The sequence below is a fragment of the Muscardinus avellanarius genome (genome assembly GCF_963383645.1).
Source record: "Muscardinus avellanarius genome assembly, chromosome: 7".
NCBI classification, from domain to species: domain Eukaryota; kingdom Metazoa; phylum Chordata; class Mammalia; order Rodentia; family Gliridae; genus Muscardinus; species Muscardinus avellanarius.
The window spans coordinates 77,731,624-77,803,712 of NC_137793.1; the positions used below are offsets into that span (position 1 = coordinate 77,731,624).

Below are 72,089 nucleotides of genomic sequence, written 5' to 3' on the forward strand. Positions count from 1 at the left end.
AGAGGGGAATGTGTAACAGCAAAGTAAGAAGAGGCTGTAACAGGAAGGCCAAGGGCCAGCAGCAAAGTGAGAACGTGAGCTTTCAGTTGTCTAGTAATCAAAGAAAAGAGCATAAAGTTGTCTTCCTCCTGCCTCAGGTCAGCAAAGCTGTCTGGGCCATAGGAATAGGGAATGTGCTACATGATATGGTAGTGGGAGGCCCAGGGGCGTGCCCTCAAAGGGAACTGTGGGACCCTAGTAGCACTGTCTCATGTCCTCGCCACAGGTGGATCCTGCTCCAGCACACATTCCACCATAATGTGCGGCCCACAAACAATGGGAACAACCCATGATGGACTGAAACCTCTAAAACTGTGAACCCAAACTAACTTCATGAGTTGATGCTCAGGTAGTTTGTCATAGTAACAGAAAGCTGACTAACACTAAAGTGCCTTATTGTTTCTCAGCTAATCAGCTTTGGTTTGGACAATCTGCCCTAGCACTAGTTTTGATCTTCCACAAGTTAATTTATTTCAAAATACCTACTGAAGATCTATAGGAGATCATTTTGTTTTTCAGGCTGGCTTCGAAGCTGTGCGATCCTCCTGTCTCCGCCTCCCAAGCTCGGGGATTACAAGCGTGTGCCACCACGCCCGGCAGGTGTTTTGATTTGCAGTTGTAATTTAAAAATATAAAACTTATATGCTGCTTTCCACATATTGTGATCCATACCAAAACCTGAGAATTTAATTTTGTTAAATTTTATAAATAGCAAATTCTAGGGAAAGTATTTGTCATAGAAAAAAAAAATCAACTTCTATGACAAACAGAAGGTCTCAGCCTCCCAAATGCTGGGATTACAAGTGTGTGCCACCATACCCGGCTCAGATACATTTTTAATAAATCAATTTCCATTTTATTTTATTTTTGTGGTACTGGGGATTGAATCCAGGGCCATTCTACCTCCAAGCCACACCCCAGCCCTATTTTTTATTCTTTATTTTGAAATAGGGTCTAAGTTGCAGAGTGTCTCACTAAGTAGCTGAGGCTGGCTGTGAACCTGAGATCTTCCTGTCTCAGCCTCCCAAGTACCAGGATTCCAAGCATGCATCACCATGCCTGGCTCCTGAGCCTTATTTCTTCTTATCTTAAAACAGGTTCTCATTAAATTGCAAAGGGCTTAAGTAGCTGAAGCTGACCGCAAACCTGTGATTCTCCTGTCTCAGCTTCCCAAGTATTGGGATTACAAGTGTGCATCATCATGCACATCTTATTTCCATTTTATTTTTTATTTTTTAGTTTTTTGGTGGTACTGGGGCTCCTGGAAACCCTTCTACCTCCAGGTTACACTCTCAGACCTATTTTTATATTTTTTATTTGGAAACAGGGTCTCTTAAGCCAGCGTGGCTGGCTTCGAACCTGCGCGATCCTCCCGTCTTCGCCTCCTAAGCGCGGGGATTACAAGTGTGCGCCACCACACCCGGCTTCCATTTTAAATATTTGATAAATTCAGACTGGAACTTAAAATTAGATTATTAAATAAAATTTTAGGCTTGGTATTTAATAGTGAATGTGTAAAAAATTAGCCTTGTAAGTCAAAATCTAAGATCAGTGCAAAAACCACGTACATTTTTCTAATAAAGAGAAACAATTTAAAGTATTATAAGTTCGATATTTCAAACTCAGAAATTTATTTTATTTTAGAGGTATTTGGGATGGAACTCAGGGCATTTTACCTCTGAGCTACATGCACAGCCCTATTTTTTATTATTTTATTTTACTTTGGTGATACTGAGGGTGGAACCCAGGGGCTTTTCTACCTCCAGGTTTCACTCCCAGACCTATTTTATACTTTATTGGAAATGGGTCTCACTAAATTTGCTGAGAGCCTCACTAAGTAGTTGAGGCTGGCTTCGAACCTGTGCGATCCTCCTGTCTCAACCTCCAAAGTGCTGGGATTACAAGCATGAGCCACTGGGCTCGGCTTCTTTTATTTTTTGAAACAAGGTCTCACTAAGTTGTCGAGGGCCTCACTAAATAGCTGAGGCTGGCCGAGAACCTGTAATCCTCCTGTCTTAGCCTCCCAAGTACTGGGATTACAAGCGTGCGCTACCACACCCAGCTAATTTATTTTATTTTTACAATTTTTACTACTTCGGTACATTTTATTCTATTTTTTTTTTTTTGGAGTACTGGGGATGGAACCCAGGGTCATTCTACCTCCGAGCTACATCCCCAGCCTATTTTTTATTTAATTTAATTTATTTATTTATTGCAGTACTAGGAATGGAACCCAGGGGCATTCTACCTCCAAGCTACACCCCCAGCCCTATTTTTTATTCTTTATTTTGAAACAAGGTCTCACTGAGTTGCAAAGGGCCTAAGTAGCTGAGGCTGTCACGAACCATGATCCTCCTGTCTCAGCCTCCCAAATGCTAGGATTAGAAGCATGTGCCACCACACCCGGCTTTTATTCTTTATTTTTAAACAAGGGCTCACTGAGTTGCAAAGGGCCTAAGTAGCTGAGGCTGGCTGTGAACCGTGATCCTGGGATTATAGGTGTGTACCACCACACCAGACCAAAAAATGGGGTTTCTGCTGGTATAAAAAACTACACTCTCTCTCTTTAGTTGGAAGAGAAACAAGTGGCAAAAGGTCAAACTCAGCCACTTCCTCGGCATCGCAGGAGTCTTGCCTGTGGGAGAACCTCTTCCTACAAGCCCTGGTGTCGGTTCAGATGGTGGTTCTATTTAGTGGGTCAAGGAAAGAAGCGTGCAGTATTTTCCCAATCTTTTGCCAGAACTTGGCTAATTGAAAAACAGAATAAGAGCCAGGCATGGTGGCGCACGCTTGTAATCCCAGTACTTGGGAGGCTGCCACGGGAGAATCCAGGTTTGTGGCCAGCCTCAGCTACTTAGTGAGGCCCTCTGCAACTCAGTGAGACCCTGTTTCAAAATAAAGAATAAAAAAATTGGGGGAGAGCCGGGTGTGGTGGCGCACGCTTACTTGGGAGGCTGAGGCAGGAGGATCGCACAGGTTCAAAGCCAGCCTCATACTTAGTGAGGCTCTCAGCAACTCAGTGAGACCCTGTTTCCAAATAAAAAATAAAATAGCTGCGAGTATAGCCCAGAGGTAGAAAGCCTCTGGGTTTCATCCCCAGCACCACACACACACACATAAAAAAATTGGGGGTGTCACTCAGAGGTAGAATGCCCCTGGGTTCCATCCCCAGTACCACACACACACACATCCCATAACCCTATGAAATGGCCTTTTCTGTTCAGATTCTGAATTTGAATATTTCTTTTCCTACAGTGCTGCCCCTGCAGTTGATTTGGCTTTGCAATGGATGGTTTTGAAGCTATTTCTGAAGCAGGTCTTGAAGTTTGGGAAACAGTTTCAGTGCGTTCTGTGTTGTAATTTCTGTAACTTCTTCCACTGAGATCCCTTTCACCTGGGCAATGTATTCTGCGGAGATGGAAACGTTGCAAGGCTCATTTCGGACCTGAAACAACAAAGCAGACACTGCTTTAAGACACTTAAGGGAAGCAGAGCCTTGGAGACTGCAGCTAAAACACAAGAAAAAGTGTGGGTAAAAACAGCAGATTAGCCAGGTATTGTGGCGCACACTTGTAATCCTGGTACTTGAGAGGCTGAGACAGGAGGATCGCAGACTCAAAGCCAGCCTCAGCTATTTTAGTGCAGCCTCTGCAACTTAGTGAGAACCTGTCTCAAAATAAAGAATTAAAAAAAATAGGGCTAGGGATGTAGCTCGGAGGTAGAATGCCCTTGGGTTCAATCCCCAGTACCACACACACACAAAAAAACCTTCCCTCAAAAAATCAGGTGATGAGCTGCTTTTTGCCCCCCCCCCCTTTTTTTGGTGGTAGTGGGGGTGGAACCCAGGGGCTTTTCTACCTCCAGGCTACACTCCCAGACCTATTTTATACTTTATTTGGAAACAGGGTCTCACTAAGTTGCTGAGAGCCTCACTAAGTAGCTGAGGCTGGCTTCAAACCTGTGTGATCTTCCTGTCTCAGCCTCCCAAGCATGGGGATTACAAGTGCGCCCCACCACGCCTGGCTTAATTTACTTTTTTATTAGCACTTTTTTTTTAGCACTTTTTTTTTAAATAAGGGGATGACAGCTAGGGAGATGGTATGGTGGCACAATTGAATCTAAGTCTATGTTGCTCCTGAAAAGAACATTGGGGTATTAATATTTGAAGTCCCGAGCTCAATACGTGGAGGCTAGCTTGTCTGATGGAATAACTCTTTAGAAGAAACTTCTAAGTTCTTTTTTTTCCATTTTATATTAATCACCACAGTAATTCTATAACATTCAGTCCTTTACCCGATAGAAAAATTCTCTGCTTTCTCATTCCTGTTTTCTACATTCTTATAAAAGTTGATTTATTGCCAGGTGTGGTAGTGCACACTTGTAACCTTAGTGTTTGGGAGGCTGAGACAGGAGGATCGCAGGATCAGCCAGCCTTAGCTACTTAGTGAGGCACTCCTCAACTTAGTGAGACCCTGTTTCAAAATAAAGAATAAAAATAGGACTAGGTGTATAGCTTGGTGGTAGAATGCCCTGGGCTTAACCCCTAGTACTGCAAAACAAAAAAACAAAAAAAACAAAAAAACCCAGATTTATAAAAAGTATAATTAATTAGCAAAATTTATATTGTAATCACAAATAATCATCACTTGCTAATAATTACATAATACTCTCCACTGTTTTCAAACCTCTGAATTTTGAGTGTCATTTTTCTGAATTTGGTAGACATGAAAACACAGATCTGATGGGCAGTCACTGGCACTTATCAAATTGTCTAGTAAGAGGTAATTGCAAACCAGGTGTGATAGCACATGACTGCAATTCCAGTTCTTGGGAGGCTGACACAAGAGGATCGCAGGTTCAAAGCCAGCCTCAGCAACTTAGCCTCTGTTTCCAAATAAAAAATAAAAGGGCTGGGGGCATAGCTTGGAGGTATAACATTCCTGAATTCAATCCCTAGTAATAAACAAACAAACAAGAGGTAATTGTAACAGGCACTGTCTAAAACAAATAAATCAGACACTATGGCTCCCTTCCAGAAAATTAAAATATAAAACAGTAGCACAAAGTCGGGCATGGTGGCACATATTGGTAATCCCAGTACTTCGGGAGCTGAGAAAGGAGGTCTGAGGACAGGCTTTTAGTGAGACTAAGTGGGACTCTCATCAGCCTCATGAGACCCTGATTCTAAATAAAAATAAAATAGGTCTGGGGATATAACTTCCAGGAAGAATGTCTCTGGGTTCAATCCTTGGTATCCCCCCTCCACAAAATAAAGTTAAAAAAAAAAAATCCAGTAGCATAACTGGGCCTGGTGGTGTATACTTGTAATCCCAGTACTTGGGACGCTGAGACAGAAGGCTCACAGGTTTGCAGCCAGCCTCAGCAACTTAGGCCCTCCACAACTTAGTAAGACTCTGTTTCCAAACAAATAAAATAGGGTTGGAGGTGTAGCTCAAAGATAGACTGTCCCTGGGTTTAATCCCCATCACTGAACAAACAAACAAACAAACAAACAAATAAATACAGCATAGCCATGCGTGGTAGGGCACATTTATCATCCCAGTACTTGGAAAGCTGAGACAGGAATATCTCAGGTTCTCAGTCAATCTCAGCAATTTAGTGAGACCCTCTAAAACTTAGTGAAACTTTTGTTTTGTTTTGTTTTGTTTTTTAAAGCTGGGTGTGGTGGTACACACACAGTACTTGGGAGGCTAAGACAGGAGGATTGCAGTTTCTTGGCCAGTTTCAGCTACAATTTGGCCATCTGCAATTTAGTGAGACCCTGTTCCAAAATAAAGGATAAAAAATAGGGCTGCAGGTATAGCTGAGAGGTAGAATGCCCCTGGGTTCAACCCCTGGTGCCACAAAAATAAATAAATAAATAAAGCATTATAAAATTTAAAATGATTTTTTGTTGTGGTCTACAATAACAAAATGAGATACTACAGCAAAGTTCATATAAGTAAATCTTTGATTATATCACTACTTGTGCTATAAAAAAAATCACAGCATGCTAATTAAAAGAAGAAAAATGGGCGGGGCATGGTGGTGCATGTTTGTAATCCTAGTTCCTAGTACTTGGGAGGCTGAGACAGGGGGATCTCAGGCTTGAAGCCAGCCTTAGCTACTTAGTAAGGTACTCCACAACTTTGTGAGATCTCTTTTGAAAATAAAGAATAAAAAAATAGGGGGTGTAGCTCAGAGGTAGAATACCCCTGGGTTCAATCCCCAGTGCCACAAAAATAAACAAACAAACAAATAAATAAAAATAAAAGAGATAGTTGTGGTGGTGCACGCTTGTAATCCCAGTACTTGGGAGGCTGAGACAGGAGGATCACAGGTTCAAAGCCAGCCTCAGTTACTTACTGAGTCACTCAGTAACTTGGTGAGACCCTGTTTCAAAATAAAGAATAAAAAAAAAGATAGGGCTGGGCTGGGAGTATAACTTGGAGGTAGAATGCCCCTGGGTTTAATCTCCAATACTGCAATAAATAAATAAATAAATAAATAAATAAACAAACAAACAAACAAATAATAGAGCCAGGGGTGGTAGTGCATGCTTGTAATCTTAGTACTTGGGAGGCTGAGACAGAAGGATCTGGGTTCCTCAACAGCCTCAGCCACTTAGTGAGGCTCTCTGCAACTTAGTGAGATTCTGTTTCAAAATAAAGAATAAAAGGCTGGGCGTGGTGGCGCACGCTTGTAATCCCCGCGCTTGGGAGGCGGAGACAGGAGGATCGCGCAGGTTCGAAGCCAGCCGCGCTGGCGTAAGAGACCCTGTTTCAAAAATATAAAATAGGTCTGGGAGTGTAGCCCGGAGGTAGAAGGGCTTCCAGGAACCCCAGTACCACCAAAAAAATAAAAAATAAAAATAAATAAATAAAGAATAAAAAACCAGGCTGGGGTGTGGCTTAAGGGTAGAATGGCCCTGGGTTCCCTCCCAGCACCACAAAAATAAATAAGTAAATAAATAAATAAAAGAAGAAAAGTGCATGGCATGGTGGGTGGTGCACACTTGTACTTGGGAGGCTGAGACAGGAGGATCACAAGATCATGGCCAGCCCCAGCAACTTAGTGAGACCCTGTTTCAAAATAAGAAGTAAAACTGGGCTAGCTAAGGGGTATGGCTCAGAGGTAGAATGCCCCTGGGTTCACTCCCCAGTAGCCCCCAAAAAAAGAAGAAGAAAAATGAACATTTATTGATTACCTACTATATACCAGGTGCTGCTAAACACTTTCATATACATGACTTAATTTAATCCTTACCATAATTCTTAATTTATTATTTTACATCTGTGTGTGTGTGTGTGTGTGTGTGTGTGTGTGTGTGTGTGATTAGGAATTGAACCTAGGGGCATTCTACCTCTGAGTTACACCCCCAGCCCTATTTTACTTCTCATTTGGAAACAGGGTCTCACTAAGTTGTTGATGCTGTTTTCGAACTTGCAATCCTTCTGTCTCTGCCTCCCAAGTACTGGGACTACAAGCGTGATTCACCATGCCAGGCCATTTTATAAATTAAAAAACAGTTTCAGTGAGATTAAGTAGCTTGGCCAAAGTCAGCTAGTGGGTAACAAAGACAGGACTTGAAGTCTTTCCGGCTCCAGACACTGCTGTTATTACACTCTCATGTCTACATAAACTAGCACATGCTCCCTATCCAGTAATATTCTTTGGAGCACAACAGCTATATTTATAGAAAAGAACTCAAAGCTGCTCTGAAACCTCAACCTACCATTAGGATTCCACTGTTTTCACTCCATAGTGAGAAACACAGCTAATCTGAAAGTAGCTCAGATGAAAGATACAATAATCTGAGGTTCACAGCCAGCCACAGCTACTTAATGAGGCCCTCTGCAACTTTTTGAGACCTTGCTTCGAAGATAAATAATAAAAAATAGGGCTGGGGGTAGAGGTTGGAGGTCAAATACCTCTGTGTTCCATCCCCAGTACCACAAAATAAAGAAAAGAAAAAAGAAAAATACAATCTAAATAATGTAGAAATAAGAAAATCATTTACCTGTTTTTCCGGTCCTAGCACAGGTGAATCTGTTTCTAAGCAGATAGAAGTCAAAGGTAATTGCTTCACAAGTTTCTGTTTCTTAGAGAAGAAAGAAAGCTAGTAAGTTTAAAATGTAAAAACTGAAGATACAGAGAGGAATCTTAGATCTACATGTGAATGCATCATAGTTATATTTTATTTATTTATTTTTGTGTGTGGGGGTTTGGGGATGGAACCCAGGGGCATTCGACCTCTGGGCTACACCCCCTGTCCTATTTTTTATTCTTTATTTTGAAACCGGGTCTCACTGAGTTGCGGAGGACCTCACTAAGTAGCTGAGGATGTCCGCTAACCTTGATCCTCTGGTCTCAGCCTCCCGAATGCTGGGATTACAAGCGTGCACCACCACTCCTGGCTTCTTAGTTATATTTTAAATTGTATATCATGAAGTGTTAGATAAGTTTAAAGAATTTACCTCTTTACTTCTTATGATTGAAGGAGGAATTGAGAAGAAGTAGCCAGCTTTTACTCCTTCCATGGCCACCGACGGCCGGCCATCAAAGGCATGAAGCAGCACCTTGTCAGCACCTCCCCAAAGGAAAGACAAGTCAGAGCTGCATTTTATTTACTTAACAAAAGGGTTTCTCATTAATCAAATTGAACAACAGAGATCTGAAATTTTAAGTAAATGTTGGTCATTATTATATAAAGATGAGATTCTATGGCTTCTAAAGGGTAAATACAGTGTTCAAAGAGTAGAATAAAAATAAGGTAAATTCTTACTCTGCAGAATTTCAATCTTCAGAAATGAAATACAAATTTAAAACTATTATTTAAATGTCCAGTACCATCAGATCTTTTCTATAAATCTGTCTGTCAAATTAGTATTCCTAGCTGGGCGTGGTGGCGCATGCTTATAATCCCAGCATTTGGGAGGCTGAGACAGGAGGATCATGGTTAATGGACAGCCTCAGCTACTTAGTGAGGACCTTCGCAACTCAGTGAAACCCTGTTTCAAAATAAAGAATAAAAAAATAGGGCTGTGGGTGTAGCTTGGAGGTAAAATGCCCCTGGGTTCCATCCCCAGTACCTCAATAAATAAATAAATAAATAAATATGAATAAAAATTAGTATTCCTAACAGGAGGTTTGGGGGCAGTCAAGTTGATTTTCCTAGCAAAAATACTAGTGAAAGAAGAAATGAAAAGCTAAATGACTCACAAAGAGTTGGCTTCATAACACCAACTCTAGTGCTTAAAGGATTGTTGCTCAGTCTGCATAAAAATCATGCATTCAGTGATTCAAGAAGGTTTTAGTGTTCATCATTAAAAAATACAATGTTGAAGCTGGGCATGGTGTCACACGCTTGTAATCCCAGTATTTGGGAGGCTGAGATGGGAGGATCAAGGTTTGTGGACAGCCTCAGCTACTTAGTGAGGCCCCTTGCAATTCAGTGAGACTGTTTCAAAATAAAGAATTAAAAAAAAAAAAAAGGGCTATGGGTGTAGCTTGGAGGGAGAATGCCCCTAGGTTCCATCCCCAGTATCGAGAGAGAGTGAAATACAGTCTTCCAGCTACAGGCGCCTCTAGGTTCCACCCCCAGTATATAGAGAGGAGGGGGCGAGGGAGATGGAGGAGAGGGAGAGGGTGAGGGAGGGAGGGGAGGAGAGAGGGAGAGGGAGAGAGAAATACAATGTTTTCCAGCTACAGGCAATTTCAATTCATTATTTGACAGTGTTTTTTTTCAAATGGCAGTTGTGGCTATTTGTGAGTTATTGAAATCAGGTAACAATCAACTACTGTAGTCTTTTACACACACACACATAAACACATACACACACATAAATATACTTCTTGTTAAGCATGTCAGTTTTCTTTCTGTTTCTATAAGTCTCAAAGAATATTTCTTACTGCGATGACATTTAAAAAAATTTTTTAAATGTGGATGGGATTTTTAAAAATTTGAAAAATAATGCTGTTTTTTTTTTTTAACTTTAGGAAAAACTGGTGAAGGTGACAGTGCATTTTACACAGGATGGCCACAAGCAGTGCAATGCCATTCTCTGAAGCAAGAGCCAAAAACCATGCAAAGCACTGACCCAATGTGATTGTGGTCGTTGCCCTTCTGTTTTTTATTTCTGTCTGTGTGTGTGTGTGTGTGGTACTGGGGATGGAACCTCGGGGCATTTAACCTCCGAACTACACCCCTAGCCCTATTTTTTATTCTTTATTTTGAAACAGAGTCTCACTGTTGCAGAGGGACTCACTAAGTAGTAGCTGAGGCTGTCCACAAACCATGATCCTCTGTCTCAGCTTCCCAAATGCTGGGATTACAAGCATGCACCACCACACCCAGCTTGTTTTTTATTTCTTGTTAAACAAGGTGATTTAGAAATTGAAGCTGACACTTTTAGAATTAAGAAATATAAATTATTTAATTCAATTTTTCATTTGCACGATCCTGCCTTGATAAATATAATTGTGCTGAAAACATTGTAAATAGCAGTCTGACTTGCAAAATTATCTTAATTTCCTTCTCTGTTCTTTCCCTATTCCTTTTCTTTATGAAAGCAAGTTGAAACACTGCTTGTGCTGTGAGAATAGGAATTGGCATTGTCAAACTTGAACATCAGGCACATTTAAGTCTCAGGAACCTAAGTACCTTGTTCTTGTAAGAGTCTGATGGTAGGTCTTCCAGCTGAGCGTGAGTGAACATTTCTGTTTAATAACAAAATTCTTTTAGTACTTTTAAATCTGAAAGTAGTACTTTTGTTCTCTTAAATAATTCAAAGAAAAAGAGAGGTAGAGCTTATTTCTGAAAGATTCGTTGATTATTTAATTTGCTCTATAGCTATTAACATAGAAAGATAATTAATGAACCTACAAAGGCAAATTTAGTCTCTTGGCTAATTGGGCCTGTTTGATTAGGACTTGTCTTTGCGCTTCCTTCTGTTCATCAGTGGCAGCAAATTTGGGGGAGAAATCTAATCCAACCTGTCACAGAAAAAGGAAACAGAATTACATATTTATGGTTTAATGAATCCCAGAAGAGATACTATGAATTGGTTTTTAAGAGGCAGATCCTTTAGGTCAGGCGACCTGAATAGACTTGATCAATTACTTCTTCTCAGTCATGGGTAGGTCCCCCTTTTCCTATGAGTAAGTGCATAGCAGGGTTTATGGTGCTTAGTTTACATAACGTGGGTTTTCACACAGGAGACTTGGTCACCTAAACAAATGTCCTCTAGCATTCATGAGGGTGAGGACCAAATGGGGCACATGGATACAAGAGCATTGTCTGAGTAACAATTTGTCAGCCTCCTGGGAAAGCCACTCTGTTATGCCACAGCTTGTAAACATGGCGGCCATCAAGCTGCAGCTCCATCCAACTGGTTTGAGAGGTAGGTAACAGGACAATCTCATGATCCTAGCTTTTGCACCAGGACTTGACCAGACATTCTCATGACCCTAACTTTTGTACCAGGAGTCTGACTGCCATTTTTTGTTTGTTTGTTTGTTTCTTTTGAGATGTATAGAGTAGACAGTTTATCTAGTTCCAGTGTTCCCAGTGCTGGAGCTTCTTGTAGCTTCAGTAGTTTGAATGCTGTCTGTTGGTCCTCTCTCCAGATTAGAGGTTCTCTTTGTCCCCCCTTATGGCTTTAGGTAGAGGCTAAGTAGTCACAGTGAAGTCAGGGATCCAGAGTCAGCAGAATCCCACGGCTTCTAAGAATTTTCTTAAAGCCTCCAGGAATCTGGAACTGGAATGGCTCAGATTACCTCTTTTCTCCTGGTCCCTAAAAGTTGCTCTCCTTGTTTGAAATGAAACTCAAGGTATCTGAAGACCTTCCTCTGACATATTTAGGCCTTTTCCTGGAGACTTTGTATCTGCACTAAATGGCAAAGCAGGGCATCAGTGCTTTTTGTGTATTCTTTTAAAGTCTTGTGTGCCAATACAGGGTCATCTACATCCTGGAGGAACATGTACTCTAGCTCCTCTGTGGGAAAAGTTTGGAGATCTCTTGCGAGGGCTTCCCCAAAGATAGTGGGGACATTTCTGAACCCCTACAGCAGTTGAGTCCAGGTGAACTAGTTTTTTAGTCCTGAAAGTGTATTTTTCTACTTGAAAGCAAAGAGTTCCTGCCTGGCAGGGGCCAGTGGGATGCTGATAAAGACATCACTGAGATCCAGGCAGCTGAACCTGATGGTGGTGGACAAGAGGTGGCTGAGGAAGATGTGGTGGTCAGGCATCATTTGGTACAGGGAGACAGTTACTTGGTTGATGGCCCAGAGATCTTGTACTGGACAAAAATTTTGAGTTCCTGGCTTTCATACTGGGCAGGAGCGGTATGTTCCAGGTAGATTAGCAGGGGATGATGCCATTTTTAGCAGCCTCTCCAGGTGCAGGTAAATGCCTTCCAAGATTTGCTGGGGAATTGATTATTGTCTCAGGCAGAGTCTGGGCCCCACGTTTAAGTTATATTAACACCAGGGCCTTTTTTTTTTTTTTTTACAAGACCTAGAAGGTTCTCTTCTGCCCATACAGGTTTAGGACTCTCTTTCTTGGCCCTCAAACAATCTCCATTTTTCCTTCTTGGGAACCTGCAGGGTGAGGATGAGCCCCTTGTGGGAGGTACCGAGACACAATTTGCTCAAGATGTCTCTCGCCAGCAGTGGCACTGGACATTCTGGCATATAAAGACTTGTCCTACAGTGCAGTGCCTGGGACTGCAGAAGGCCTGCTGGTTGGTTTATCCTGTAGCCCCAACAATATTTATTCAGTCTCTAATAATAGGATCAACAGGGCTCATAATGACAGAATGTTCAGCTCTTGATATTCCTAAAGGCTCACCACATCTTGTGGGACCTTGGGGTCCCCGTTAGGATTTTCTGTGTGCAAAAAGAGTCTAGCATATGTTGCTTGGTCCACAGTTCCCAACAGAAGCAGTTTCCTCAATGCACTGGGTAGCTGCCTGGAGGACTTGCCTCTGTTCCTCCATTTTGAAGATAGTGAGAAACAGCTATCTGCAATCTCTCCAGGTAGGGTTGTAAGTCTGACAGTGAACTGGATCAAACTCACAAGGCCTTGAGGATTTTCTGAATAGGAAGGAGTGTGATACTTCTAGTTAAGGAGGTCTGTGGCGAACTGCTGATACACTAGAGTTGGCTGCCCTGGGACCACCTCTCCATCTATATCTACTGTTCCCAGTCCATATAGTTCCAGAAAGGGAAATTACTGTGCTGGTCTGGGGTTCCCTGGCCTGAGGGGCAGGTTTGGGGTTATGAGGACAGGACTGCTGGCCCCAAGATCCCCTCAGGGGCTGGGAAGCCAAAAGCCAAATTACTGGCCCCAGAAGATGGCACAGTGGGTGCAGATGGGGACAGTCACTCAGTCTGATTAGCAGGATTATAGGGCAATGACACTTCTAGCTCTTTTGGGTCTCTGACTGGGGCTTTTTCTGGCAGTTTCTTGGAAGTCAACATTTCCTGTCTGTTCCTAGCTACTAGAACTCTGGAGACTGGACTCCTCAGCCAGGGAGAGGGTGGATGACTAACTGAAGTCATGAATCTATATAGGGGGTTTGGTATCAGTGCCCAGAGTCTCTGGTGATTATATTCCATACCTTTTGAACTAAAACTCTACTGAATGAATCTGTAGGCCACCCTATAACAAGAGCTGGCCACTCTATCTCACAGAGGGTCCACAGCTTACCAGGACTTAAATTTCTCCCCATAGTTCCCATTATATCTTTTCTTGAAATTTGTGATCATTGTTTTAGGATGGAATCTACTTTCCTTGTGTCCTTCACATTTTGATGCAACACAGATAACAGACAATCCTTGCTTCGTTCGTTTCTGGCCAGTCTTGGGAGGATATTTCAGGCCCCTCTTAGCTCTGACAAGCCGGTGATTCCAGCTCTCAGGTCAGTGCTGCACTGAGCACTGAGGTCATCCTGGAACCACAGATGAGAACTCTGAACTTGCTCTGGTCCTATGGACTGTGATTAGAATCCATAGTTCTTGTCCTCTCAGACACACACCATACAACTGTCAGTCACTTGACACCCTCCCTTTTCTCCTGGGTCCTGGTTTCCTGACAGTTGCCTAGTGTCAGGACTCAGAGTCCATGGAGGTTGATCAGACCCTTCTTCTGTCCAGTAGGACAGGTTCCTAGTCACCCCGGGGCTTTTATACCATGATTCAGACGTCTGCTGGTGTCCCTGTTCTGTCCCTAGTCCATGTTTTTCCTCTGGTGGCCATGAGGGACGTCAGCTTCCCTGTTGAGGCCCTGGTGCGCTCAGTAGACTGGTATCAGCAGGGAAGCTGGGTCCCCCACTGCAGATACCAGCTGCAGCCACGCCCTCTCGGCATCTGCATTCGTGCAGTTCATAGGTGATTCTCAACGTGAGAAATAAGCCCCGAGAGAAGGTGTGGTCGCTGGCAAAAAGTATTCTCCACTCTTAGATATTCTTTCATAACTACTATCCTTTTGGTAATGATTCTTTTAACTTTCCACATGAAATTGCTCTGGTGGAAAAAAGATTAGGACGGCGAAAGAAATTAAATCCATGTAAAATATTCCTTCCAGTAAACTTTCAGCCTTGCTCAAATGGTAATTAGATGAGCCTTGTTCAAATGGTAATTAGAGGCAGTAGCAACATTCCAGTCCACCTTTGACCTTGGCTTTTACAAGTAGTAATAGTGATGCCTGGAGTTACAGCGACACCACCTGGTTAAAAATAGCTATGTCAAAACAAAGGACAAATAAAATAGATGTGTAAAGATGAAAGAAAGAAAGAAAATATGGTGAGAATAGGAAAGTATTTTGTATGAAGAAGAGCTTATCCTGAGATTGGCCCGAATGGGAAAGAGAGAATTAGGGTAATCAGAAAAGAAAAGAAGTTGCAGAAGGTTAGTGATAGGAATATGGATTATTAAAAGAAGGAAAATGCTCAGCCGCTAGAGAAATATATCTGACAACTAAATCTAAAGACTTCGTATTAATTCTTGGTGTTTACCTGCTAAACTGTGTCATGAGTTTGTTCAAGTTTTCAGACAGCGGATAGTATTGCAGACAAAATCCAGCAGACATTCATCAAAATTCCCTAAATCATCATGAAGGAACACGGATTTTCCTTACGATAACTATATGAAAGCTGGCTTTCGGCACCCCACATCGAGTCAAGGAAGGGGCAAAATGTCCCAGGCTAGAATCTCCCGTACCATGGGCCTTCTGAATGGCTCACCAATTGTTTCAGGAGGACAGGCATGGAGAGAATAACAACCTGGAGACCAGGTTGGGAAGGAGAAACTTTTTATTCTCATTGGTAGGACCCAGAAGACTAAAGCTCCAATAGTGTCAAAATAGAGATTAATAGGTTGGGTCCCTCCCTTCCCTCACAGGACCCCGCAGTGGGAACAGGAGGCAGAACCCCAGAAGCCAGAGTAGAGATGCCGTGAGACTCCTGACCTGGCGGGGAAGGGTAAGACTCCAGAAGTCGCGAGACTCAGATGTCGGGAAAGGACCAGCATTCCCATGCTATTAGCTGCACCCCAAGATAAATACCCTCACTTCCTCTCTGCCGTGTGACTCTGCCAACCATGACTCTACTGATCGTGAGTCTGCCCACCATGACTCTGCTGATCCTGACTCTGTTGTCCAGTCATCGATCCTTTCCCCCCACGGTCGGGAGACCTTGCCAAAGGTGCCAGTTTAATTAAAGAGGCCTTTAATAACTTGGCTGGTTCTTACCTCCTTTGCAACCCCCCCAACTCAATTGCATTGTTACATAATAAGAGATTATATAGCCTCAGGACAGCGGGGCAGGTCTTGATTGGATCCACATTTTGTGGAGGCTTGGGTTATGTTTCAGTTTCATTTTCTGAACCTGATTTCCTCTAACTGCTCCCATGTGCAAGGTGTGTAGGGGGGGAGGTAGAGGGGGACATGCCATCTCCTGTCTCATTACCTCTCCAATTGCCAACAACCGATCCTTATAATTCTCAATAATAGGCAAAGCTACATCCAGATCCTAGAAGGAAACAACAACAAAAACAACTTGTTAAAATGGAAGGAAAAAGGTACTAATATTTCAGGAGCACCTATTGTGTGCTAGGCTTTGCATACATATAATGCCTTAATGAGTTGGGCCTGGTGGCATCTGCTTATAATCCTAGTACTTGGGAAACTGAGACAGGAGGATCACAGGTTTGAGGACAACCTCAGCAAGTAGTGCGACTCATCAACCTGGCAAGACCCTGTTTTAAAATTTAATAAATAAATAGCCGGGCGTGGTGGCGCACGCTTGTAATCCCCGCGCTTGGGAGGCAGAGACAGGAGGATCGCGCAGGTTCGAAGCCAGCTGCGCGCGCTGGCTTAGGAGACCCTGTTTCAAAAATATAAAATAGGTCTGGGAGTGTAGCCCGGAGGTAGAAAGGCTTCCAGGAATCCCAGTACCACCAAAAAAAAAAAAAAATAATAATAATAATAAATAAAATAAAATAAATAAATAAATAAATAGTTCTGGGAGTAGATAGATCAGTGGTAGAATGCCCCTGGCTTCAATCTCCAGTACCACACATATACATAGTGTACTTAATAAGTCAATTAACCAGGGATGGCAATCCTTTTATAACTGTGAGTACCTATACCTATAAATCTGAACAGAAACATATCCCACACATATTCAAGTTTTAAGAATATGACTTTTTATGAAGATTCCCACTCAAACATTGCCTTCTCTTTAGGAAACATTTCCTAGCAGTTAGGTCTGATTTGGATTTCTTGAAATAGATGAAACAGAGAAAAGCAACTTAGATTCCAGAAATAGCTGAGAAAGAAGTGAGCCACCAGGTGGTAATCTTTGCATGTGAGTGTGGGGTATTACATATTGCTTGGTCTATTGATCCTAAAGGTTCAACAATATAGACAATAAATATCATATATAAGCTTGTCTACTAACTATTTAAGTAGTTGCATACTATTAACCCTGAAACTGTTCCCTTCTGAGGTGGGGGAAAAGATGAATGGTTAGATAATTTTTAAATTACTTTGTGGATTTTAGTTTCAGAATATATAAACATCAAAGTACTTCTACTAAAGATAATCAGAATAGAGAGTTTAAAAAAGGGAGGTAAAGCAAATGACAGAGGAATACGAGATTTCATGATTATGCCTCAAAAGAGATAAAAAAGATGAAGGTGAGTAAATTAACACCAAAGGAATATATGCTAGTGGAGTTGATAAAGAAGAATTATCATTGTCACGAGGAATTAAGAGTATAGGAATCTAGATATCAGGGAAGCTTTTTGACGTACTCAGTACTGGGGATGGAACCCAGGGGCATTCTATCTCGGAGCTACACACCCAGCCCTATTTTTTATTCTTTATTTTGAATGAAACAGGGTCTCACTGAGTTGCAAAGGGCCTTACTAAGTAGTCGCTGAGGCTGTTCATGAACCATGATGCCCCCCCGCCCCCATCTTGGCCTCCCAAATGCTAGGATTACAAGCATGAGCCACCAGGCCTGGCTGTTTTTTTATTTTTTCTAATTCTTTATTTTGAAACAAGGTCTCACTAAGTTGCAGAGGGCCTCATTAAGTAGCTGAGGCTGGCTGCAAACTTGCAATCCTCCTGTTTCACCCTCCCAAGTACTGAGATTATAAGTGTTGCCGACTTTGATTCCTTTATTTCTAAACCTCTAGACTGTTTCTATTTTTCTCTATTATAAATAACATTATAAACATATTTTTGAAAGAACATATTGTTTCTTTCTTTGTATTCCTTCCTCCCTCCCTCGCGCTCTCTCTCTCTCTTTCTTCTTGTGGTACTAGAGATTGAATCCAGGAATGATCTACCTCTGAGCTATATCCCCAGCCCTATTTCTTTTTTATTTGGAAACAGGGTCTCACTAAGTTGCGGAGGGCCTTAATAACTTGTTGAAGCTGGCTGTGAACCTGCCATCTTCCTGTCTCAGCCTCCCAAGTACTGGGATTACAAGTGTGCACCACTATGTCCAACTCCTTCTTTGTATTATTTTCTTATAAAGACTGGGTCAAAGGTTATTATACTCTCTACAGTTCTTGTTTTGACATGACTTTTACCTTTAATGTGACGCTTCTTTGGTCTTCATGCGAAAGTCCTTGAACCGGGTGAATACCCAAGCATGGCTGGATGAACCCATTATACCTGAAGACATAAACAAATTAAGAAAGCTGGAATAGTAGACTAGGAGACTACGATGTGACTCTAAAGAATGAGTAGAAAAGAATTTCTTTTTAGGTCAATGTTAATATGCTTTTTTCTCCACATTAAATCATTATAATATCAGTCTGACATCGTAACCGTGTCATTAACAGTAACTATTTTTTTATTTCATTTTTTTTTGTGTGTGTGTATGGCATTGGTAATTGAACCCAGAAGCATTCTACCTCAGAGCTATATCCCCAACCCTATTTTGTCTTTTATTTTGAAATAGGATCTCACTAAGTTGCTGAGGCTGGCCTCAAACCTGCACTCCATCTCAGCTTCTCAATTACTGGGAATACAGATCTGTAAAACCACACCTAGCAATTGCAACTCTTTAAAATCTTAATTCTAAGCCAGGCATAGTGGCACATGCTTGTAATCCCAGTATGTGGGAGGCTGAGACAGGAGGACTGCAGGTTCACACACAGCCTCAGCTATTTAGTGAGGTGCTCAGCAACTTAGTGAGAGCCTGTTTCAAAATAAAGAATAACAATAGGGCTGGGAATGTAACTTTGAGGTAGAATGTCTCTGGGTTCAATATCCAATACCGTGTAAATAAAATTTTTTTTTTTATTTCAGTTGAGCATGGTGGCAAAAGCCTGTAATCCCAGTACTTGGGAGCTGAGAAAGGAGAATCACAGTTTTGAGGACAGCCTCACCAAGTGGTAATACTCTCATCAACCTAGTCAGACCTTATTTCAAAATAAAAATTAAAATACAGCACTAGGGGTATAGCTCAATGGTAGAAGGCCCTGGGTCCAATCCCTAGTACCACACAAACATACACATACACCCACACACACAATAAATAAATAAATAAAATTCTAATTAAAAGTTGCACCTTTCTGAAAGTTGTATAATCTTTTCAAATTCTCCTGAATGTTCAGCAACTGCCACAAGGGCTATAACATTGGCCTGGAAAAAAAAATAGAAGAGTTAAGAGTTCCAAACAATATGCACATTTACTTTAAATTAAATTTTAGCCGGGTGTGGTGGCACATGCTTGTAATCCCCGCGCTTGGGAGGCAGGGACAGGAGGATCGCGTTGGTTCGGAGCCAGCCTCGCTGGCTTAAGAGACCCTGTTTCCAAATAAAAAAATATAAAATAGGTCTGGGAGTGTAGCCCGGAGGTAGAAGGGCTTCCAGGAACCCCAGTACCACACACACACACACACAAAAATAATAATAAATAATAATAATGATAATAAATAAAAAAATAAAAAATAAATTAAATTTTAAAGTTTTCTGTCATTTTATTTATTCTTACTTACCCAGGCTCCATTAATATAATAAAAATGGCTACCACTGAGTACTTACTATATTTCAGGCTTTATGTTCAGTGAATATAAATATTATCTAATTTAATCTACAAAATCTGTGAGTTTGGCATTGTTATCATCTACTGTATAATCTGGGTGTGGTGGCTCATGCTTGTACCTCAGTACCTGGGAGGCTGAGACAGGAGGATTATAGGTTCCTGGCCAGCCTCAGCTACTTAGTGAGGCCCTCTGCAAACTTAGTGAGGCCCTGTTTCAAGATACAGAATAAAAATAGGGCTAGTGGTTTAGCTTGGAGGTTGAGTGCCCCTAGGTTTAATCTCCAGTATCTAAAAAAAACATAAAATGAGATAAAGTTTAAAAAGCGCTTACCTCGAGACAGGCATGGTGGCCCATGCTGGCAATCCCAGCATTTGGAAGGCTGAGACAAGAGGATCCGGGTTAGCAGACAGCCTCATCTACTTAGTGAGACCCTTTGCAACTCACTGAGACCTTGTTTCAAAATGAAGAATAAGCTGGGCATGGTGGCTCATGCTTGTAATCTCTGCTCTTGGAAGGAGGAGACAGGAGGATCGTGCAGGTTCAAAGCCAGCTGTGCTGGCTTAAGAGATCCTGTTTCCAAATAAAAAAGTATAAAATAGCTCTGGGAGTGTAGCCCAGAGGTAGAAGGGCTTCCAGGAACCCCAGTACCACAACCAAAAAAAAAAAAAAAAAAAAAAAAAGAAGAAGCCAGGCATGGTGGTGCAGGCTTGCAATCCCAGCATTTGGGTGGCTGAGACCAGAGGATAGTGGTTCACAGACAGCCACAGCTACTTAGGCCCTCCACAACTTAGTGAGACCCTGTTTCAAATAAAGAATACAAAATAGGGCAGGGGATATAGACTGGAAGTCGAATGCCCCTGGGTTCCATCCCCAAATATCCCCCGACACACACACACACACACACACACGCGCACACACACACACACACACACAACAAAGAATAAAAAATAGGGCTGGGGGGTGTAGCTTGGAGGTAGAATGCCCCTCGGTTCCATCCCCAGTACCACAAAAAAAAAAAAAAAAAAAAGCTTATCTCAGTGCCCACCACAGAGTAAACAATAAATGCTACTTATTACTAACTACTTAAATAACATCAACAAAGTCTACAGCTCCAAATTATTAAGAAAAACAAGAGAGCAATTTTAGATATTTACCTTCTTGGCTTTCTCCAACACATCATCCAGATCCTAAAATAAACAAAAGTAATCACAATTATTTCTAGATAAGTAAGTAACTGCTTAGCTGGGAGTGGTGGCACTCATCTGTAATCTCAGCATCTGAGAAGTCAAAGCAGGAGGATCACAGGTTCAAAGACAGCCTCAACAAGTACTGAGACTCTCATCAACCTAGTCAGACCCTATTTCAAAATAAAAATAAATCCAAGCTTGGTGGCACACATTGTAATCCCAGCATTTGGGAGGCTGAGACAGGAGGACTGTGGTGCACAGACAGCCTCAACCACTTAGTGATGCCCTCTGTAACTTCATGAGACTGTTTCAAAATAAAGAATAAAAAATCAGGCTAGGGGTGTAGCTCGGAGGTAGAATGCCCCTGGGTTCAATATCTAGCACGCACACACACAATAAAATTGGGTGTTGTGGTGCATGCTTGCAATCCCAGTACTTGTAAGGCTGAGACAGGAGGATCAAGATACATGGTCAGTCTCAGCAACATGAGGCCTTCGCAATTTAGTGAGCCCACTAGCCCTATTTTTGTTGTTTATTTTGAAACAAGATCTTACTAAGTTGCAGAAGGGCTCACTAAACTGATGAGGCTGACTTTAAACTGGCCATCCTCCTGTTTCAGCCTCCCAAGTAACTAGGATTATAGGCATGTGCCACCATGCCTGGCTCTTTTTATTTTGTATTTTGAAATAGGGTCTCACTAAGTTGTGGAGGGCCTGGATAAGTTGCTGAGACTGGCCACGAACCTACTATTCCCCTGTCTCATACTTCCAAATACTGGGATTACAAGCATATGTCACCATGTCTACTTCTCTCGAGACTTCCCAATTCTTGGAGTTCTAACTACCATCACTTGTCTATATACTGTGATATCCTCTTAACTGGTCTAGCTTCCATCCCTCTCCTCCATCTGTTTGCACAGCAGCAGGTGACCTTTAAATGGCTATTAGATCTTGCTAATTTATCTTTAAAAAATACCACCAAAACAAAGAAAAATCTAATGGATCCAAAATGTGAGTCTAATGCAATCCAAACTCTTACTGACCTACCTTACCCATTCCCTGAAAACCTCTTCTGTTATGTATCATTCCTCTATAGTTCATCAGGCTCATCCGGCCTTCTGGTAACTAGAATGTGTCAAAGTTTATATTGCCTAGGGAAGCCTGCAACCTGTCTACTCTCTTCCCAACCATAAACTCAGCCCCTTGGTTGGCTGGCTTTTTGTCTTCCTGTCCTTAAGTATCATAAGAAGTTTACCCCCAAACTCACACCCTTTCTTTCTTCTCTATTTTTTTGTATCTAGTTTCCATCCTGGTGGGTAAAACACTTTGTAACTACGTGTGTGTGTGTGTGTGTGTGTGTGTGTGTGTGTGTGTGTGTCTTGGTTTGCCTCTCTTCCCCTTTAGAACTGGAGCATGTGGTGTGTCCGGTGGGGAGTCGCTTTCTGAAGAAAGTTAAGCCAGGGGTGACAGAGCATGCCTGTAATCCCAGTACATGGGAGCTGGAGACAGGAGGATGGTACCCCTCAACAAAAATTTTGCAAGACCCTGTTTCAAAATACAAAATAAAAAGGGCTGGGGGGTGTGTGTAGCTCCAAAGTAGATTGCCCCTGGGTTCAATCCCCAGCATAAAAATAAATAAATACATACACACACACAAAATAAGGCCAGGAATGGTGGTGCATGCTTGTAATCCCAGTATTTGGGAGGCTGAGAAAAGAGAATCGAGGTTCATGGACAGCCTCAGCTACTTAGGCCCTTTGCAACTCAGTGAGACCCTGTTTCAAAATAAAGAATAAAAAATATGGCTGGGGTGTAGCTCAGAGGTAGAATGCCCCTGGGTTTCATCCCCAGTACCGCAAAAATAAAATAAAATAAAATAAAATAAAAAATAAAAAGGGCTGGGGTTGTAGCTCGAAGGTAGAATGGCCCTGGGTTCTATCCTGCAAAAATAAATACAGAATAAAAATAAGTAAGGTAAGGAGCCCAAGGAAGGCAGCAGAAAAGGCTACAGAAAAGGCAAACACTACTTTTGTGGAGATAGATCATTTACTTCTATTCCAGAATCAGGGGTTGGGGGGAATCAGTATCACTGGAGTTAAGTATGAAATCAGGCAGATCACAAAGGTCCACAGACAAGGGCTGAGAATCTGGGGCTTCACGCCAAAGGGGGGGGGGGGGAAGACAACCTGCAGGAAAAGGACAGGAACCTCCTCACTCCCCCGAGTCCCGCCTCGCCCTCACATACGCTGTCAAAGTCCGAGGCAGAGATGTGGCAGTGACAATCGACCAGCCCCGGGCCAGTTGCTGCCATAGCCACGTCTTCAGCCACCGCTTCCTAAACGCGCCGGCGGAGTCGGGGCCGGAACGCAGAGGTTGCGTCAGCGTGAGTTTCCGGCCGGACGCTCTCTCGATGCACCGAGTGGGGGCATCTCGGGCTTCCGCTCTCAGTGCCTGCCTACAGTTCAAACTGGAAAAATGGCGGGGGTTCCTGAGTCTGTGGTTATCGCCCCTCCACAGGATCCAGAGACAGTGGCCGGGACCGACAGCCAGGCCTCGGTCCCTGCCGCTCCCCGAGAAGACTTCCGAGTGCGCTGCACCTCGAAGAGAGCCGTGGCGGAAGCGCTAGAGCTGTGCGGCCGCTTTGTGCGAGAGCTCGGCGACGCGCTGCCAGAAGAGATCCGGGACCTGGCGCTGCGGGACGCGCAGTGGGTACGGGCCAGTTAGACCCCTCCTATCGCGCCTTTACACTCTACGCGGGTCTCAGGCTCGGAAAGACCCTTCACCAAGCCTCTGCAGACCGGACGATGCCCCAGGCTGCTGTAAAAGCAGACTGAGAAACGCGAGGGGAGAACCCAATAGATGCTGGTGTCAGCTGGGTATTATTAATTACTCAGACCAGTGCTGTTCAGGAGAACATAGAGCGAGATACGTGCGTAATTAAAAAAAAAACTGAGAAAAAAAAGGTGAAATTAGTAAAAATATTCACTTTATCCAGGATATTTTGCCTTGTATAGAAATGAGATACAAATGAATATCAAATGAGCACCCCTTTTGTCCCATCCTCAGTACAGAAAGAAAGAGAAAAAGAAAGAAACCTTATAAGGTTGTTGTTTTGTGTTTTGCATACTAAACTTTTCAAATATGGTGCCTGATATTCACAGTAGATTGGATTAGCTATTTTTTCAGTACTCAATAGCTACGAAGTGGTTAGTGATTCCCATACTGGACAGCAGAGGCACATAGACCTCTATGAGGAATTCTCTAGGAAAAGGTACTACTGAAAGTCAGCCACCTGGGTAGCTTTGGCCTTTTCTTTCACCTACTTTAGAATATCTTGTAAACATTTTTTTTTTCTTTCTTTCTTTTGCGGTACTGTGGCTTGAACTCAGTGGCATTCTACCTCTGAGGTACTCCCCCACCCTATTTTATCCTTTATTTTGAACCGTTCTCACTAAGCTGCAGAAGGCCTCACTATAAGTAGCTGAGACTGGCGAGGAATGGGAGATCCTCCAGTGTCAGCCTCCCAAAAACTCAGATTAGGACTGTGTGCCACCACACCCGGCTATACATTTTCTTTGTAAGTCTAAAGTAGGTGAAGAAAGTGTATTGGTTATAAACTTAATATCAAAGCCGGATGTGGTGGTGCACACTTGTAATCCCAGTACTTGGGAGGTTAAGACAGGAGGATCGCAGGTTCGAGATCAGCTTCAGCAACTTAGTGAGGCCCTCAGCAATCTAGCAAGATCCTATTTCCAAATAAAAAGTAAAAGTGGGCTGGGTGAAGCTCAGAGGTATACACCTCTGGGGTCATTCCCCAGTGCCACAAAAATAAACTCAATATCACATGTTGGCACTTTTAAAGGATGGGCCTCTTCCTTTTTTAAATAATTTGCAGAAGCCTGGAGGTGGCAGGTTTTGTAGAAAGACACAAGAAATTGAGGGATCGGTGTCTGTCTTAAGAATGAATACAATTTATATTTAAAGAAAAAAGTTAAAAACTTATGTCAGCCCATTTATGAATGTGAATGACTCAGTGCAAAAAGTAAAAATAAAGACTAAGTGGAAGAATGAAGAAAACTCACAGTGGCACAGGCTTGTAATCCCAGCTCTCAGAAGACTGAGGCAGGAGGACCGAGAGTCCGAGGCCACCATGGGTGATAGACTCTATTTCAAAATACAAAAATAAGAAGAATTGGAGATATAGTCAGTGGCAGAGCACCCTTTTTGTCCCATCCTCAGTACAGAAAGAGAAAAAGAAAGAAACCTTATAAGGTTGTTGTTCTATATTATGGTTTTGTATATGGTGGTTTTAACATGATTCTTTCCTTGCAAACAAGGCAAGAATACACATACCTTGGTATGCTTTTAGTTTTTTTGAAGAATACTGCAGTGATAACTTGATTCTAGGAAATGCTTAGATGCTTAAAACATTTAGTTATCTTACATGAAAAGAAGAATGTGGCTTCTTATATTTAGTGAGATCTTAAAGTGAATTGCAAGATAAAAGTTTGAAACCTTAGACTAACTACCAAGGGAATTTGCTTGTGTTTTATTTTAAATATCAGTAGATGAAAGACACAGGCTATATTTATATTGATGTATCACTTTATCTATTGTTGGGTAATAGGGAATGTGTATTAAAAATTTGATGATACTGTCAAATTCCTTTAGTTCCTCATTTTGTAATGTATCATGAACATTTCAACTTGTCAAAATTTGTTACACTTACTACTTCCTTCCTTTATTTATTTATTTATTGTGGTACTGGGAGTGGAACCCAGGGGCTTTTCTACCTCCAGGCTATACTCCCAGACTTATTTTATACTTTATTTGGAAACAGGGTCTCACTAAATTGCTGAGAGCCTCACTCAGTAGCGGAGGCTGGCTTCAAACCTGAGCAATCCTCCTGTCTCAGCCTCCCAAGTACTGGGATTACAAGCATGTGCCACAATGCCTGGCAGCTTTTATTTTTTCTTTCATTAAGAAGTATATTTAAGGCCAGTGTGGTGGCGCATGCTTGTAATCCCTGCGCTTGGGAGGCTGAGACAGGAGGATCGCGCAGGTTCGAAATGAGCCTCCGCTGGCTTAAGAGATCCTGTTTTCAAATAAATATAAAATAGGTCTGGGAGTGTAGCCCAGAGGTAGAAGGCCCCTGGTTTTCATCCCCAGTACCACCAAAAAAAAGAAGTATATTTAGAGACAGGTGTGATGGTGCATGTTTGTAATCCCAGTATTTGGGAGGCTGAGACAGGAGGATCATGGTTTGCGGAGAGCCTCAGCTACTACTTAGTGAGGCCCTTTACAACTCAGTGAGACCCTGTTTCAAAATAAAGAATAAAAATACCCTGGGGTGGGGGTGTAGCTTGGAGGTAGAAAGCCCCTGGGTTCCATTCCCAGTAGCGCAAAAAAAAAAAAAAAAAAAAAAAGTGTATTTAGCTAGGTATATTATTAGCACACATCTGTAATTCCAGCACTTGGAAAGCTGAGACAGAAGGATCCCAGGTTTGAGATCAGCCTCACCAACTTAGTGAGACCCTGTTTCAAATAAAAAATAAAAAGCTGGGGGTGTTGTTCAGAGATAAAATGCCCCTAGGTTCAATCCTAGTACCACAAGTGGGCGGGGGGGGGAGTATATTTTATACTTTTGATGCAGCAGATTTTCTCGGGAGTGGCATAATGGCTGTCATAGTAAAGTGGCCATCATCCTTTTCAGTGACTGATTTGGAATCATTCTTCATTGAAAAAATAAATGTACTAAGCCAAGTGTTGTGGCACACATTTGTAATTCCCAGTACTTGGGAAGCTGAGGTTCAAGGAGAGCCTCAGGAAGTAGTGAGACTCTCATCAACCTAGTGAGACCCTGTTTCAAAATAAAATAGAGATGGGGGATAGCTCTGGGGTGAATGCCCCTGAGCTCAATCTCCAGCACCCCCCCAACACTAATATATATGAGAGTTTACTTTTTATCCTGTCACAAATCCAAAATTATTATTTTTCCAAAAATGTTTGGATTTAGTGTTAAAGTTGTTTCTCATCACCTAACTTCTGTGAATTTATTGCAGACTTTTGAATCAGCTGTTCAAGAGAATGTCAGCATTAATGGTCAAGCATGGCAGGAAGCTTCAGATAATTGTTTTTTGGGTATGTGACTTTTTCCTTTTGTCATTAATTTCTGAGTGATTTTTTTTACAGCTAATTTTATCTTGAATGTTGGTTTTTAATCCCCATTGTGATTTGTTTTTTTAAAAATTTTGGGAATAAAAAAGAAGAAACTAATATAGAACATTATTAAAAATCATAATCAGCCGGGCGTGGTGGTGCACGCTGTAATCCCCTTGCTTGGGAGGCTGAGACAGGAGGATTGTGCAGGTTCGAAGCCAGCCTCAGCTGGCTTAAGAGACCTTCTTTCCAAATAAAAAATATAAAATAGGTCTGGGAGTATAGCCCAGAGGTAGAAGGCTCCTGGGTTCCATTCCCAGTACCACCAAAAAAAAAAAAAAAAAAAAAAAAAGGCAGAAGGAACTATAATAGGTACTTTGATGCATCATCATATGTGCTGGCATTAAACAGGGTCTCATCTGACTAATTTTCAGAGTTTATAGAAAAATATTACAGAATTATCCTCAGATGCAGGCTTGGAAAATTCCTATAATTCCTTATAAAGTAAGTTATATTTTTGCAGGTGACCCTTAGAATAGATAGTAAAGTATCTTCAAAAGTACTATACTAGTACCATATAGGGAGTATCTATTTGTGGAAGGCTCCTTTATTTTATTTATTTATTTATTTTTGTGGTACTGGGGATGGAACTCAGGAGCAATCTACCTCTGAGCTATTCCCCTCAGCCCTGTTTTTTATTCTTTATTTTGAAACAGGGTCTCACTGAGTTTCAAAGGGCCTCACTAAGTAGCTGAGGCTGTCCTTGAACCATGGTCCTCCTGTCTCAGCCGCCCAAATACCGGGATTACAAGAGTACACCACCATGCCCGGCTTGGAAGTCTCCTTTAAAAGACAGATTATTTTCCTTGTATAGAGCAGACTTGATTGTACTCTTAATAACATTTCTCTTAACATTTAGGTTCTAGCTGGATGAGTTGGCACACCTGTGATACTTAGTACCTGGGAGGCTGAGATAGGTGGATCACAAGTTTGAAGCTAGCCTCTGCAACTTAATGAGGCTCTCAGCAATTTTGTGACACCCTGTTTCCAACTAAAAAATAAAATAGGGATAGGGGTGTGGCTCAAAGGTAAAATGCCCCTGGGTTCTATCCTCAGCACCAAAAAAAGAAAAAAGAAGACTTAAGTTGTAAGAGAAAAGAGAATGGTCAGTGTAGGAAGGAAAACATTTAGTAGAAAGGGGATGATCTATGTGAGAAAAAAGGCAGAGTGCCCTGTCCTAGGGCAGGGAATGTCTGGAGAATTGCTTGTCTGATGTTTTAGTCAGCATTTTCACTGCTGTGACCCAAACACCTGACACACAAAATTTAGAAGATGAAGGATTTTATTTGCTCACAGTCCTAGAGATTTCAGTTCATGTTAAGCTGCAGAGCTCATGGCATGGTGAAGGAGAGGTAGCCGCCCTCAGCTCATGGCATAGGGAACCAGAGAGAAAAAATGTGGCAAAGATTAAATGTACTTTAACAGCCTATCCCGGGAAAATGCTGTCCCTGGCATGATCCATACATTTAGGAATAAATCATTTACAATAGGAAATACACAGGTAAGGAATTACAATAGGTAAGAAATCACTAAAAAAGTGGGAGAACAGAGGAGGTTATTGATAAGTAAAATGCATATAATGAGTGTGCTAGACAGAAGGGAGGTAATAAGGACATTTGAAACAAAATAGCATGTGCAAAGGCCAAAGGAGTGATATATTTGGAAAATGCCAGAAGTGAACTGGGAAAACTAATGGCAGACATGGCCAGAAAGATAAGCAGAGGGAGTACCACCAAGAACCTTAAAGGATATGCTAAGGAATTTGTACTTTGTTATGCAGGCCATGGGGAATCAGTGAGGTTTTTGTTTTTCCTGCTGGGGACTGAACCTAGAGCCTTTTGTGTGCCAGGCAAGTGCTCTACCATTGAGCAGAACCCCCACCCTCCATAAGGTTGTTAGGGTAAAATTACACATGAAAAGGTTTGTGTTTTAGAAAGCCAACTGCTGGGTGTGTGAGAGATGAGTTCAAGAAGGGAAACACTCAAGGCAGGCAGACTTTAGCAAGTTTATTACAGTAGTGTAGCAAAGAATGGTGAAGACCTTTGTTCACTAAGTCAGGAAAGGAGAGAAAAGACAAGTTCCAGAGATATCTAGAAAATAGTTATTTTTTTATCTAATACATAGAAGTATTAAGTGTTACGGTTTGAGAAACTGTCCCCAGGGATCTTTATTAGACCCCTGGGAATAATTTCCCAATAAAACCACAAAAACCACAAAGAACAGAAAAACCGCAGGTTCTTGTCCTGAGCTGAGGATAAATATGCATTAGCCCGGACTCTTGCTGAAGATTTAAAGAAGTTTATTAAAAAGATAGAAATATAGAGACCCCTGGAGAAACTGGGCCCAGTAAGACGCTGGGTTCTGGGCGGGGGTCGTGTGCGGCGCACACCAGCCGGGGCCCGGGTCGCTGGACCCTGGGCCCCAGGCCGAACTGCGCGTGGCACACCAGACCCCTGGAGAAACCGGGCCCAGTAAGACGCTAGGTTCTGGGCGGGAGTCACGCGCGGTGCACACCAGCCAGGGACCGGGTCGTGGGACCCTGGGCCCCGGGCCGAACTGCAAGTAGCACGCCAGACCCCTGGAGAAACCGGGCCCAGAACAGAAAAAGATAAAGAAAAATAACGGAGAGGAGGTAAGAAAGCCCTTATGGATGCCAGGACACTGGAGATGCAGACAAAACTTATCTAAATGCACTGGAACTTATGGAAAAATTCGCCGTGAAAGAGGACTGCTATTTCTCTATATTGTTAAGAATCTCAGACATCACCTGTAAGGAGAGAGTTTAGCGGAGACCAAGGAGAAATGCGGTGTTGAAAGAGTTCTCCGCAATGGTGGTGGAGACTTGTATTCAGGAGAAGCAGAAACCGGATCCTACCAACTTTGTTTTTTTGGAGAAATTACACCAAATGTTGAATGCTACCACCACGCATGCTTAGGAACACTGGACAACATTCAGAGTGGAAAAAGAGCCTGGGAAGGATTTGAAATGGTGGAGGCAGTGGCAATGCCAGTGGCCAATACTCAGGGGAGGCAGAGATCTGATACATTACACCTGGAACCTTTGAAATAATAACCACAGAGACAGTGATCGGAACCTGCTGAGGCGTTAGGTGGGCGCCGGGGCCAGTGGCCGACATTGGAGCTTGCGTGAGGCAAGGCCGGTACTGGGGCCTCCGAGGCCGGGATAAGAGCCTGCCGAGGGTTAGGCCGGTGCTGGAGCCAGCGAGGCCGGCATTGGAGCCTGCCATGAGGCAAGGCCGATGTTGGGGCCTCCAAGGCCTGGATAAGAGCCTGCTGAGGGGTTAGACCGGTGCTGGGGCCAGCGTGGCCGGCATTGGAGCCTGCTGTGAGGCAAGGCTGGTGCTGGGGCCTCCAAGGCCGGGATAAGAGCCTGCCGAAGGGTTAGGCCGGTGCTGGGGCCAGCGAGACCGACATTGGAGCCTGCCATGAGGCAAGGCCGGTGCTGGGGCCTCCGAGGCCTGGATTGGAGCCTGCCTTGAGGCAAGGCCGGTACTGGGGCCTCCGAGGCCAGGATAAGAGCCTGCCGAGGGGTTAGGCCGGTGCTGGGGCCAGCGAGGCCGGCATCGGAGCCTGCCGTGAGGCATGGCCGGTGCTGGGGACTCCGAGGCCAGGGTAAAAGCCTACCGAGGGGTTAGGCCGGTGCTGGGGCCAGCGAGGCCGGCATCGGAGCCTGCCGTAAGGGAGGCCAGTGCTGGGGCCTCCGAGGCCAGGATCGGAGCCTCCTGAGGGGTTAGGCCAGTGCTGGGGCCAGCAAGGCCGGCACCGGAGCCTGCCATGAAGCAAGGCCGGTACTGGGGCCTCCGAGGCCAGGATTGGAGCCTGCCGTGAGGCAAGGCCGGTGCTGAGGCCTCCAAGGCCGGGATTGGAGCCTGCCTTGAGGCAAGGCCAGTACTGGGGTCTCCGAGGCCAGGATAAGGGCCTGCCGAGGCGTTAGGCCGGTGCTGGGGCCAGCGAGGATGGCATTGGAGCCTGCCGTGAGGCAAGGCCGGTACTGGGACCTCCGAGGCCGGGATAAGAGCCTGCCAAGGGGTTATTCCGGTGCTGGGGCCAGCGAGGCCGGCATCGGAGCCTGCCGTGAGGCAAGGCCGATACTGGGGCCTCCCAGGCCAGGATAACAACCTGCTGAAGGGCTAGACCGGTGCTGGGGCCAGCGAGGCTGGCATCGGAGCCTGCTGTGAGGCGAGGCCAGCATCGGATCCTGCCGTGAGAAATGGCCAGTGCTGGGGCCTCCTATGCCGGGAAAGGAACCTGCCGAGGGGTTAGGCCGGTGCTGGGGCCAAGGAGGCCGGCATTGGAGCCAGCTGTGAGGCTAGGCCAGTGCTGGGGCCTCCGAGGCGGGGATTGGAATCCTGCCAAGGGGTTAGGCCGGTGCAGGGGCCAATGGCCAGCATTGGAGCCTGGCGTGAGGCAAGTTCACTCCTGCGGCCTCCAAGGCCGGAACCAAAGCCAGCTTAGGGGTTATACAGGTGCAGGGGCCAGCGAGACCAGAACTGGGGCCTCCCATGAGGCAAGGCCGCTGCTTGAGCCAGCGAGGTCTGGATCAGTCCACTGAGTAGCCAGGCCACTACTGGGACCATCAAGAGTGGGATCGGTACTTGCAACACAGCATGCACAGAGAAATATCACAGAAAATATAAATCAGACGCTTCTCTTAATCAGCAATAACTAGGAGGAAAAGGGCAACAGAAAGAGGTTGAGCTATAGAAAGGGCCCTATAGTGAAGCAACTAATGTGACCAATCAGAGGGTATGTAATACTGGAGGACGGAGCCTCTTTAAAACGCAGGAGGTACATAAACAAATGTATCAAAGTAAATCACCAAAGAAGTGTGGGATGGAGGGAGGGGGAGGGAATGGGATGGGGGCTGGAGGAGGGCTAATTGGATGATGTGTGCTTGTATATCCTCTCAAGTCTTGTACTCCAATGTGATTGATATATGACTACAATGCACCAATTTAAAAAATATAGTAATAAAAAAAATGATAGAAATATAGAAGATAGTTACAGCCCCATGCCATTCTTGAATGGCATTGGGATGGTTCGAGTGAATGTCCCACCACCAAAGATATAACACGTGGACCAGACCTTTTATACCCATGACCTCCATCTTGTTTATGTAATTCTGATATAGTAAATGTCCTGTAAGGTTCCTCCCCTTAATCTGTAAGGTACCCCCCCACAAGGTGTCTTTCACAAAGGTCAATCCCCTCCTCCCATCCTAGCTAGATTATTATGTAGATCTGTCTTTAGAAAGAGGAAGTCCTAGCTCCCCTCTCCTATGGACTTGCTAATTACATTTAGCTAAGTCAATGTAAGTTTCAATAGCTGTTTGCTTCCTGACTGAAACCAAGACAAGTCTTCCTTTCCCCGGGTCTGCTGCCATTTTGACACAATTATTTTTGAAATATATCTATTAATAGAGCTTTCTCAAATCTTCCTATGCCATTTCCAATACTGCTACAGTAAGTGAGCTTTACAAGGGCAAAGGTATTTGTTTACAAAGATTTTCAAATGCCTGACACTTGAGATTACTGTGTACATAAATGAAGGAATGAAAGGATCAAGGAATGAATGAGTGTCCAAGTGAAATCAGCCTCTTCTCTAACCACCCGAACGGACCTGAGCACAGGAGGCTGATCTAAGCTTAAAGATGTAAGTTCCTTGAGAACAGGGACTATGTTTTCAGCTTTTATCTTTGTACATAATAGGCACCCATTAAGTATTTGTTAAATTAATGAAGAATTATTTTCTGGTCAAATTTATTTATACATTTTAATGCTTTTATTCTTATATTGTGCTAAGAAACAATTTTATAGAAGATCTAGTTGGGAGATTATTTTTTTGAGCTGGTTGTGAAAATAGTTAATTCTTTTCAGACCAGTGACTTAACTTTTTTTTTCTTTTTTTTTTCTTTTTTATTGGTGCACTGTATTCATACATCATAGTGGGATACAAACTTTTGTAGACATACATGCACACATCGCCCAGTCAGCCCCCACCCAATTCCCACCCCATTCTCTCCCCATCCCTCCCTCCCATGCTTGGCTTAGTGGTTGACATCTAGTATTATAGCAATTTATCCAAAATTAAGAATGATAATCTCACATAACAGTTTCATTTGTCTGATACCAAGCTTTTGATGACTTAAAGATAACATTTCAATATTTCTTTTTACTTTCTTTCTTACCATAAAATATTTCTTTTCTATTTTTTTTAGGTGATACTATCATATATTTATATATTTATTTTTCAGAAAAAAAATCTATCCTAATATGGAATATGGACTCTAGATACCCAAAACGATCTTGAAAAAGAACAAAGCTAGAAGATACATATTTTCTGATTTCAAACCATATAAAGCTACAATAATTGAAACAGTGTAGTACTATTCTAAAGGCAGATATATAAACCATTGGAGTTAAATAAAAGCCTAGAGCTAAATTCTTCCCTATATTGTCAAGTTATTTTTGACAAGGTTTCCACGAACATTTGGTGGTGGAAATAATAATCTTTTAACTAAATATTGTTGAAAAATAATAATTACATGGAAAAGAATAAAATTGGACCCTTACCTAATCCCATATACAAATATTAACTCAAAATAGATAAAAGACCTAAATATAAATCTTAAGACTATAAACTTTTAGGAGAAAATCTGGGTCATAAAACCTCACAACATTGAAATTGGCAGTGATTTCTTGGATATGATTTCAATGGCATAGGCAACAGAAGAGTATACAAACTCCCTAAAAAAAAAAAATATTGTATATCCAAAGACAATGTAAACAGAGTTAACAGTTACTAATAGAATGGGATAAAATATTTCCAATTGCTATATCTGAAGGTATATTAATATTCCAACTAGAAATCCTAAAAATTGACAACAACAAAGGCAAACAATACCATTTAGAGATAGGTAAAAGACTAACATAAATAATGAATCCACAGATAACCAATCTTAGTTGTCTGTTGGATGGAAAATCTTGTTTCTCTGGTTCTGGTGTGTGTTACCTATTTCTTCTTTGTAGTTAATCTCTTTGAGTATTTTCTCTAGTGCTGGTTTTGAAGACATAAATTCCTTCAGTTTCTGTTTGTCATGGAAGCTTCTTATTTCTCCATCTAATTTGATAGAAAGTTTTGCTGGGTAGGAAATTTTTGGCTGGAAGTTGTTTTCTTTCAGAATTGGGAATATGTTACTCCAAGCCCTTCTGGCTCTCATAACTTGGTTTGGGAAGTCTGGAGTGATTCTAATTGGTTTGCCTCTGAATGTCACTTGGCCCTTTGCTTTTGTTGCCTTTAAGATTCTCTGCTTGGCTTCCACATTGGTCATTTTGACAATTATGTGGCGTGGGGATCCTCTTCTCCGATCCTGTCTAAAGGGGGTTCTATAAGTTTCCTGGACCTGTGTATCAACCTCTTGCTCTATGTTTGGAAAATTTTCTGCTATTACTTCCTTGAAGAGATTGTTGATCCCTTTGGTTTCACTTTCTTTTCCCTCCTCTATTCCAATTATTCTTAGGTTAGCTCTCTTAAAATGTGCCCATATTTCTTCAATATCAGCTTCCTGCTGTTGGATATTTTTTTCTAGATTAGAAACTATGCGTTCATTTTTGGAATGATCATCTTCTAAGAGCGAGATTCTGTTCTCCATGTGGTCTAATCGTTTGTTTGTGCTTTGAATTGAGGCCTTTACTTCATTAATTGCATCCTTTATCTCTTTTTGGCTCTCTCTGAGTTCTTTTCGAAGCACCTCTATTATTTCTACAGTTATTTTCCTGATTTGATCTTCTAGAAATCTCTGATTTTCTGTTTTATCGGGTTCTGATGTTGTGGGTTTGTGGGCATTCATTGCTTCAGTATTATTCCTCTTTCCCATGATTTAGGAAGTTTGTGCCTTCTCTGGGTTCTTCCCTTGGGTCACTATGACTTCACTTAAGGTGTTCTGGATATCGAGTCTGTGGTATCTCAGACCCCACTACTCCTTTACTGAGTTGTATCACAGAGTCTCCGACCCAGAGAGTCGATAGAGGCTGCTTTAGACTGTGGGGGGTGCCAGGTTGCACGTTCTCCTATGGTGTGATATCTCTGCCATCGCTACTCCCTCACTGGGTCAAGTCCCAGGGAGTACGGTACTGGGATTTCTCCTCTGTGGCCCGCAATTTGACTCACTGTTCTTGAGTACGCAGATGTAGCTGTACTGGTCTCGGTGAATTCGCTGCTGCTGCGCCGGTGGCAATATGGTGCTGCTGCTATGCCCTCGGCCGTGAGGCTGGCCTATTTTTTCTTCTCTGGTTTTGAGTTCCACTCTGAATCCCTGCAGCGTGTGCTGAGCTCAGCCACTGGGAGCTTTAGATGCTCTCTGCGCCGAGAAATCCTGCCTGGCTGTTCCGCAGCAGCTCACCTCGGCTTGCCGTAGCCGTCCGGTGAACTTGTCGCTGCCGCCCGCAGTATGGCGCTGCTGCCGCGTCCTCGGGCGTGAGGCCAGTGTATCTCCTCTGTGGCTCTGAGCTCTGTTCTCAGTCCGCTTTCTCTCTGGAGCCTGGTGATTTTTTTGTTTCTCTGGTGATGGTGTTTTCTGGCTATGAAAGGCGCTGATTTTATGGTAATGGAGATTGGTTGTTAGAGGGGCTCTTAAGCCCTGCTTTCCTCAGTTGCCATCTTCCCGGAAGTCGTGACTTAACTTTTTTAATGGACACATTAAAACTTGGATTCTCTTATTTATTTTATTTATTTTATTTATTTTTGTGGTACTGAGGGTGGAACCCAGGGGCTTTTCTACCTCTGGGCTATACTCGCAGACCTATTTTATACTTTATTTGGAAACAGGGTCTCATTGAGTTGCTGAGAGCCTCACTTAGTAGCTGAGGCTGGCTTCGAAACTGTGCGATCCTCCTTTCTCAGCCTCCCAAGTGCTGGGATTATAGGCATGCGCCACCACAACCATTGGATTCTCTTATTTAAATAAGTATTTCAAGTAAGAAAGATCTGTTTTTTCATAACACACTCCAGAGTAACTTAGTTGGCTTCAATGAATAATTGTCACTTGAATGAAAGACCATACCTGATATATTTCATTAATCTTCACCTGATTTTATGTGTGTGAGGAAGTGTGTATACTGATATATATCAGAAGTTTCTCAATAATATCTATATAATACTTAAATTTCTTTTATTTACTTTTTAAAAATTTTTTTGTGGTAACAAAGGTGAAACCTAGGGGCATTGTACCTTTGGGCTACACCCCAGCCCTATTTTTTTATTCTTTATGCTGAAACAAGGTCTCACTGAGTTGCAAAGGACCTCACGAAGTAGCTGAGGTTGTCCTCGAATTGCGATCCTCCTGTCTCAGCCTCCCAAATATCAGGATTGCAAGTGTGTGCTACCATGCCTTGTTTATTTTTTAATTTTTTTAAGATTTCTTTCTAATAAAGCTTCTGCTTTTGGTTTTGTTTGTTTTTGTTTTGGTGCTGGGGATTGAACCCAGGGACATTCTACCTTCAAGCTGCACCCCAGCCAGATTTTTATTCTTTGTTTTGTTTTTTGCTTTGTTTTGTTTTTGCAATTCTGGGATAGAACCAAGAGGCATTTGAGCTACACCCCAATCTACACCCCTAGCCCTATTTTTTAATTCTTTATTTTGAAATGGTCTCACTAAGTTGTGGAGGGCCTCATTAAGTATCTGAGGCTGGCCGCGAACCTGCAGTCCTGTCTCAGCCTCCCAAGTACTGGGATTACAAGCATGCATCACCATGCCCAGTTTTGCAGTGATCTTTTTTTGGGGATCATATTATGTTATATTTCTCTGGTTTAGGCCTGACTTCCCACAAAAGCTCAATAGTGATTGTTCAATGAATAAATGAATTAATCACAAAAGTAGAATCATCCATTAACTTGTATTTATTTCCTTTAATCTGTGTTTTCTAAATTTTGTCTACTTAAACCACATTTTCATACTAATACGTACAGTGAATTTTAAGGAATTCTTAAGATTTTTTTTTCTGAAATAGATTCTGACATCAAAGTACTTGAAGATCAGTTTGACGAAATCATAGTAGATGTAGCAACAAAACGTAAGCAGTATCCCAGAAAGATCCTTGAATGTGTCATCAAGACCTTAAAAGCGCAACATGACATTCTGGTAAGATGATTTACCTTTAAGCTTTTATGTGTATTTTACTACATTAAAATATAAGAACCATGTGGAGATCTATAACACTGTTGTTGTTCCTACCCAAATAATACTGTTTGGCTTTCTTAAGACTTTTTCTGGATCTCAATCATACTAAGTATTAAATGCAACTAATAATGAAATTGGAGATGGAAGATGACAATGACTTTCTGATTCTGAGAATATTTTGGAAGATCTTTTAGTTAAATTGATGGAGAAAGTTATTTGAGTACCTGTTTACAATACTGAAATTTGTTTTATGAATTGTGTGTAATTCATTTTCTTTAAAGATCATAACCATCAGCCAGGTTTAGTGGCGCACACTTGTAATCTCAGTGGGAGGCTGAGATAGGAGGATCTCAGGTTCCAGACCAGTCTCAGCAACTTAGTGAGACCCTGTTTCAAAATAAGAAAATAGAGCTGGACATGGTGGCAAGTAATCCCAGGTACTTGGGAGGCTGAGACAGAAAGATCGCAGGTTAGCAGCCATCCTCAGCTATTTAATGAGGCCCTCTGCAACTTAGTGAAGCCCTGTTTCAAAATAAAGAATAAAACACAGGGTGTAGCTTGGAGGTAGAATGCCCCTGAGCTCAGTCCCCACTACTGCAATATATATATATATATATATATATATATATATATATATATAGAGAGAGAGAGAGAGAGAGAGAGAGAGAGAGAGAGAGATGGGATGTAGCTCAGTAGGATACCCCTGAGTTCGATCCCCAGTAACACACACACACACACACACACACACACACACACACACACACACATATATATCATAACCATCTGGGTCATAAGACCAGGAAAATTTGTTTCTTACTGTACATGTTAGTGACTAGCCATGTCACACCCTCATCTTTTCAGACTTACTAGAACTTGAAAACATATATAAACAAGTCCATGAAACACATTAGACCTAAGTCTCCCTTAAAGGGTGTGGAAGAGGTTTGATGGGAATAGCATTGCCCTCTGAGTAAGAAATTAATTCTGCTTTTAGATTATCTTTTACCTTAAGGGGGTTTTTGTTTGCTTGTTTTTGGTTTTGGTGGGTGTTTGTTTGGTGCTGAGGATTGAACTCGTGGGCATTCTAATCTCTGAATTACACCCCCAGCTTTATTTTATTTTTTATTTGGAAACGGTCTCACCAAGTTGCTGAGAGCCTTGCTCAGTTGCTGAGGCTGACCTTGAACCTGGTTATCCTCCTTTCTCAGCCTCCCAATACTGGAATTAAAGGTGTGTGCCACCCTTTAGGTTTTGAAATTAGCATACTTTTACTTATAAACCTTCCAATTGCCTCCCTTTCAGGAATTGTCTTTGCGTATTAAAGGCTATACTTTTTACTTAAAACATTTTAGTTACATTCTAAATAAGACATTGATAAGCAGAATTATTTCATCTTTTTCTTCCATTGGAGTTAGTCCTCAAAGAAATACTTCTTCCCAGCCGGGCGTGGTAGCACAGGCTTCGGGAAGAAGTGTGTGTGTGTGTGTGTGTGTGTGTGTGTGTGTGTGTGTGTGTGACTGGAGATGGAACCCAGGGGCATTTGACCTCCGAGCTACACCCCTAGCCCTATTTTTATTCTTTATTTTGAAACAGGATCTCACTGAGTTGCAAAGGGCCTCACTAAGTAGCGAGTCTGTCCTCCTGTTTCATCCTCCCAAATGCTGAGCTTACAAGCTCCAGAACAGGATTTTTGTGGAAATATAAATTTGGAGTTCAAGACATTTGTCCTAAACTAACTTTCATATCATATTTTATTCACAGTGTGGAGACTACCCTGTACTTTAACCACAAAGTTTAGTCTTTGTGCTTTTAATTTGCTTGATTTGTTTTTCTGCTTATCCTTTAATGGTGCTATTTCCTACTGTATTCAGTAGGTGGCAGTACTATGAAAGGGATAAATTAGACTTACTGGTCTTAACCTTTTCCTTTCCTTTCCCCAGAGTCTTCAGAATTTAGAAAAGATTTTCCTTAAAGAATGATACTGTTGACTACACAGTATATTTGTTTACATTAGCTAAACATGTTTGTGTGAGGCACTGATTAAATCTGTTTTAATTTTACATTATTTTAGAAGCAGTACCATCCTGTTGTACAACCATTGGAACTAAAATATGACTTTGATCCGGGTAAGTCAGTATTGATTTATAGTAGGGGTGAAGCAGAAGCTTGTGATTTTTTATGAAGTATTTTTCTTTTTGTTTTTGCTTTTTTCGGTTCTGTGATTGAATTCTGGGGCATTCTACCTCTGAGCTACATCCCCAGCCCTATATTTTGTTCTTTCTTTCTTTTCTTTCTTTCTTTTTTTTTTTTTTTTTTTTTGCGGGTCTGGGGATGGAACCCAGGGGCATTCTACCTCTGAGCTATACCCCCAGACCTATTTTTTATTCTTTATTTTTGAAACAGGGTCTCACTGAGCTACAGAGGATCTCACCAAGTAGCTGAGGCTGTCTGCAAACCAAGATCCTCCTGTTTCAGTCTTCCAAATGCTGGGATTACAAGTGTGTGCCACCACACCCGACTGTCCTTTATTTTATTTTATTTTTTTAATTTTAATTGTTTTTGGTGGTACTGAGGATGGAACCCTTCTACCTCTGGCCTACACTCCCAGACCTATTTTTTTATATATATTTTATTTGGAAACAGGGTCTCTTAAGGGAACCTGCACGATCCTCCTGTCTCCGCCTCCCAAGCGCGGGGATTACTACTGTGCACCACCATGCCTGGTGGCTGTTCTTTATTTTGAAACAGGATCTCACTAAGTTGCAGAGGGTCTCACTGAGTAACTGAGGCTGGCAGAATCCTGTGATCCTCCTGCCTCAGCCTCTCAGGAACTAGGGTGCGCCACCATGCCTTGCTATGAATTTTTAATGGTCTTCTGAAGGAGATAGCATCAAGGATATCTCCTTTAGTGCTTTAGCTTACTACCAGTTATCCATATTTAGCTCTTCATTTAGAATTCTGAAAACTTGCTCTAAACCTGCTGACTTAGAACCTTATGGCTGGACCCTAGGAATCTTGACATTATAATGCTCTCTCCTGACCTAGACTATTATAATACCTATTTTCTAACTTTTATTATAATACCCCCTTTCTGACTGCTGTTATACTGTTCATTCTTTGCATCACAGTGAGAGTTATTCTATTAAAGCATTTATTTATTTATTATTTTTGCAATACTAAGGATTGAACCCAGGGGTATTCTACCTCTGAGCTACACCCCCAGCCCTATATTTTATTCTTTATTTTGAAACAGGGTCTCACTAAGTTGCCGAGGGCCTAAGTTGCTGAGGCCGGCCATGAGCCCATGATTCTTCTGTCTTAGCCTGCCAAGTACTGGTATTACAGGTATGCACCACCATATCTGGCTCTAAAGCCTTTTTTTTTTTTCTTTCTTTCTTTCTTTTTTGGGTACTGGGGATGGAACCCAGGGGCATTCTACCTCAAAACTTACACCCCAGTCTTTTTTTTTTTTTTTTTTCTTTTGCAGGTCTGGGATAGAACCCAGGGGGCATTCGACCTCCGAGCTATACCCCCTGCTCTATTTTTTATTCTTTATTTTGAGATAGGGTCTCACTGAGTTGCGGAGGGCCTAAGTAGCTGAGGCTGTCCGCAAACTGTAATCCTCCAGTCTCAGCCTCCTGAATGCTGAGATTAGAAGTGTGCGCCATCACACCCGGCCCCACCCCTATTTTATTCTTTATTTTGAAACAGAGTCTGAGTTGCAAAAGGCCTCACTAAGTAGCTAAGGCTGTCCTCAAATCTCAGTCCTCCTATCTCAGCCTCCCAAATACCGGGATTACAAGTGTGTGCCACCATGCCTGGCTTAGTTTAAGTTTTCTCTTAAAAGATTTTTTAGGTCTTTGATTCATCTGTACTTAATTTTTGTATGTGGCATGAGGTAGTAGTCCAGTTTCATCCTTTTGAATGTGCATTTCTAGTTATTTTAGTGTCATTTGTTGAAGTGGTTACTTTAGCCCCCAATTGAATGGTGTTGGAACCTTTGTCAGAAGTCAGTTGAGCTGGGCGTGGTGGTGCATGCTTGTAATCCCAGCATTCTGGAGGCTGAGACTGGAGGAGTGTGGTTCGCAGACAGCCTCAGCTACTTAGTGAGGCCCTTTGCAACTTAGTGAGACCCAGTTAAGGCTGGGGGCATACCCCAGAGGTATAGTGCCTCTGGGTTCCATCCCCATTACCCCCCCAAAATGTCAGTTGATTGTAATGTGGCTTATTTCTAGATACTTAATTCTATTTCATTGATCTATATATTTGTCCTTTTGCTAGTATTATTATATTATGTCTTGATTATTATATATGTTATACATAATGTTGATTATATATAATCTTGATTATATAGTATATTATGTCTTGATTATTATAACTTTGTAATAAGTTTTGAAATCAGAAAGCAAATCTTCCCAAATTGTCCTGTTTTAAAATTGTTTGGCTCTCCTGAGTCCCTTAAATTTCCTTGTGAATTTTAGGATCAGTTTGTCAGTTTCTACAAAAAAGTCCCTTAGGTTTTGGTAGGATTGTGATAAAATTTATAGATCATTTGGGAATGTTCCTAAGTTTTATGATCCACGAATAGTGCGTATCAGCTGGGCATGGTGGTGCACACTTGTAATCCCAGCATTCCGGAGGCTGAGACAGGATTGTGATTTGAGGACAGCCTCAGCTACTACTTAGTGAGGCCCTTTGCAACTCAGTGAGACTCTATTTCAAAATTAAGAATAAAAAATAGGGCTGGGACTATAACTCAGAGGTAGAATGCCCCTGGGTTCCATCCCTAGTACTAGGGGGAAAAAAATAGTTTATCTTTCCATATATTTTGATTTTTTTTTCCATACTGGGAATCAAACCCAGAGACATTCACCATGTCCAGCTCCTTTTATTTGCTTTAAACAAGGTTTTGTTTTGTTTTGTTTTTTGTTGCAGTACGGCGTTGCAAAGGGCCTCACTAAGTAGCTGAGGCTGTCCGTGAACCACAATGCTCTGGTCTCAGCCTCCCGAATGCTGGGATTACAAGCTTGCGCCACCACGTCCTTTTCCAGTTTCTAGTTAACACTTTTTGTTAAATTTATTCCTAAATATTTCCAGTCTTTTGATGCTATTCTAAATGGAATTTTTTGTTTTGTTTTGTTTTCAGTGCTACTGTATAGAGACAGAATTGATTGATTGTATATTGACTTTTTCCTGCAACATTGCCAAACTGACTTATTCTCATAGCTGTTTAGTGGATTTTTTTAGGATTTTTTTGTATAAAAGATTGCATCAACTACAGAGGTATTTACTTCTTCCTTCCCAGTCTGGATGACTGGGTTGTTGGTGAGAATTCACCTAAAAGTCTAAGTGTCATTCCTGAAACTTTTTTCCTCTGCTGCTTCTCAAATTTCTCTCTATTCCTAAGATAGTTTCACTAGACTAATTTTTAATACAAAATACTTGTTTTCTTGTTATATAAATAATACATTCCATGAGAAACAAGTTTAATCACATACTCTAGACATACCCACTCTTAACATGTTTGTCAAGTGACCAATGTTATGATACACTGCTTGATACTTACACCCTCAGTCCACCAGTAGATCCTGTAGCCTTTATCTTGAAAACATATTGCAAATCTAATTACTTCTTATCAAATCCACCTCTACCTCTACTATTTTTATCTATCTACATTCTCTCCCTCTCCTTTTTTTTTTTTTTTTTTTTTGTGGTGCTAGAGATTGAACCCAAGGCCTCTCACATGCTAGGCACACCCCAGCCCTCACTGGCCTCCTAGCAGGACTAGTACAATAGCTTCCTTACTAGACTCCTCCTTTTCAGTCCTATTTTCACATAAACCGCAGTCAGATTATCCTACTTAAAACTCTCAGGTGACTCCCTGTTATGCTTCACTTGGTGTACGAGGTCAAGGATTAGGTCCCTGGCTGCTTCTCCGATCTCATCTCTGACCCTGGTGTTTTACCGCTCTAGCCCTTGCTCACTGGGCTCCAGCTGTTTCAGGACATACTGAAGTGAGCACACAGTGGTCCTCTGGCTTTTATGCTTGTTGCTTCCTCTATCTGAAAGCGCATTTGGTTTGGAAATGGCCTGCCTGACTCTCACTTCTTTCATCTCTCTGTTCAAGCTGTTACCTCATCAGAGAGGTCTTTCTTGATAGTCTATGCCAAATTCCCAATGACCCCTTGACCATACTCTGTCCCCTTAACCTGTTTCATTTTTACTGATATATTATTTTTATTTTCTCTGTTCTTATACCTCCCCCTATTGTTAGCTTCCTATGGGTGAGAATTTTGACTCATACTTGTATATCTTTATTTGTTTGTTTCTGTTTGTTTTGCTTTTGTGGTACTGGAGATTGAACCTAGGGACATTCTACCTCCGAGCTACATCCCAGCCCTATTTTTTATTCTTCTTGAAACAAGATCTCACTAAGTTGTGGAAGGCCTCACTAAGTATCTGAAGCTGCAATCCTCCTATCTCAGCCTCCCAAATACTGGGATTATAAGCGTGTGCCACCAGGCCCAGCAAGACAGCAAGAAACACTTCTGAAGTAATAATAGCAAGGAATTTATCTGGTAACCATCAAAAGGAAGAGCTCTCAACTTAGGCCCTTTGCAACTCAGTGAGACCCTGTTTGAAAGTATAGAATTAAAAAAGAGGAAGCCACTAGGCATGGTGGCTCAACGCTTGTAATTCCAGTATTTGGGAGGCTGAGACTGGAGGATCGTGGTTTGTGGACAGCCTCAGCTACTTAGTGAGGCCCCCCATAACTTAGACCCTGTTTCAAAATAAAGAATAAAATATAGGGAAAGGGGTGTAGCTCAGAAGTAGAATGCCCCTGAGTTCCATCCCCAGACCCGCAAAATAAATAAATAAATAAATAAATAAATAAATAAATAAATAAATAAATAAATAAATAAAAAATAGGCTGGGGATGTAGCTTGAAGGTAGAATGCCCCTGGGTTCCATCCCCAGTACCACAAAAAGGAAAAAAGAAAAAAAAGAAAAGGAAAGAAACTCTCAAGAAGAAAGAATTATAACAGAGTTCTTAAATCAGGAATGAGCTTGAGTATTTATGGAATAAAAAACTACTGACGAATAGAAGGAAATAGCATTACAAGCTCAAAGGCCTGATAAAATGAGCTAGAATATGGAAGTTGACAGCTGCCCATGAGAGACACAGCACGGTACTGAAGGGGGTTGGGGGGAGTGCAGGTGGGAATGAGCAAGAGGATTGTGTCTGCCGGCATGTCTCTGAGTTCCAGAAAATCATAAATCACTGCTTAGTTTTTGTTGACTTTTTTTTTTAACCAGGGATGCTGTTTTCCCATTTATGGTTCTAATTTATGCTTTTTGTTATCTCCTCAGAAATCAGTACAAGCCAGACATCCTGTGCTGTGCATGTTTGCTTGTTCATCTGCATAAAATACCTTGGAAATAGAAAGGAAGCAATTCATTAGTGCATTTTTGCTGAATTTCTGAATTTGTGCAAGCTTTTACAAGTTCATGTTTCCTAGTTTAGTCACTGTAGTGACCCGAAAGCAAAACTAGTCTGATTACTCAATCTTTCATTTCTACTTTTTCATTTCCTTGTGTTTTAGAAAGTGAATAACTAGGGAAGGCAGCGTTCTCAGGAGTGCCCAACTTCCACATTTATAAATAAGAGCAAACTTTAAAAAAATTTTGTAGCAGTCTACTGATTAGCCATCTACCAATCTACCAGTAAGATGTGGTTCTCGTTTGTCAGAAACAATCTTTTATAAGCTTATTAGTATAATGAATAATTGCTTTCATATTTTCTTATTATTAAAAAATTCTTAGCTTGGCATGGTGGCATATGCTTGTAATCCCAGCATTTGGGAGGCAGAGACAAGAGGAGGATGGTGGTTCGAGGACAGCCTCAGCTACTTAGTGAGGCTCTTTGCAACTCAGTGAGACCCTGTTTCTGAATAAAGAATAAAAAATAGGGCTGGGGTGTAGCTCTCGAGGTAGAATGCCCCTGGGTCCCATCCGCGGTACCAAAAAAAATATTTTTCTTCAAATTAATTTGGAGAGATTATTTTTCTTTTCCTTTCCTCAGCATGTAGTGATGGCAAAGAGCTATTTTAAGTTTTTCTACAGTAGACTTAGTAATACTTCCAGTTCTTTGCCCTCTCTACAAGCAGAAACCTATGGGCAGTTCTTCTTTTCTAATAATGCTATCTTGCTTAAGCTGTTGCTACAATACTTGCAAGTAGCTACCCACTAACAAATAATTACGTTTTAAAAGTTTAAATTTATGTCAGTGCTTTGAAAGGCATTTTCCCTTAAAAAATTTGTAAATGCTATCATAAATGGGCAACTTTGTAGGCCTATTTAACTTACAGGGCAGCTGAAATACCACACATTTATGATGAAAAATATTAGGAATATCACATTTCAAATGCACATCTACCACATGACATTTAAGTAGGTTTTTACAGGACATAGTCTGGATCCCTGAACACCATTGTTTGTGGTGAAGAGGGTAAATAGTGCCATGAAGATCTTATCAAGGTTATAGAGAGAAGATACTGAAAAATGCTAAGCAGGACACAGTGGCGCATGCCTGTAATCCCAGTACTTGGGAGGCTGAGACAGGAGGATTGCAGGTTTGCAGCCAGCCTCAGAAACTTGGTGAGTCCCTCTGCAACTTAGTGAGACCTTATTTCCAAATAAAAAAATAAAATAGGGCTGGGGATTTGTAACTCGAAAGTAGAATGCCTCTGAGTTCCATCCCCAGTACTACACAAAGGGGTGGGGGTAATTGCTTCTGGAGGAAGTACATTCCATCTCCTGTGTGGCCTGGACCAGACATCTGCATGTAAGACATTCTAAGTTAGATGTTTGTGTATCAGGAGTACCTATATGCTCTTACTAGTTACAAAATGTGAAAAATTCACTTAGAGTAATCTTGTGAGGGAATGAAAAGTTTACACATTTTGAAATTTTACAAACCAGAATTAATGTTGAAAATTATTTTCTGTTGTATTTACAGACAATCACATATTTAGTGGTCATTTTTTTGTGTCTCACTGTCTCTATTTTTAAAATCTTCATTTAGTTTTATTCTTAAATTTATTGATACAACTTAGTTTTTGTTGCTGCTGCTATTGTTTGTGGTACACCCAGATCTTTTTTAAAATTTTTATTTAATTTATTTATTTTTGGTGTGGTACTGGGAATTGAATTGAATCCATGGGCATTGTGTGTGTGTGTGTGTGTGTGTGTGTGTGTGTGTGTGTGTGTGTGTGTGTTGCTGGGGAAGAAATCCAGGGGCCTTCTACTTCTAAGCTATACTCCCAGAGTGTGTGTGTGTGTGTGTGTGTGTTGCTGGGGAAGAAATCCAGGGGCCTTCTACTTCTGAGCTACACTCCCAGACCTATTTTATATTTTATTTGGAAACAGGGTCACACTAAGTTGCTAAGAGCCTCACTAAGTAGCTGAGGCTGGCTTTGAATCTGTGTGATCCTCCTGTCTCAGCCTCCCAGGTGCTGGGATTACAAGCGTGCGCCACCACGCCCAGCAGAATCCATGGGCATTCTCTGAGCTACACCTCAGCCCTGCTTTATTTGTATTTTGAAACAGGGTCTCACTGGGTTTGATGAGTCTCACTACTTACCAAGGCTGTCTTCGAACCTGCCATCCTCCTGTCTCAGCCTTCCAAGTACTAGAATTACTATAGTGTGTCACCATGCCCAGCAACCTTTTTTACTTTTGAAACAGGGTCTTACTAAGTTGCTGAGGCTGTCCTGAACTTGGAGTCTTTCTGCCCCAGCCTCCAAAGAACTGGGCTTATAAGCCTGCCCCACCACACCCAGCTACCACTTAGTTTTTAAATGCAAAGGATTTATTTTTTTTATCTAAAAAAGGGGGTATTGTAGCTGGGTGTGGTGGCACACTATAATAATCCTAGTACTTGGAAGGCTGAGACAGGAGGATAGCACAGGTTCAAAGCCAGCCTCAGCTACTTAGTGAGGCTCTCAGCAACTTAGTGAGACCCTTTTTCCAAATAAAGTATAAAATAGGTCTGGGAATATAGCCCAGAGGTAGAAAAGCCCCTGGGTTCCACCCCCAGTACAATAAATAAATAAATAAATAAATAAATAAATAAATAAATAAATAAATAAATAAATGTATTGTAAAATTAATACAACATTTAACTCTAAGAATTGATTTACTTTTACTTCTTTACCAGGTACAGTTCTTTTTATTTTAAGAGATTTTCATTATGTTGCACCATTTCCTCCTTTTTTGGTGGTGCTAGGGATCAAGCCTGCTGTAATGCATTCTAAGAGCTACATCCCTATCCCTGTTGGAGCTGATCCCTGTTGACCATTCATTAGCTTATATTCTTAAGAGTATAGTATAATTCCTGGCAAAGTGGCATTTTGGAAAGTTACATATAGAATATAGAAGGGTTCATGCTTTGGATTCTAGGAGGTGCAAATTCTAATTCTGTTCAACTATAGACTCGTTTTTCAGCATGTATTTCTTTATAAAAGACGCTGGCGAAACCTGCTTGCCTCACAGGTTTGCTAAAAGTATAGGAGGTTGATTGGGAATGCCTGGTAACCCCTACTGCTATGGGCATGGGATCACAGGAACACGCAAGGAAAGCTTTCCTCTCATATTTCTTTCTCGAACTCTTCTTTCATAACTGAGTTTCTCAAATGAATCATCTCACCATCTTCACTTTTAATCTCTCAGTCATTCTTGTAAGAAATCTGTAGTATTTAGTATTTATATTGATAAGACTGTAAATGTTCTTCAGTCTGAGTCAGGTAATTATTGCCATGAGTATATTTTCTTTCTTGAACACCTTCCTACCCCCTTCTGGAATTATAATTTCTTTATTTTTCTTTTTATTTTGTATTCTGTTGTGTCTATCACTGATTCTTTCCAAAACACTTCAACAAAACTGTAAAATTCCTCTCAGTGTGGTAAACACTTGAAGTTTGCCATCAAACTCATTTTTAATCGCTTTTTCCTTTTCTTGGAGCTGTCCCCCTGGCGGCCTCCCATTGCCTGGTCTCAGTCTGAAATGGCTGTTCTCTAGGCCTGCTGCAGAGCTTTCATCCTGTCTGCTCCTTTCATCATTATCCCTGGAATTTCCTTTTACTTATCGTATCTTTTGCAGGACATTTCCTGTTTTTTTTTTTTTTCTCCTGTTACTTGATTTATTCCCTTGTTTTGGTATAGCATGTCCTCTACCACCCACCTCCTATTCCTACTCATCCAAGCCCATCTAGTACCACGTGCTTTTTTTTTTTTTTTTTTTTTTTTCTTTCTTTCTTTCTTTCTTTCTTTCTTTCTTTCTTTCTTTCTTTCTTTCTTTCTTTCTTTCTCTTGTGGTACTGGGGATGGAACCCAGGAACCTCCAGGCTACACCCCCAGCCATGTATTATTTATTATTTGGAAATGGGTCTCACTAAGTTGCTGAGGCTGGCTTTGAACCCGCTATTCTCCGGTCTCAGCCTCCCAAGTACTGGAATTACAAGTCAAATGCTTTTTCTTCTGTTTGCATATGTGGTACTGGGGAACAAACCCAGGGACATTCTATCGCCGAGCCACACACTCCCCAGCCCAATTTTATTTATTTATTTATTTTTTAAATGATCTTACTAGGTTGCTGAGAGTCTCACTACTTGCTGAGGCTGTACTCAAACCTGAAATTCTCCTCTCAGCCTTCCAGGTACTGAGATTAAAAGCTTGCACCACCATACCCAGCTCTAAATGCTCGTAGTCGTTGTTGTTGCTGTTGTTCTGAGCATGGAACCTAGGGGCATTCTCCCTCAGAGCTACACCCCAGCCCTATTTTTTATTTTTTATTTTGAATCAGGGTCTCACTAAGTTGCAAAAGGCCTCACTAAGAAGCTAAGGCTGTCCTCAAACCACAGTCCTCTTGTCTCTTCTTCCCAAATGCTGGGATTGTAAGTGTCCATCACCATACCCGACACTCTGAATGCTGTGTGTGTGTGTGTGTGTGTGTGTGTGTGTTGTGGTACAGGAGATTAAACCCAGGGGCATTCTACCTCTGAGCTACACACACAGCCCTATTTTTTATTCTTTATTTTGAAACAGGGTCTCACTAAGGTGCAAAGGACCTCACTAAGTAGCTGCGACTGTCTGTGGACCGCAGTTCTCCTGTCTTAGCTCTCAATGCTGGGATTGCAAGCTGCACCACCATGCCTGGCTGTAAGTGCTCTGTTAAGGACACTCATAAAGCCTGTGGGTTTCCTTGCCTTCAGTTACCCTGTTGAATTGACCTCACACTGTTCATGTCTCCCTAGCACCCTCTGTCATGACCTTGCTTCATCATAACTATTGAGCACCTACTCTAAAGTCAGGCACCTTGTTCAACACCAGAGATCCTAAGAGTAGATTAGATTCCTTTTCCCAAAGAAGTTCTGAAGACACAGACACCAGGATTCTCCCTGGGGTTCATACTGCTCCCTGGTGGCCCTTTTGGAAAGTGGATGTTTTGGGTTACTGTAGTAACAGGAAGGGTGTAGCCAGCCTTTTGTACTTGGACCAGGGATACTAACTGTTTTAAATATCCGGCAGAACTTTAGAATATCCCGTAAGACATTCACCTGTGAAAACAAGTTTATAATTATCCAAGCTTAGGACCTAACTTCATTTTTCATACAAACCCGTACTTGGTGCACTTTTTACATTGTCACTGCCTGTACAACATATGGAAAAGAGCTAGTATCGGCAGTGTGAGCTTATGGAGAGGGGACGTAATATGACATGGTGCAGGAGTTTATGCGGTGGGGTACTGAGGTTGTTAAAAAGAAAACGGTCTTCCCAAGTTGCTGCGGCTGCTTGAGAAAGTACTCTTCTCAGCCTTACGCCACCGTGCCCAGCTGGGATTCTTTTTGTTAGTTATTGGTAGCCCTAAGTCGCTACGAATCCTAATAATTTTGAGAGAATCCTAGTGCAGGCTTAACAAATCGGTGCTGTTAATAGAAACATTAAACAGAATTTCTTGGGTGATAATTATCTTGTAAACCATGTAATAACAATGAAGAAGAATATGATTGCCTTACTATATACATGAACGAAAACTTTTTATAGTAAATGTTAAAAAAGATTTTGTTCATTATTTTCTTTGTATGTGGTATACAGTACAAAACCTGATGAATTTATAACACACATACAGATACACATATAACATGTAACACCTTAATCTAGATGTACAGTATCTGTATAGTTGGAAAATAGGAAAAACTTATTTGTGGCCACTACATTTTTTTTTTTTTTTTTTTTTTTTTTTTTGGTGGTACTGGGGTTCCTGGAAGCCCTTCTACCTCCGGGCTACACTCCCAGACCTATTTTTACATTTTTTGGAAACAGGGTCTCCTAAGCCAGCGCGCGCGGCTGGCTTCGAACCTGCGCAATCCTCCTGTCTCTGCCTCCCAAGCGCGGGGATTACAAGCGTGCGCCACCACGCCCGGCCTACATTTTATTTTTTAAATAATATGCCCATAGCCAGGCATGGTGGCGCACGCTTATAACCCCAGCATTCGGGAAGCTGAGACCGGAGGATCACGGTTCGCAGACAGCCTCAGCAACTTAGTGAGGCCCTCTGCAACTCAGTGAGATCCGGTTTCAAAATAAAGATTAAAAAAATAGGGCAGGGATATAGCTCGGAGATCAAATGCCCCTGGGTTTCATCCCCAGACCCGCAAAAATAAATAAATAAATAATATGCCCTATGTTTTATGTATGAATTATAATAGCTGCAATTCAGAGAGTTCAAAGAATCTGAAAGCTTATAGAAAATGATGTCTATGTTGGAAATATAAAAATTTATTAGCCTGCCGGGCATGGTGGTGCACGCCTGTAATCCCTGCGCTTGGGAGGCTGAGACAGGAGGATTGCACAGGTTCGAAGCCAGCCTCAGCTAGTTAGTGAGGCTCTCAGCAATTTAGTGAGACCCTGTTTCCAAGTAAAATATAAAATAGGTCTGGGAGTATAGCCCAGAGGTAGAAAGCCCCAGGGTTTCACCCCCAGTACCACCAAAAATTTAAAAAGTATTAGCCAGTATTTATCGAAAATTATGATGATAGTGTTCAAAGATGTTTAATATGGTGGTAAATAATATATAGAGTGAACATCGGGCTCTCTTTTAGGGACACACAATGTTATGACTACTCAGAATCTTGTTGACTCTCTTTTGCTTTTAACCTATAGTTTTATTCTACTATTTTAATATCCTAATAGTATTTTCATCAATCTAGATAAATTTAGTAGGAATTTTTTTTCCAGTACTGGAGATTGAACCCAGAAAATACCTCTGAGCTAGTTTTTATTCTGTATTTTTAAATAGGGTCTCAGTAAGTTGCAGAGGACTCTTAAGTAGCTGAGTCAGGCCATGCGCCTGTGATCCTCCAGTCTCATCCTCTCCAAGTACTGGGATTACAGGTGTGTGCCACCATACCTGGCAGGATGTTTGTTTTAACAGATTAGAAAATATGAATACTTTTATGATTTTTTTTGAGGGGGGTTCTGGGAATGGAACCCAGAGGTATTCTACCTTTGAGTTACACACCCAGCCCTATTTTATTCTTTTACTTTGAAAGAGTCTCACTAAATTGTGGAAGGCCTCCCTAAGTTGCTGAGGCTGGCCACGAACCTACAATTCTCCTGTCTTAACCTCACACGCACTGGTATTACAAGTGTGTACAACCATGCCCAACTCTATGATTTTCTAGTAAATTAAAAACCTAAGCCGGGCGTGGTGGCGCACGCTTGTAATCCCCGCGCTTGGGAGGCAGAGACAGGAGGATCGCACAGGTTCAAAGCCAGCCGCGCGCGCTGGCTTAGGAGACCCTGTTTCCAAATAAAAAAGTATAAAAAATAGGTCTGGGAGTGTAGCCCGGAGGTAGAAGGGCTTCCAGGAACCCCAGTACCACCAAAAAAATAAAAATAAAAATAAAAATAAAAACCTAAAATACTGTTTGGCGGTTTCTTTGTAGCTTCTCGCATGGAAAATTTGAAATGCCGAGGGGAAACCATAGCTAAGGAGATCAGTGAAGCCATGAAGGTAAAAACTGTGTGGTAAGAATTATAAAATAAACAAGACACGTGTCTAGGCATCTGCTTTTGACAGTCCTATGTGTTTTAGTGTGCTATAACTGAAATTTTTACCCTTTTAGATCATATATGCATTTATTAAGCAGCAGTTAACAATCTGAAAACCACTTTTAAGGCACCTACTATGTGCCGGATATTATACCTTGACTTCCTTAAAGGTTGGTTATATATTTGCGTTCCTCGTGTTAGCAGTCTGTCAGTTTGGGATAATAATACTAGCTAACAGTTATTGCACACTTGGTATGAATCCAGCACTGCTGAACGTCCATTACCTCACTTACCAAGCCTATGTGATGGGCACTGCTGTTTTCCCATTTTATACATGAAAAAACTGAGGCATCAAGAGGCCAAGCAGGTTATTGACAAACTATGGTGGGCCACACTGACCTTCAGCTTGTCCTGCTTTTTGTAAATAAAGCTTTATTGGAACAAAGCCATGTCTGTTCATTCACTGATTGCCTATGGTTTCTTTCACTTTACCACAGTAGAGTTCTTAAGACAGAGGTGCAAGACATCCAAGCCAAAGTGTTTACTGTCTGTTCTTTTACAAGAAAAATGTGCTTATCCCTGCTCTTGATGGTTGAACTTCCTAAAGTTCTCCTTATCCTGCAGTGTAGATTTTCAGACATTAAATCCTTGACTTTAAAATTCTGTTCCTCCTACCAAATTTAATTTCACTACTTGACATTGCAGGAATAGAACAAATTTCTCTCTCTCTCCCTCTCTGTCTCTCCCTCCCTCCCTCTCCTTCTCCCTCTCCCTCTCCCTCTCTTGGTACTGTGGATAGAAACCCAGGGGTTTCCTACCTCCAAGCTACACCCCCAGCCCTGTTTTTATTTATTTATTTATTTATTTATTTATTTATTTATTTATTTATTTATTTATTTTGGGGTCTGGGGGTGGAACCCAGGGGCATCTGACCTCCGAGCTACACCACCTGCCTATTTTTTAGTCTTTATTTTGAAACTGCCTTACTAAGTTGCAAAGGGCCTCACTAAGTAGCTGAGGCTGTCTAGCTTGTGCCACCATGCCCAGCGATTCTTTATTTTTAAACAGGGCCTTACTAAGTTGCGGAGGCTGGCCTCAAACCTGTGATTCTCCTGTCTAAGCTTCCAAAGTACTGGGATTACAGGCGTGCGCTACCATGCCCAGTTAGAACAAATCTTTTCATCCTAGCTTTTAGTTAAAATTTCTTAGTTTAAACTGGTGTTTTGAAGTTAAGTTGAATATTCATGACTTAAAAATGTTTAGGTCTCAGAAAAAAACATTAACCTGAAAAATTAAAATGTAGTGTTGTGTCCGTCTCATTGTTTTTTGTGTTTCTGACCTAAGATTAATGTTGAGTGTTACTTTTTTTTAAGACTTTGCCTACATTAATTGAACAAGGAGATGGATTTTCCCAAGTTTTAAAGATGCAGCCAGTTATTCAGCTCCAGAGGATCCACCAAGAAGTCTTTGCCAGTTCTTATGGAAAACCAGATACTGAACCTGAGAGCTTTATAAAAGAGCTGGAAACCACACCAACAGAAACTGCTTCCAGGAAAACCTCTGACTTAGTACTGAAGAGAAAGAGGACTAAAGACTGTCCCCAGAGAAAATGGTATCCATTGCGGCCAAAGAAAATTAATCTGGATACATAAATTCCTTCTGTTTATTATGGCAGTTGGCAATGCCTGCAGTCAACCTGTAGATTGCCATCTTATGCCTAGGCAATTCATTTGGAGCACACACATCTCTTCCTAGTGATACACTGCTACAAATACAGTGATTTTGTGCTGGGATATGACTTAATGTTTCTTATCTCACAGTTTCATCTGTAGTAGGTAAAAGCTTTGGAGGTTTTGTTTTGACCATTGGCACAAAGCCCATTGGTGAACATGAAGAGTACAAACTCAATGTCTAAGTGCTGTCAAGTCTTGGCGAGCTCGTACCTTTGTGGAATTTCATGAGCAGCTCATTGCGTTTCCTTGAGGCACATCTTTCTTAAGAGGAGTAAGTAGAGGTGCTTTTGGGTGTTTTTGTGGGGTTTTCTTTGTGTGTATGTGCTACTGGGGTTTGTACCAGGGGCACTCTACCTCTGAGCTACACCCCCAGCCTATTTTATTTTTTTATTTGGAAACAGGGTCTCACTAAGTTGCCGAGGCTGACTACAAACCTGCTCTCCTCCTGTCTCAGCCTCTCAAGTACTGGGATTACAGATGTGTGCCACCACACCCAGCTGTGTTTCTTTCTTTTTTTTTTTTTTTTTTTTTTTTTGGTGGCCGTGGGGAATGAACCCAGGATATTCTACCTCTGAGCTAAACCCCAGCCCTATTTTTTAATTTGGAAACAGCATCTCATTAGATTGATGAGAATATCACTACTTACTGAGGCTGTCTTTGAACCTTCGATCCTCTTGTCTTAGTCTCCTAATTACTGGGGTTACAAGCATGCACCACCACGCCCAGTTTATGATTCTTTAAGTGTTGAAACTAATCAGCTCTACAAACAGTAGGTGCCTTTTTTTTTCCCTTCAGTACTGGGGATGGAACCCAGGGGCATTCTACCTCTGAGCTATACCCCCAGCCCTATTTTTTATTCTTTATTTTTGGAACAGGGTCTCACTGAGTTAGAGGGCCTCAGTAAGTAGCTGAGGCTGACCGTGACCTGAGATCCTCCTGTCTCAGCCTCCCCAATGGTGGGATTACGAGCAAGCTTGGCTTCAGATGCCTTTTTTATTTTTTTATTTTTATTTTTTGTGGGTCTGGGGATTGAACCCAGGGGCATTCGACCTCTGAGCTACACCCCCTGCCCTATTTTTCATTCTTTATTTTGAAACCGGGTCTCACGGAGTTGCAGAGGACTCACTAAGTAGCTGAGGCTGTCCAAGAACCACAATCCTCCGGTCTCAGCCTCCTGAATGCTGGGATTACAAGCGTGCGCCACCATGCCTGGCTCAGATGCCTTTTTTAGATGCACTGATTTTTGGTCTTGTTTGCTTGCATTCTGGGGATGTGACTCGGGGCTTTCTTCATGGCAAGCATATGCCCTACCACTGAGCTAGAGCTCTACCTTAGATGCAGTTTGACTTAACAAAGTAATGTACACATGTCAAGACTGATTTTGACTTTGTTATTCTATGAGTAGCTAATTTAGATTTTATTGGATTAATTTTAGGCTTTATTTGTTTTTGTTTTGAAAGATGGAGATAATTGTTATTTGTGTAAGAATTACTCTTTAAAATAAAAATTGGCATAGGGCCAATGTTTCATGCCCATACTTTTGCTATTCATGGACCTTTAACACAACTTAATTAAAACTAATAGTTTCTTTTAGGATTCCTTATTTCTTTCTTTCTAGATCTTTCCAGCTTAAAGTATATATCAGAGCCAGGCATGGTGGCACAAACCTTTAGTACTAGTACTTGGGAGGCTGAGACAGAGGGATTGCAGTTTTAAGTTCAGCCTCTTAAGTAGTGAGACACTCATCAATCTAGTGACCTTGTTTCAAAAATAAAAATAAAATAAGGCTGAAGATGTAGGACAGAGGAAGAATGCCTCTGGTTTAATCCCCAGTACCAAAGAATCAAAAATAAAAACAAAGTCTATGTCACATTACTATATTGGCAAATCGTCATTGTGCAATAAATGCGATCAGACCGAATTATTTTACATTTAAGGTTGGTTTTTTTCTTTCCTCCTCCTCCTCCCCCCCCTCCTCTTCTTCTTCTTTTTTTTTTTTTTTTTTTTTTTTTTGGTGGTGGTGCTAGGGATCACACCCAGGGCCATTCTACCTCTGAGCTGCACTCTGACTCTATTGTTTTTTTATTTGGAAAAAGGGTCTCGTCAAGTTGCTGAGAGCCTAAGTTGCTGAGACTGGCTTCGAACCTGTAATCCTCCTGTGTCAGCCCCCCAAATACTGGGATTATAGGTATGTACCACCACCATGCCTGGTTATATTTAGGGATATTTATATGTCAAATATATAATCACTGACAAAAGCCTTAGAAATCTGTATTGGCTATATTTCTAACATTTAATATAGTTTCCTATAATTCTTACTGTGTTTTTTTAATACTATACAATATAGGCAGGAACATTAACTTACCATCTATTTTTCCTTTTGATGCCTATAATACCTTTATTCATTTTTCAGAGGAATTTACTAATCATGGCTTGAAAAATTGCTTATGTCTTAATAGTCATAAATGTCTGTTATGTCATAAATTTGCCAGGTATATCTCTGAAGAAAATTTATAAAGCCACTTTATTGCATTCTGTGTTTGAATGTTAAAATTTGAAATATGTATATTTGTATATAGCAGTATGTTTTTTAAATAAAATAATGTGCAAAGACTGAGATCTTGATGCTATATTTTTTTAAAAGTTGTTTTAGAGCCAGATGTGGTGGCACACGCTTATAATCCCAGTACTTGGGAAGCTGAGACAGGAAGATCACAGGTTTGAGGCCAGCGTCAGTAATTTGGTGGGACCCTGTTTCCAAACAAAAAAATAAAATAGGGCTGGGATTGTAGCTCAGTGCTAGAATGCCCCTGGGTTCAATCTCCAGTACAACAAAAAATATAGAATATATTTCAAAAAGAGTGAAGAAATAGAACTGAAGAATACCAAATGCTTTGGTTTCGGTGTGGTTTGTGCCCACCTCCCAAAAAATCCAACTCACATTGATTTCTTGTCCTTGGTGTAAGAGTGCTTAGAGGTTCTGCTTTTTCCACCATGTGTGGAGAAGCACATGGCTTCCACCAGAAACCAAGTAGATACCAGAGCCATGCTCTTGGCCATTCTCAAATATGCAAGATTCAAACAAACAAAAATTACTTCCAAAGCATCCTGTCCAGGAGATACTACTGGGGAATATGGTCAAGTACAAAGGTAAACAAAACAGAAGCAGCCATGGGATCAGGGAAATAGAGGTCCTAAGAGAAAAATAGAACCCTCAAGTCCACAGGACGCTAAGGACTCAGCTGGTTTGGAGAACAGTCCACTGAAACCAGGTTGGATAAAAAAAAAATTGTAGGGCCAGGCTTGGTAGAGCACATTTGTAATCCCAGCATTTGGGAAGCTGAGACAGAAGGATTGTGGTTCACAGCCTCAGCTCCTTAGGCCCTCTACAACTCAGACCCTGTTTCAAAATAAAGAATAAAAAATAAGGCTAAGGGTGTAGCTTGGAGGTAGAATGCCTCTGGCTTCCATCCCCAGTACTGGGGGGTGGGGGGGATATAGGACTCCAAAAGAGATGTTCAGGAGAAAATAAAACTATTATGAGTGATAGTTATAACCACCAGGAAATGTTGCTAAGGCTGACCTTGAACCTGTGATCCTCCTGTTGTAGAGTCTCAAGTACTGGAATTACAGGTGTGTACTACCACATCCAGCTACCACCAAGGAGATACTTTATAGTATCTAGATGCTCAAGAAATCAGGCCCTACAGTTAAACGAGAAAGTTATACATGAAAAAGTAATCATACTTAAAAACTGGTTCCACTATGAACACTATTTATACAGACATAATAATAAAACTAGAATCTGAATTCAATAAAGAATTGGGACAAGCCAGTCATGGTGGTGCACACTTGGAATCCCAGGATCGGGATCACAGGGTTAGCGGCCAGCCTCAGCAATTTAGGCCTTTCATAACTTAGTGAGACCCCGTTTCAAAATAAAAAGAATAAAATAGAGCTGCAGGTGTACTGAGTTCCATCCCCAGTGTCACAAGAAATAAAAATTAAAAAAAAAGAATTTGGACTGGGAGGCTGAGAAGATGAAAGCAGTCAGTACAGCCCAGCGCTTCACAATCAGATGGGTATTGGTCAAAGCCTGAAACAGAGTTCTGAAACATCCAGGGAGTCCCAGGGTGGTCTGGAGCAGCCCGGGGACACAAAGTACCAACCAGCATGGGGTAGTTATTTCAATATTTAAACAATTAATCTGGTTGTCCCAGTATGGCATCCAAATATCAACCCAGAAATAGCAATGTTGGAGAGTGAAACCTTCATCTACCACCATTGGGTTTCAGTGGATATCGCTAAATTGCTGAGTCAAAAGACTGCACAAGCCAGGCATGGTGGCACACGCTTGTAATCCCTGCACTTAAGAGGCGGAGACAGGGGGTATCACAGGTTCGAGGCCAGCCTCAACTACTTAGGCCCTCATCAATTAGTGAGACCCTATTTCAAAATTTAAAAAAAGTAGGGCTGGGGGTGTAGCTCGGAGGTAGAATGCCCCTGGGTTCAATCCCCAATACTGAAAAAAAAAATGTACAGTATGAATATTCAGTAAATACTATATAATACAGAGCTAAGAGTAGAAAGTGTTACTGTAGATGAACTTGGGTGGGATAAAGGGATCAGGTACTGATTTTTTCCTAAGTCTGACAAATTAGATTTTTAAAGTTATGTGCAAATAATAATTGGGTATAAGCCAGGTATCGTGGCACATGCTTGTAATTCCAGTACTTGGGAGGCTGAGACAGGAGGATCGCAGGTTCGTGGCCAGCCTCAACTACTTAGTGAGGCCCTGTTTCAAAAAAAAAAAAAAAAAGCCGGCGTGGTGGCGCACGCTTGTAATCCCAGCGCTTGGGAGGCTCAGATGGGAGGATCGCACAGGTTCGAAGCCAGCCTCAGCTACTTAGTGAGGCTCTCAGCAATTTAGTGAGACCCTATTTCCAAATAAAAATATTAAAAAATAGGTCTGAGAGTATAGCCCGGAGGTAGAAAGCCTCTGAGTTACACCCCCAGTACCACCTAAATAAACAAATAAATAAAAAAAAAATATATATATAAACGAAACATAGGACTGGGGGTGCAGATTGGAGGTAGAATGGCCCTGGGTTCAATCCCCAGTACTACAAAATGGAAGGAAGGAAAGAAGGGAGGGAGGGAGGGAGGATGGGTGTGGTATAAACAAATTTGATTTTTAAATTATTTGAAAACAGCCGGGCATGGTGATGCACGCTTGTAATCCCCGCGTTTGGGAGGCAGAGACAGGAGGATTGTACAGGTTCAAGCCAGCCTCGCTGGCTTAAGAGACCTGTTTCCAAATAAAAAATATAAAAAATAGGTCTGGGAGTGTAGCCCGGAGGTAGAAGGGCTTCCAGGAACCCCAGTACCACCAAAAAAAAAAAAAAAAAAAAAAAAATTGAAAACAAATACAAGTGAGCATGAATTATCAAATATACCATCTTCTACTCATTATATCATTGAATAGAAACAAATGATCCCCCAGAGGGTATCTATCTCAGGATTTCAGTTGCATTTTCTCAGTATATATTATTGGTTAAGATTTAATTTTGGTTCCTATGAGGGCTTTTTCTTTCCTCCTGACCATTTGCTTTGCAAACAGAGTCTTATCAAGCCTATGTATACAAAAATGATGGGAGAGAGGTCTTTGCAGAGAACCACTGAAGCATTTTTGGGGATTTGGGGGGAGAGAAGGATTGGGGACTTGGGGATTGACTGAACCCAGGAGCATTGTACCTCTCTACTGTAGCCCTGGCCCAATTTTATTTTTTATTTTGAAACAGGGTTTCCGGCTGAGGATGGGCTTATTATTGCAAGGTATAAAGGAGAGGGCAGTTTAAGGACTGAGGACAAATCACTGGGAAATTTGCCTGAAGCAGGACTCTCCTCGCTCCTAGAGCTAAGGTCTGGTCCCCATGGCCCTGGGAGGCGTCAGGGCAGAGGGCCAGGGGGCCGCACTCGTACCTCTCAGATGGACCCCACGTACTGGCAGGGGACTTGCCTTCCCGTCCACTTTTCCTTGGGCTACCTTTTCTTGACTTCTGGGTGGCCAGTAGCCAAATAAGGAAACCCACTCCCTTCTGGTCTCCCCCTCTGGCAGTCATGCGTGTGGAGGATCAAGCATCTGTGTCATCATCACCTTGACTGTCTCAGAGAATGGCTTCGCTGCCTTCAGACGCATAATTAGCCGCAGATTTTAAGACCTCCGGCTGCCTAAGCCTCCAGCCCTGGTGACGCTGGAGTTCTCTGCCCATATCTGCTCCTGAAGCCACCTTGGTGGAAATCTCTTCCATACACCTCGTCACCCTCCATGACTACATTCTTGTCCCTTCAGAATTCTTGTAGGGCTTAGTTCCTCCGTAAGGCGGCCTGTGGCTGCCCTCCGCCTGGGGCCCTTGCTTGCGGGGCCACCTCAGCATCTGGCCTTCTCAGAACCAGCTGACTCAGGTGCTCCCCCCACCCCACATTATGGCTCCTTGATTCATACATATGAAACTCTTTCTTTTGAGCCTTTTTTGTCCAGTACTAGGGTTTGAACCCCTGGCATTCTACTTCCTAGCGATACCCTCAGCCCTATTTTTATCCTTTATTTTGAAACAGGTTCTCATTAAGTTGTGGAGAGCCTTACTAAGTAGCTGAGGCTGGTCACAAACCTGTGATCCTCCTGTCTCAGCCTCCCAAGTACTGATAGTACAAGCGTGCACCACCACGCCCAACTACTTTTGAGCCTTTTTATAGCTAAAGCATCTCTACCATAGAAGTAGGCAGAAAAGGGAGAAGATCAGAGTTTTTAACCTTAGTATTTTGCTTCATCCTCCTTTCTGATAAAAATTCAGCAGGGAGCTGGGGGTGGTGGCACAGGTCTATAGACTCAGTACTTAGGAGGCTGAGAGAACAGGATCTCAGGTTCAAGGCCAGTCTCAACAACTTTGCAAGGCCCTTAGCAACTGAGTGAGACCCTGTTTCAAAATAAAATAATAAAACAGGGCTGAGGGTGTAGCTTGAAGGTAGAATACCTCTGGGTTCACTCTCCAGTACTGCCCCCGCAAAACACACACACACACACACACACACACACACACACACACACACACACTGAACAAAGTAAAAAGTTAAAATAAGTGTGGGTGTGAATTCTCTCTGATTAGTTGTGTTCTCTATATGCCCTGTCTGCCCACATCTCTTTGGTGAGGGGGTAGAAGTCATGGCCAACTTCTGCTCTGGGACCCACATGTTCCAACACATGTTCCAACTCCAGCACCTCATGACCTGCCCATGAGCCATTTACTGTGGGCCAAGGAAGACATCAGAGCCAACAGCTAGGGACCCCTTGGCAGAGGGAGGGGAAGCTGCGCTGAGGGAGACTCAGGAGCCACAGCAACTTGTACTTTTGCTCCTAGAGGGAACAGGAGAATGAAACTCGGGTTTGGATAGTTCAGGAATTAACTGCTTGCCAGAAATGGTCTGTTTGTGGAAACTGTTGTGGAGCACTAAGAAATTCCTGTCATTTGCTGGCAAATATTAACTGTAATTTCTTTTTGTGGTAAGCCCAACCCAACAATTCTTAAAAAAAATAATAATAACTTGAAGACTGGCAAATGATTGCTTCTTTAGAAGTACCTGTTGTGAAAATTCCTCTTCTTTTCTTTTGCTTTTCACATTTGGGGAAAGCAAAAGTTCAAACACATAATCAAACACTCCTGTCTCGGGGTGATGGTGATGGACTCTGTGGCCTCACCCCGGCCTCAGCATGCCCACACTTGCCCTCCCTGAAACACTGGACGTCATTTGCTGGGGGCTCTGCCCTGAGGGACCAGAGTCAGAGTGGGAGGAAACAGGAGGATGGGCTGAGGTGTGGCCACAGAGGTGACATGTTATCCCAGTGTTGGCTGTGAAGGGATTCTGCTCTCCAGAGATCACAGAGAATGGTACCCACGATGTGCAGACAGGCCTGCGCTTCCTTTTACTGTTTCATACATCAATTCAGAGCCTCCATATTCTCAGAAACCATTTTCCCCTAACAAAACTCCTTTCTCTTTCATATCTCTCTATACATCTGACTTGAAAAAAATCAAACCTGAGAAGCAAACCCATGATGTCAGGTTTATTCTAATTACATAAAATCACCATTTATTCCACTCTTGGTAGTTAGTTTAAGATAAAGGTTATCCAAAGAAAACAAAGAGATTGAAAGCCTCATCTGTATGCATAACAAAACTAAGTGAAGGCTCATTAATAAATATTGTAATTTTAGGAATGCTTAAAGTAGCCCATATAAATAAATAAATTGTGTGTGTGTGTGTGTGTGTGTGTGTGTGTGTGTGTGTTACTGGGAATTGAACCCAGGGACAGCATTCTACCTCTAAGCCACAGCCCCAGCCCTATTTCTTATTTTTAACAGGATCTCACTAAGTTGCTGAGTGCTGAGGCTGGCTTCAAATGTGTGATTTTCCTGTCTCAGCCTCCCAAGTACTGATACTACAAGTGTGTGGCACCACTCTCAGTATATATATATATATATATATATATATATATATATATAGTATATATATATAGTGTATATATATATTATGTATATATATACATATATATTTTTGAAATGCAGTATTGCTATATTGCCTAAGGTGGTCTTGAATTCCTACCTGAAGTGATCCTCCTGTCTCAGCTTTCCAAGTACTGAGATTACAAGCATGCGCCACCAGGCCCAGCGATAGCAGCATACTTTTAAAACAGCAATTAGAGGATCCATTATATAACCCGAATTATATAAAATACTTTTATATACTTTTTATAGCCAGTTAAGTATAATTTTACCAACCAGTTTGCTGAAGGTAACAGCAATAAAATACCAGCAGTTACCATGTGTTGAGTGCTTCCTATGTGCTAAAAGCTTAACATGCATCCTCTAATTTAACCTTCAAAACAACCCTGGAGGTAGGACTGTCCTCACTTCTACTGTCATGAAGAGACGGAGATGAGAGAGGGTAAGCTCCTCACCACCTTCCCATCAGTCTGCAGAGCACACTGAGCAAGCAAGGCCTTCTGGTCCAACTTCTCTCTGGTTACAGCAAAGGGCCAGTCCCATCTCAGATGCCCTCACCATTATACCACAGCTACCTCATTGGTTGGGTTTTTCCCCCCATGACATATACCAATGCACAGTAACAACCAACATCTCTAATTTTCCCAGCAGTTCATGAATAGCCAAAAATAATTATCTTAATGACGTTGGATATGTATTTGTGCTATTAATTTCTTGGGAAATATCAGTCATCATAGCCAATCTTTCTTCATTATGGGCACTAACAGTCCTCACTGTCCAGAATTATAACAAATTCTGAATCTTTTGGTGAGTTAATAAGGTAACAAAGTAACTTCCAGACAACTGAGTCCCGAAGTTTTTAGGAGAAATATGTGTCACAGATTTAATTCATTGCCCTTTCTCTTTGGTGATATTAATCTAAATTATAAGAGATATTATTTTAATGAATTGCTGTGAGGAATTATATTCTTTTTCTAAGTTTATATAGTATCTGTTCTGAGACTAATGTTTCAAAAACATTAAGCTGAATTCTATTTATCTCCCCAGTTAAACTCTGCTCCCTCCTGCCTTGAGTGTGCTGAGCATGGGCCTGCCTGGAACTAGGGGGATGGGAAAGCTGGACCCTCCAGGCACAGCGTAAGAGCTGTATGCTGTTTACAGAGCAAGGAGTTATCTAGATTCCACTGGCCTCATTTAATGCATTTTATGCACCAGGCCTGGTGGATTAGCTCTAACGATAGTCTGAGAGAGCAGAGGGATGTGCAGTCTTTGTCCCTTCTGCTTCTGGGAAGATAGGGAGGAGGAAGCTGGACCCAGAGTCTGGCCTCTCTTCTCTCAGGGCAGCAGAGAGTAGACCAGAGGGACCCACCCACCGTGGTAAGCAAGACAGACCCATGCCAGGCTGCTGGGGTCAGAGGGAGGGACCCACCTGGCCGCGGCCTGCCTGTCTCTGTTTCACAGAAGACATGTAGACATCTCTGCAGCTAGGAGCACGATTGTGGGAGGAGCCGCCTGAAGTGACTGGAAGCTTTGGGGGACACCAAGGAGGGACAGAAGTTCTCTGCAACAGAGGGCTGCAGTGGCCCTCCAGTCTGGACACTGCAGGAAAGTGGCTGTCATCCTTAGGAGCAATGCAGTGTCCCTGGGAACCGAGGGGAGCTCCGGGGTCAGGGAGGACCACAAACCCGGACCAAATCCAAGAAACCAGGTAGACAGGGACATAACTGCAGAAACCAGAAGAGCTAGAGAGAGCACAAGGACCCCACAGATAGCTCCAATGCTCCTTCTTCCCTTAACACTCACATGTCATCTTGGTGAGGAGGGAGCAAGGATGCCTGAAAAAGACTCCCATGCAAAAGAGCCCAGCGCCATCAAATCACTGGATTAATGCTACCCTTGGGGGAATGTTTTTTCTCTTTCTATCTAGTAGAGAATTGTTTATGGGGACATCATTTATTAATTAGTACCTCTCCCCCCCACCACTGATGAAAGATGCCACATTTTTAATTTAATAAAACCTAATGTGTGCATATATGTAAATTTATTTATAAATGTTATTTCATCTATATGTATTTAGTTTGTTCTTATTCTGTTCTTTTCATATGTCTAGACAATACCATTATGATTTTTTTGGTGGGTGGTACTGGAGATGGAACCCAGAGGCATTCTACCTCTGAGCTACACCCACAACCCTATTTTTATTCTTTATTTATTTAGTTATTTTTGTGGTACTAGGGGTGGAACCTAGAGGTTTTCTACCTCTGGGCTATACTCCCAGACCTATTTTATATTTTATTTGGAAACAGGTCTCACTAAGTTGCCGAGAACCTCACTAAGTAGCTGAGGCTGGCTTTGAACCTGTGCGATCCTCCTGTCTCAGCCTCCCGAGCGCAGGGATTACAAGCGTGCGCCACCACACCTGACTTTATTCTTTATTCTGAAGCAGAGTCACACTGAGTTGCAAAGAGCCTTACTAAGTAATATCTGAGGCTGACGAACCATGATCCTTCTGTCTCAGCCTCCCAAATGCTGAGATTACAAGCGTGCGCCACCATGCCCAGCTTGATGAGGGTTTTTTGGTTATCACTTGCTATATAACCAAACTTGTGGCTTTAAACAACAACCAAACTGTGATGTGCTCACAGTTCTACTATCTGACGTGGGCTCAGCTGGTCTGGTTTCCTTGTTTCTTGGTCTGTTGGACTTGCTGCTGGTCACTCGCGGGTGCATTCACTTGGGGTGGCTGGCTGGAGGCTGGGTTTTGTAGGTCCGGGGATGGCTCAGCTTCCTTCTCTCTAGTCTCAGGGCCTCTTTTTCCAAATGGCCTCCCCATATGATTTCTCCTGCAAGTAGCTATACAGATGGTGGACCAGGGATCTCAAAACTGCAAAAAATGTAGGAACTTCCAGGCCTCTTGGCTTAAGACTGGAATTGCTAAATCACTTCTACTACATTCTATTAATTATAGCAGGCCACAGGCCAGTTCAGATTCAAAAAGGAGTGGGGTAGCGGACTACACAGGGCATGAATACTCAGAAGAATGGTTCATTATGGGCCACCAAATGGATGGGCCCCCACAGTAGTCTTAGGATGCTTTTAATAAGACATATCCCGAGAACCTAACACAGTGCTTGGCTCGTGCTGGGCTCCCAGTGAGCATTTGTTGAATGAATACTTCTGAAGTATCTGGTTAATACTGCACCTGGACGCAGCCCACTGGAAACGCACGGGTTCGGTTCTCAAGGCAAAGTCTGAGCAACTACTAGCGATGTCCCACTGGTAGTCACAGCCCTCGCTTGACGTTCTGATGCATTGGGGGTTTTTTCACATTAAGATAGATACCATCCTCCATCTCAGAAGGCATCACCTATAATTATTTCCTCTTTGAGAGTCTTATTTCCATACACATATTGAGTTAAGTCTGTTGCAGAATTTACAAAACGTTACCTGGGGTGTGGGGATGGTTGGTGTGGAGGAGGATCAAGGAGATTCATTGTTTGAGTTAGTCGGGGAAGACTTTTCAGAAGGGGTGGTTTTAAGTGAACTTTGAATGATGGGAGAAGACACAAGTTGACGTGAGGTATTCTGGGTAAGTGATACGGGCTTTAAAAAATGTCAGCGGCACGAGAGCCAGATGAAGAAAGTGGGTAGGTAGTGAATGCCCCTTCTTTTGATAAAGAATGGAGAATCGACTTGGGTAAGTGTTTCAAAGAACAGTCCAGGCCCCTCAAATGCCTCTGCCACGGTTGATAGGGTGATGAGCCTGAGATCTCAGATCGCTGTCACTCCACAGCTGGGGACCCCTCCCATTCTGGCTTTCCAGATATTTCTCTAGAGGTTGTTTGAGGCACAGGATGAACATAGCTGGGTCTTTTAGGTTCGGGGTGCATCAGTGCCGTCTCATTGCATATATATTTATTTATTTATTTATTTATTTATTTATTTACTGTATTGGGAATTGAACACAAGGACATTCTACCTCTGAGTTATACCCCCAGCCCTATTTTATTTTTTATTTTGGAATGGGGTCTTGCTAAGTTGTAAAGGCTGGTTTCAAACCTGCCATCCTCCTGTCTTGGTCTCCCAAGTACTGAAATTACAAGCATGTGCCATCATGCCCAGCTGCCACCATCTGTAAAAGCGGCTGCTTTGGAAAGAAAAAGGAAACAAAGAAATCGCAACTTGGTTGAGCCCCAAGGACCCAAAGCTACCAAGTAAAAGCACTGAAGAAGCTACCAAGTAAACACATTAAAGAAGCCAAGTTCTTTAAAAAAAAAAAAAAAAAAACCCAAAACACACACACACTCACACAGCCCAGGACATGTCCCCTGCCACACATTGCCAGGGGTCTCTGGGAGCCTCACACTATCCTTGTGACCACCCCCTCCGAGATGAGATGGGCAGAAGCCCGCACTATTCTCCCTGCCTGATCCACCTAGTAACCAGCAAATTCCTGGAACTGCCCTGTTTATTGTGGCTCTTATTTGGAACCACACTCTTGAGTCATTTGGCCAGTAAGACTTACTAAACGTTTGCCAGGTTCAGAATCTTAAGCCAGTGTTGGAGAGGAGGAACACAAAGTCCAGAACTACACAGATGCCCCCAAACTTCTGACCTAGTGCCATGCTTTCAGAGAGGTGAATGGTAAGTAAACAGGGTAACTAGAAAAAATAGTTTAGAAAAGGTGAATGTTAAGTAGCCAAGGAAAGTAGGAAAATACTTTAGAAAAAAAGTTAGAAAACTTTGCCTTGCTCTCAGCCACTTAGAAGCCTCAGTGAAGCCTGGCATGGTTGCACATGCCTGTAATCCCAGTACTTGGGAGGTTGAGTCAGGAGGACTGCAGATTCGAGGACAGCCTCAGCAAGTCATGAGACTCTCTGCAACCTAGCAAGACTCTACTTCAAAATAAAAATAAAGCTGGGCATGGCGGCACATGCTTTTAATCCCAGTACTTGAGAGGCTGAGACAGGAGGATCGCAGGTTTGAGGATAGCCTCAGCGTAGTGAGACTCATCAACCAAGTGAGACCCCGTTTCCAAAGAAGAAATAAAAATCGGGTTGGGGGAGTAGCTCAAAGGTAGAATGCCTCTGAGTTCAATCCCTAGTACCACAAAAAGAAAAGAAAAGAAGCCTCAAAGTGGTAGAAAAAATTGTAAAAATGAGACTCAGCTTCCAAAGATGGACAGTTGGTTGAAGCAGGCCTGGAAGAGCATGTTCACACATAGTGTTTCAGTTCTGTGGAATATTCTTAGGCAGAGGTGAGAGGTCACCACTTCTCTGCCTCTGCTGGGGACAGAATAAGAGGAAATGGGCTTGAAGAACAGCGTGTGAAACCAAAAATACACACAAAGAACTGCTGGCCATCAGCATTATTAAGTCCCAGAACAGTGCAGGCAGTTCAGAATCTTCACCAAAACAAAACTCTCAGGTGTAGTCTGGTCTAAACACAAACCAAAAAAAAGATCTAGAACAATCTGTCTAAAGTCTTTCTAACATGATCAGGAATTGTCCCTCAGTAAAGAGATTATGGATGGAGATAGAATATTTTAATTTTTATTAACTGAATATGTAATGTTATTAATTATTAAAATTATCATGAACATTTACTGTAGCTTTTAATTTTCTATAATAAATGTGTTTCTAAGCTGGGCGTGGTGGCGCACACTTGAAATCCCAGAGGTTGGGAGGCTGAGACAGGAGGGTCACACAGGTTCGAAGCCAGCCTCGGCTACTTAGTGAGGCTCTCAGCAACTTAGTGAGACCCTGTCTCCAAATAAAGTATAAAATAGGTCTGAGAGTATAGCCTGGAGGTAGAAAAGCCCCTGGGTTCCACCCCCATTCTACCTCTGAGCTACACCCCAGCCCTATTTTGTAGTCTTTTTTTTTTTTTTAATATTTTGAAACAGTCTCACTGAGTTGCGAAGGGCCTGGCTAAGTAGCTGAGGCTGTCTGCGAACTGGATCCTCTGGTCTCTGCCTTCTGAATGCAAGTATTACAACAAGTGTGTGTCACCTGGCCTGCCTCCCCCCCCTCCTTTCACAGAAGTGGGGATTCAACCCAGGAGCTTTCTACCTCTGAGTTACACCCCAGCCCTATTTTTTATTCTATTTATTTATTATTTATTTATTTATTTGGTGGTACTGGGGGTAGAACCCAGGGACCTTCTATTTCCGGGCTATACTCCCAGACCTATTTTATATTTTATTTAGAAACAGGGTCTCTTAAGCCAGCTGAGGCTGGCTTCAAACCTGCGTGATCCTCCTGTCTTAGCCTCCCAAGCGCGCAGGGATTACAAGCGTGCGCCACCACACCTGGCTTTTTATTCTTTATTTTGAAACAGAGTCTCACTAAGTTGCTGAGTCTGGCCATGAAGCTTTGATCATTGTGTCTCAGCCCCCAAGTACTAGGATTACAAGCATGCACTACCATGCCCAGCTAAATAGCTTTATTTAAAAACAAAAAAAACTCTTTTAAACTGGGCATGGTGGTGCATGTTTATTATCCCAGTACTTGGAAGGAGAATCTCAGGTTCGAGGCCAGCTGTAACAACTTAGCGAGCCCATCGGCAACTTAGTGAGACCATGTCTGTTTCAAAATAAAAGCTAAAATAGGTCTGGGAGTATAGCTCAGAGGTAGAATGCTACAGTCTCCTCTTTCTTTCTTTCTTTCTTTCTTTCTTTCTTTCTTTCTTTCTCCCTTTCTCTCTCTCTCTCTCTCTCTCTCTCTCTCTCTCTCTCTCTCACACACACACACACACACACACACACCCTAAACTTTAAATTTTTAAGGTACAGAAGACTAAAAGAGTTTTATCTTTTAATTTATTTGTGTGTGTGTGCGTACGTGCGTGCGTGCGTGCGCACACGCACGCACGCACGCACACACTAGGGGTTGAACCCAGGACCATTCTACCTCCGAGCTACCAAGCTACACCCTCGGTCCTATTTTTTATTTTTTATTTTGAAACAGAATCTCATTAAGTTACATAGGGCCTCACTAAGCTGCTGAGGCTGGCTGGGAACTTGCAATCCTCCTGTCTCAGCCTCCCCAGTACTAGGATTACAAGAATGTGCCACACCGCCTGGCTTTTAGTTCAGTTTTTAATAAAATCTGTAATTGTCTAATATATGCAATTGCACCCACATAAGATAAAAATTGAGAGCTAATATTATAGAAATATGCTATGTGAAACTTGCCAAGAATCTTTTACTTTAGGAATAAGGATGTTGTCTGGACTTAGAATAACTCCTTTTATCCTATGAAGCCCACTGAAACTATCAACTAATGATAATTACTTGCAAATCTGTGTCCAACTAATTAGCATGGAGATAACAAAAGTTCAAAACTCAGTGGAGTAGAACCCACTTCCACTCACAGTAAAACAATTCAGATTTTTAAATAATTGTTTTGTAGTACTGTGGATGGCACTCAGGAATTTTCTTCCTGCTACCATTCCCCCCCCCCCCCGGTGGTCCTGGGGATGGAACCCCGGGGCCTTCTCCCTCTGGGCTACACTCCCAGACCTATTTTATATTTTATTTGGAAACAGGGTCTCTTAAGCCAGTGAGGCTGGCTTCAAACCTGCGCTATCCTCCTGTCTCAGCCTCCCAAGCGCGGGGATTACAAGTATGTGCCACCACGCCCGGCTGGACAGGTTTTTTTTAACCTAAGTATGTGACTAATTGCTTGTAGCACTGTGTCTAGTGTAGGTACTCAGAGACATATTCCTGACTTCTCTATTCAGATGCATCAGGATGCATGCACATATGTAGAAACAGGAATAAAAGTAAAACAAAAACAGAAAAAGGAAAGGAGGAAAGATAGCCTTTCAACCAATGCTGCTTGAGGAATTGGACATTTATAAGTAAAAGAAATGAACATCAAACTAAGTGTCATGCCGTACAGAAAAATCAACTTAATGTTGGTTACACATTTAAATATAAAATGCAAAACAGTAAAACATTTATCCATTTATCTTAAAGTGTGTGTGTGTGTGTGTGTGTGTGTGTGTGTGTGTGTGCGCGCGCTATTGGGGATTGCACCTAGGGGCACTGTACTGCTGAGCTATATCCTTAGCTCTTTTTTATTTTTTTATTTTGAGACAGGGTTGCACTAAGTTGTCCAGGCTGGCCTTGAACTTGTGACCTTCCTGCATCAGCCTCCTGAATAGCTGGGATATAGGTGTGTTCCATCATGGCCAGCCTAAGTATAAAACATTTACAGAAAATCTTCAGGATATAGAGCAAGGCAAAAAGTTTTTAGATTTCATACCAAAAGTATAACCCATAAAAGGAAAAATTGATAAGCTGGACTTTACCAGAATTAAAATTTTTGCTTTGTGAAATATTTTGTTGGAAGGATAAAAATACAAGCTACAAAATGAGAGAAAATATTTGCAAACCATTAATCTGACAAAGGACTAGTATCTAAAATATATAAGCCAGGTGTGGTGGTGCACACCTGTAATTCCAGTACTTGGGAGGCTGAGACAGGAGGATTGCATTTTTGAGAACATTCTCAGCAAGTAGTGAGACTCTCACCAACCTGGCAAGACCCAGTTTCAAAATAAAAATAAAATAGGACTGGAGGTGTAGCACAGAGTTAGAATGTCCCTGGGCTCAATCCCCATACCACACACAATAAAATAAAATAAAATATATAAAGAACTCTTGAAACTCAAGGCCAAAACAACAAAAATCCAATTATAAAATACACAAAAGACATAATGAAACATTTAATGGAAGAGCATATATGGAAGGCAAAGATAAAAAGATGCTCAATATTATTAGCCATTTGGGAAGTACAATTAAAATTATGATGAGCCAGACATGGTGGCTTATACCTGTTTTTTCAGCAATTGGGAGGTTGAGACAGAAAGATCACAGATTCCACGCAAACTATAACAACTTAGTGAGATCCTGTTTTAAAATAAAAAATAAAATAGGGCTGGGTGTGTAGTTTGGAGATAGAATACCCCTAGGTTCAATCCCCAGCATCACACACACACACACACACACACACACACACACACACACACACTATGAGGAAGTGTCACTAAATATTTATCAGAATGGCTAAAATAAAAACTTGTGATAACATCAAATGCTGTACAGTGTGCATAGAAATGGTAGCACTTGCCTGACATGGTGGCGCACGCTTCTAATCCCAGTACTTGAGAGGCTGAGACAGGAGAATCACAGGTTCAAAATCAGCCACAGCAACTTAGTGAGGCAGAAGGAAACTTAATGAGACCCTGTTTCCAAATAAAAAATAAAGCAGGGCTTGGGGTGTAGTTCAGAGGTAGAATGCCCCTGGGTTCAATCCCCAGTACCACAAAAGAAAGAAAGAAAGAAAAAGAAGAGAGAGAGAGAGAGAGAGAGAGAGAGAGAGAGAGAGAGAGAGAGAGATTATGGGAGGGAGGGAGGGAGGAAGGAAATGGTATCATTCATGTATTGCTGGTGGAAATTAATTAATT

General features: G+C 42.0%; 2 protein-coding genes across 6 annotated transcripts; one reads left to right on the forward strand and one right to left on the reverse strand.

Annotated features, from left to right (window-relative positions):
* Nucleotides 1–3,340: 3,340 nt before the first annotated feature.
* Nucleotides 3,341–23,102, reverse strand: TATDN3 (TatD DNase domain containing 3; the record flags this gene model as incomplete). Of its 4 annotated transcripts, none has more annotated exons than XM_080699585.1 (10): nucleotides 3,341–3,484; nucleotides 8,060–8,134; nucleotides 8,517–8,629; nucleotides 10,703–10,758; nucleotides 10,925–11,034; nucleotides 16,008–16,070; nucleotides 18,142–18,226; nucleotides 19,128–19,201; nucleotides 20,760–20,792; nucleotides 23,037–23,102. In XM_080699585.1, the coding sequence occupies 10 exons, from the start codon at nucleotides 23,100–23,102 to the stop codon at nucleotides 3,341–3,343; spliced, it is 819 nt and encodes a 272-aa protein (XP_080555711.1). The 4 variants fall into 4 exon arrangements, with proteins under 4 accessions (XP_080555711.1, XP_080555710.1, XP_080555709.1 ...); XM_080699584.1 differs by having other exon boundaries at nucleotides 8,060–8,140; XM_080699583.1 differs by having other exon boundaries at nucleotides 8,060–8,158.
* A 164-nt stretch (nucleotides 23,103–23,266) lies between these two features.
* On the forward strand, nucleotides 23,267–53,974 carry NSL1 (NSL1 component of MIS12 kinetochore complex; the record flags this gene model as incomplete). Of its 2 annotated transcripts, XM_080698329.1 has the most annotated exons (6): nucleotides 23,267–23,500; nucleotides 26,854–26,932; nucleotides 37,039–37,169; nucleotides 39,280–39,334; nucleotides 52,217–52,284; nucleotides 53,696–53,974. In XM_080698329.1, the coding sequence occupies 6 exons, from the start codon at nucleotides 23,267–23,269 to the stop codon at nucleotides 53,972–53,974; spliced, it is 846 nt and encodes a 281-aa protein (XP_080554455.1). The 2 variants fall into 2 exon arrangements, with proteins under 2 accessions (XP_080554455.1, XP_080554456.1); XM_080698330.1 differs by lacking the exons at nucleotides 39,280–39,334; nucleotides 52,217–52,284.
* Between the last annotated feature and the right edge of the window lie 18,115 nt (nucleotides 53,975–72,089).